This window comes from Myotis nattereri (assembly GCF_964212035.1).
Source record: "Myotis nattereri genome assembly, chromosome: 2".
NCBI classification, from domain to species: Eukaryota; Metazoa; Chordata; class Mammalia; order Chiroptera; family Vespertilionidae; genus Myotis; species Myotis nattereri.
The window spans coordinates 207,598,551-207,670,028 of record NC_138076.1 but is presented as its reverse complement, the minus strand read 5'-3'; the positions used below and the strand labels follow the sequence as shown (position 1 = coordinate 207,670,028).

General features: G+C 46.5%; 2 protein-coding genes and 1 pseudogene across 3 annotated transcripts; all 3 read left to right on the top strand.

The window, feature by feature from the left end:
• The first annotated feature begins 1,262 nt into the window (after positions 1–1,262).
• On the top strand, positions 1,263–5,590 carry LOC308514178 (apolipoprotein L2-like; annotated as a pseudogene). The gene is made up of 3 exons: positions 1,263–1,293; positions 3,273–3,393; positions 4,658–5,590. The product of its transcript is annotated as an apolipoprotein L2-like (transcript).
• Positions 5,591–29,347: 23,757 nt separating this feature from the next.
• Positions 29,348–31,863, top strand: LOC308514736 (apolipoprotein L3-like; the record flags this gene model as incomplete). Its single annotated transcript, XM_081084999.1, has 2 exons — positions 29,348–29,433; positions 30,684–31,863. 2 exons carry the CDS (start codon positions 29,348–29,350, stop codon positions 31,570–31,572), a joined length of 975 nt encoding a protein of 324 aa, XP_080941125.1. The 3' UTR covers positions 31,573–31,863.
• Positions 31,864–32,033: 170 nt separating this feature from the next.
• Positions 32,034–71,215, top strand: LOC308514017 (apolipoprotein L2-like; the record flags this gene model as incomplete). The annotated part of the gene is made up of 4 exons (XM_081084046.1): positions 32,034–32,048; positions 32,462–32,526; positions 68,694–68,852; positions 70,339–71,215. 4 exons carry the CDS (start codon positions 32,034–32,036, stop codon positions 71,213–71,215), a joined length of 1,116 nt encoding a protein of 371 aa, XP_080940172.1.
• Between the last annotated feature and the right edge of the window lie 263 nt (positions 71,216–71,478).

Below are 71,478 nucleotides of genomic sequence, written 5' to 3'. Positions count from 1 at the left end.
GTGTGTGTGTTTAAAAAGTACTCTGAACTAGAGGATGGAAAAGATGGACACCTCATATCCTGTGAGCGTGAATGTAAATTGGTGCAATTTGTTCGCATTAGAGTGTGACTCTAGGCATAAAGGAATTTTTATATGGTGATATCCTCTGTCCCAGTCATTCTATTTATTAAATATCTTAAGGGAAGCAATCTCAAATGCAGGCGAACTTTATGCCTGAAGGATGTTTCTGCACTATTTTCACAAAGAACTGGAAAGATGCTAACATCTACCAGTGGGCATGGGAAGCAGAGAGGACCGGGCAGCGTCAGGAGGGCTGGGCAGCCCACAGCAGGGCTGCAGGGCTGGGGCCAGGGCCGCAGGACCCCAGGGCCTTAGGGGATGAGGGTCTTGCAGAAGCAAGAGGGGTGCAGGCTTGGGAAGCTACAGCCCCAGGAATTTATCACCTCAGAGACTTGGCATAGGGTGCAAGACATCGTTTGGGAATGAGAAGAGTCATTGACAAGTAACACAGATACATTAATAAATGTTTTTGTATATAAAAGAGAGTCGAGCGTAGTCCTCACAAACTTGGGATTGGGACCAGGAAGACTTGGACTGGAGTCCTAGCTCTAGCACTACTGTGAGACTAGGGATAACCCGAGTTTAGGTGAAAACCTAGAGCTTGTGATGGTTTCCTCCACGTCCCAATGGGAGCCACCATGGCGCCGACCACGTGGAATGTGTGGGAGTATTTGATGAGGGAACTCATAAGGAGCCTGTGGTAGACACACCATCAATATTAGCTGAGTGATTAGTCAACACAAATGTCCGCAACCTCAAGTCATTTCCAAAACATTCCTTCCCATCTTTCCTTCCCATCTTTCGTGTTTTATTGCTTCCTGGTTTTATTCCCTCTTTGGTTTTATGACTCCTCAGCTGTGTGTTTCCTTGCCTGATGGTCTTCTCATTGTGCCACCACAGGACAATGGGATTGTCACTTGGCTTAGAGTACGCTGGAGTGAGGTGAGTACCTTCTCTTAAATAGTACCCAGCAGAGGCTGGCAGACAGGAAACCACAGTGGATTGAGTCCATCTTGGCACTTGCGGCCTTCCCTGAAAGAAACACCAGAAACAGAGCCCCTCGCTGGTCCCTGTTGCTCAGCTGGCTCCCCTCCAACCCCACAATTTGTTTTCGCTTCCCCAAGGGTGAAGTGACACCTTCTTCCAGCTGGACACAGACTGGTGAGCTGAAGGGGAAACTCTGAGATCCCACTGCTGACACCATGACCTCAGAAGCTGACAGGATCTGCCCAGGTAGTCAACTTCCTTCTCTCTAGCTGGTTCCTGCTCATGATCTAGAATTGAGGGAGGTGCCTCCAGGATGGTTTAAGCAACACAGGAATCAAGAACCTGAAAGGAAATTAATGAGTGTCCCTGAGCCTCCAAGGGGGACCAAGGGGAGTCCCCTCAACCAGAAGTCTATGTGGGGACCTCCTTCCTAACTCTCTCCTCAGGCTGCTCACTGCCTCCCATCTTCTGCAACTCATGCAATGACTCCAACAAGGCCAGGACAGCCCATGGGAGGTGGGAATTTCTTGTCCCTGTACCTGGAACCTGCTAGCTCCTGTAGAAACCCTCCCCTCCAAAGAACTGCCATCTACCACAGCTGTGCTGGGTCCCTGACCTGTGCTCCCAATTATAAACACCTGCGTATCAGGTGTGACCCTCAGGCATGAACTTCTTCTGATGATCTCAGATACCCCTGCAGAGGCCCACTTTGTTATTTCCCACACCCACCCACAGCCTAGCCCACAAATACACAGAGGCAGTGCTCTGGGTTCCCTCCATCTAAACCCAGGTTTACTTTCTCCCTCAGGGGGTGTAGCAAGAAAAGGAAAAAATACCCCTCCAACCACCCAAATCAACACTTCATTGCCTAGGCAACCAAATCACCCCCCAGGAGAGGATAAAACTTGTTCCTGTTGCAGCATAAGGGAGGAGAGGACAGATCAGAAGCCTGCAGCTCCTGAGCAGACTCTCAGGTCCGTTCCTGAGGATAAACAAGATGAGCTCTTGTTTAAGGAGTGGGCGAGGGTGGGGTCAGAGGTGCTTACTAGGGGCTGTGGCCCCTGAGACCAGCCTGGAGGGGGGAGAGCTGATACTGATTGATCACAGGATTGGAGCTGAGGCTCCAACCCCCACCCACCTGAACACACCCCTCCACTGCCACCTTGGAGCACCTGTGAGAAGCAGAAAGAATCCTCTTTGCCTGGTAGTTTTACTCCATCAGTGGTGTGTGATCTGAAACATTATTTTCAAATTTTATAAAAATCCCATAGGTGAACTCTAGGGTAGAATTCAGAAATCACATGAACTTTTGAAACATAAGGAGGCTTCCACCTACTGTAAGGAAATGTCTGATGGTTGGTCTTGGATTGCATCTTTGAGCTTTCTGCTTCTTGGTTTGGGCCTTCTTTTCCTGTCTGAGTTTCACTTTCTTTTCTGTGAAATACGAATAATATGTCTTGTGTGTAAATGGCAGGAAACACATATCCATCCTGTCTCTGCACACACAAAAAATACACCAGTCCCCAGTCCCTTATCTGAATTTTCAGAGTCTCCCAAATCCCTGAGAGTCACACATTTTTTAAAAGATTTATAAAAGTTATTGATTTAGAGAAAGAGAGAGAGAGAGAGAGAGAGAGAGAGAGAGAGAGAGAGAGAGAGAAACAAGTGGGGGAGGGAGAGAACTAGTGTCTCTCCCTCATCTCATGAGGACACCATTCATATTGGATTAGGTCTCACACTTATGACCTCATTTAACCTTATAAAATACAGTCACATGGGGGCTGGCCATTGTTGCTCAGTGATTGACAATTGACCCATGAACCAAGAGGTCACTGGTTCAATTCCCATTCAGGGCACATGCCTGGGTTTCGAGTTTGATCTCCAGTAGTGGGCTAGCAGAAGGCAACTGATTTATGCTTGTTTCATATTGATGATTCCACCTCTATACTTTGCCCTTCCTCTCTATATAAAAAGCAATAAAAACATTAAAAATAAATGAAAAAGTACAGTCACATGGGGTATCAGGCCTGCAATATATAAATTTGGGGGGACAGTTCTGTCCATAACACCAGGCGACTCAACAAAAGTACCCCAGATTTTTAAAAAAAGTCCCCTAGATGACAGCTGCTCAGGAAGATGAACATTTAACCACCTTGTTTATACTCAATTCCATTTTCATTCTACCACAATTTGTTCTAACCTTATTCTTTTTTCTTTCCATCTAGAGGGCAAAGACTTTGTTGAAGTCATTGAATATTTAATGGACCCAAGGAACAAAGAAAAACTGCAACGCCTGCTCAGTGATGAACCCTGGAAGAGATTTGTAGCTGCAGCCAAGTTGTCTAGGTAACCTCCAGGGGATGCCTGTATTGTCACCCCATCTCCCCTGCATCTAGATTCCTCTGGCAGGCACACTCCTCCAGGCAGGGTCCTGTGCTTGGGGTTGAAGAAGTTCTTTCTCAACAGTCCATGAGGAACATTTCCTTCATATTATTTGTTGGCAGAGAAGGGCCCCGGTTGAGAGGAGATGAGGCCTGCCGGGAGAAGGTTACGTGACCGTGGGCTTGTTACTTAACCACTCTCTGTCTTATTCATCATTTCTATTTCATTGTGAGGAAAATAGGATAATTCGTGTAAACTGTTTAGCCTAATGACTGACACATAGTAGGTGGGCAGTTGACATGAACTTTTAAAAAGATGCTGGGAATAGACAGGGCCCAAGCGTCTTCCTGTTGGATATGAGAACCACGTAGGACTTCCTGTGGGACAAGCCAGAAAATTCCTGGCACAGTGTGTGTCCCTGGGGATTGTGGCTAGAGAGCCTGCTCTCCCTAAGAAAGGGATTGTACAGACTCTGCAGGGTCCTGCTGGCCTGGAAGGCGGAGAGCTGGAGTGAAGCTGGACTATGTTGTGTTGAAAACTAACTGTATCTCCACCCAACTCTAGGGCTGTGGGCTTATGTCATCTCCCTCTTCAATGGAATGGCAAGACTGTCTGATATGACTATGGTGAAAGCCTTGGGGTGAACTGCATGATCAAGGGTGAAAAAGCAAGTGCAGCCATCTTGTCCAGAGGCCCAGAGAGACCTGAAGCAGGGTCAGAGCCCAGATTTGGATGGAGCCAAGGTGGTCCTGGTGGGAGGATTGGTAGGAAGGCTTGGCAGCGGGGCTGGGACTAGAGTGAGGCAGTTGAGGCACCTGGGCACAGGACTGAGGAGGGCAGGGGCCTAATAATGGAGGGCCGAGCAGGGGCAGGGGGCACATTTCTTCCTTCTCTGATTTGATCCCCTCACTGCTGGGGGTAGAGGATCCTGGGTGATTATGTCCTCCACACCCTGACTGTGGGCTGGAGGGCCCCTGACCTCCTTGTGGGACCCTCTTCTGTTCTCCCTGGAGTAACCCTGACGAGAGGGAAGGCAGTGTGGCTTGGTGACCGCTTACAGTCAGAATGGGCGGCTGCCAATGTGATGTAATCTCAGAGACTCTGAGTAGATGCACATGTTCCCACCATAGAGAACAGGGCTTCTTGCACTAGCTCATCCAACCAGTGGTTTCAGCTTTAGCAATTTATACACCTGCCTTCGTTAATCACCTGTCATTCATTATTACAGGGATGAAGCAGATGCACTCTATGAAGACCTGAGCCAGCTGGAAGCACTCATGGCCGTGGAGGACAAAGACATGTTCTCAGCAGACCAGCTGTATGTGGATACCTTTATGAAGGCGTTTCCTCATGTGAAACAGGACCTTGAGGAATGCATAGGAAAGCTCTACGCACTTGCAGGTGAGGTTGACAAGGTTCACAAGGACTGCACCATCACCCAAGTGGCGGCCTCTTCCACGGGCATTGTGTCTGGCATTCTGACCATTGTTGGCCTGTCTCTGGCACCTGTGACAGCAGGAGCTAGTCTGGTTCTTTGGGCAACTGGGGTGGGACTGGGGGCAGCAGCTTCTGTGACCAGTGTGACCGCCGGCATAGTGGACTTTGCAAAGAAAAAGTCAGCAAAAGCCGAAGCCAGCCGCCTAGTGTCAAGTGGCAATGACACAGGGAACTTGGTCATGGAGGATCTACATCGCAACACATTCAAAATTGGGCTCCTCTTAAAAAAGTGCAGCCAATCCCTGGTAGATATTTTGGAGAATTGCCAGGCCTTCAGGCTGGCCAAATCCAATCCTCTCTTTGCTGCTGAGGCTACAAGTGTCATGCGCACTGGGGCAATCTCAGGCCAAAGCAGCAAGCAGCTGCAGAAAGCTTTTGCTGGCACTGCTCTCACAATGAGCAAAGGAGCCAGAATCGCTGGTATAGCCACTGCAGGTTTTTTTCTTCTCGTGGATGTAATCCAGCTAGTGAAAGAGTCAAAGCACTTACATGAGGGCGCAAAGGCGCAAAGGCTCCTTCGGCTGAAGAGTTGAGGCAGCAGGCCCAGGAGCTGGAGAGCATGTTGAAAGAAATCACCTGCATTCACAAAAGTCTACAGGAGGAACTGACTGTTTTCCCAGATGTAGGGAGTGGCTATAGGGTTAAGCCTCGGACTGACCTGTAAAAGAGCCACAAACAAGTCCCAGCAAGGAGGGCAGAGCACTCCTAAAATAATTACGCTTAACCTTATAGTCCTCCCTAGTTCCTTCCTAGGTAGCTGATGGGCTGTGGGAGGTGCAACCAGTGCTACCAAAAAAGGTGAAACTCACAAGAACATTGTAAACATGTTGACCACTTCCCTTGTTTTGCTTTGTGTGCTCTGACTATAAAATAAAGCTTCAGCTTCAGGCTGGGTCACTGTTTCCTGATCCAGGCACAGTGATCTGACCTATTCCCAGCTGTATTCTCTGGTCTGTCTTTTTTAACCCTTCACTACCGCTCCTCAGCCTCACTGAACCTGGTTGTGCTGGCGCGAAACACCCAGACAGTGCAGGGAGCAGGGTGTGTGGGAGACAAAGGCATGGACTTATCTTATTAGATGGTTAAAGTGGGCAAGATAAAAGTGATGGAATTTCGTGTTAAGGAGTTTTGTATTTCTATAGCTGAGCACAGCAAAGGAGGGTTTCATGCAGATGGCAAGTGGGTCAAAGAGAAAGAAGGAACCTGGAGCCTGGAATCAGGGAAGAGAGAGGACAAGAGTTGGGGTGATTGGGGAAGCTTTATTTTGGCTAAAGAAGACATTGGGGTCATGAATAAAGTAAGAGAAGTGGAGGAATAAGCACTGAGAAGGCCCTGACTACTAAACAGTTGACAATGGAAGAAGGAGAAAGAGTTTGAGTTGTTGGGATATGGGAATTACAGTGGCTCCTGGACTGGCCCTCCCCGGGTTCACCGTCCCAGCAGGAACCCCGTCTCTCCCTGGTCCTGGTCTCTAGCCCTGCTTTCCAGTTCCAGCTCGTCTTTGTCCTCCAGGGTACATCTTAGGTAGGCAGTGACTTTTTTTTTTCTAAATTACTATCTATAGTTTAATGAAAAATAGTAATGATTATGTAACCAAATAGCTAAAAGTATAATCGCAGGTGTTTTAATAATTCCCTGATTAGTACACAATCCACAGAGCAACATGCCTATATGAATAGATCAAGTACATTGGCCTTGAAACACTATGGGTGCCATAGGAGTGGTCCAAGCAATTATTCAAGAGACCCAAGTATGGTCACATCTACCGAAGCAAAACCAGAGATTACAGACATTTTCTTATGTCTTACATAGAAATTCATATATGTTATTGGACAGACAGTAGTTAGTTATTCATACTTCATTAAGAAAATTAATTCTAAAAGATAATGACTTGTTTATTATTCAGTTTCTATACCTGCATAGGCACAAGCTAAAGGCATTGAAGTTCTCACTATTAGAAATAATAACCAATTAATATATGGTCATTCATGCTTCCTCTTACTTTCTCTTTCAGAACCTACCAAACCTTACATTGTCAATGCAGTAAGAATGATAGAACAAATTTTCAATTAGGGAGCTCAAGGCATAAGTCTAGAAACATACTATTAAATGGTTGGTGTTGGGGATACATCAGGAAACAAAGATAAAAAACCTTCATGGACCTCACAATCTCAGATTTGTGTTGAAATAGGTACAGTTATGGCTTTTCGAGTTATGAATGAAGCTGCTCAAATACATATTCATAATAAAGTATGTTCTTAAAAAACTGCATTAGTAGCCAGGGGATTTGTATGTTCTGTTTTTGTTTTTGTTTCTTTGCTACTTATTTTTTTAAATTTGATTTTATTGTTTAAATTATTACAATTAGTAGTACATATGTCTCCTTTTTTCCCCCATTGACCTTCCCCTGGTCTCCCCTACCCCCCAGCACATTCCTTCACCTCCCCTGCCGCCCCCAGTGTCTTGTGTACATTGGTAATGCTCATATGCATGCATACAAGTTCTTTGGTTGATCTTGTGTCCCCCTCCCAACTCTCCCCAGCCTTCCTGCTGTAGTTTGACAGTCTGTTTAATGCTGCTCTGTCTCTATATCTATTTTTGTTCATCAGTTTATAATGGTCTTTATTATCCATAAATGAGTGAGATTGTGTGGTATTTTTCTTTCACTTCCTGCCTTATTTCACTTAGCACCATGCTCTCCAGTTCCATCCATGCTGTTGGAAATGGTAAGAATTCCTTCTTTTTTACAGCAGCATAGTATTCCATTGTGTAGATGTACCACCGTTTTTTAATCCACTCATATGCTAATGGGCACTTAGACTGTTTCCAAATATTAGCTGTTGTAAATTGTGCTGCTATGAACATAGGGGTGCATATATCCTTTCTGATTGGTGTTTCTGGTTTCTTGGGATATATTCCTAGCAGTGAGATTAATGGGTCAAATGGGAATTCCACTTTTAACTTTTTGAGGAAACTCCATACTGTCTTCCATACTGGCTGCACCAGTCTGCATTCCCACCAGCAGTGTATGAGTGTTCCTATTTCTCCGCATCCTCTCCAGCACTTATCGTTTTTTTTGATTTGTTGATGATCTTCAGTTGGTCTCTTATATCCCCATCCAAAACTCCCCAGCCTTCCCGCTGTAATTTGGCAGTCTGTTTGATGCTTCTCTGCCTCTGTATCTATCTTTTCGTTCATCAGGTTATAATGTTCTTTATTATCCATAAATGAGTGAGATCATGTGGTATTTTTCTTTCACTGCCTGGCTTATTTCACTTAGCATCATGCTCTCCAGTTCCATCCATGCTGCTGTAAATGGTAAGAATTCCTTTTTTTTTTTATAGCAGTGTAGTATTCCATTGTGTAGATGTACCATAGTTTTCTAATCCGCTCATCTGCTGATGGGCTTTTAAGCTGTTTCCAAATCTTAGCTATTGTAAATTGTGCTTCTATGAACATAAGGGTGTATATATCCTTTCTGACTGGTGTTTCTGTTTTCTTGGGATATATTCCTAGAAGTGGTATTACCGGGACAAATGGAAGTTTCATTATTAAATTTTTGAGGAAACACCATACTGTTTTCCACAATGGCTGCACCAGTCTACATTCCAACCAGCAGTGAAGGAGGGTTCCTTTTTCTCCGAATCCTCTTCAGCACTTGTCATTGGTTGATTTGGTGTTTCTGTAGTATTCCATTGTGTAGATGTACCATAGTTTTCTAATCCACTCATCTGCTGATGGGCTTTTAAGCTATTTCCAAATCTTAGCTATTGTAAACTGTGCTGTCAGATAGCCATTCTGACAGGTGTGAGGTGGTACCTCATTGTTGTTTTGATTTGCATCTCTCTGATGATTAGTGACTGAGCATGTTTTCATGTGTCTCTTGGCTTTCGGAATGTCCTCTTTCTAAATGTGTCTTTTTAGGTCCTTTGCCCAGTTTTTGATTGGGTTATCTTCCTTTTGTTAAGTTGTATGAGTTCCCTGTAAATGTTGGAAATTAAACTCTTTTCAGAGATAACATTGGCAAATACAATGAGTGGCCAGATTATTATGACCATCCCATCAGTACTTCGTTGGGCCACCTTTTGCCTTCAATAGGCAATTTGTGGCGATTCTTCTTGGCATCGACTCCACGAGATGTTGAAAGGTGATGCGAGGAATCTGACACCATGCCTGATGAATAGCACTGTCCAGTTCTGTGAGATTTGATGGTTGTGGAACCAGCTGCCTGATAGCTCTTTTAACTTCGCCCCACAGGTGCACAATTGGATTGAGATCTGGTGATTGTGGGGGCCACCTAAGCAAGGTAAAGTCTCCCTCATGTTCTTGAAACCATTCCTGCACAATACGAGCACCGTGGCATGGCCCATTGTCTTGTTGGAAAAAGCCATCTCCATTGGGATGCGCCATCAACATGATAGGATGAACTTGATCAGCAATGATACTTAGTTATGTCATGCTATTCAGATGTTGTTCCACATGAATTAAAGGGCCCAAATCATGCCAGGAAAACATGCCCCAAACCATAACACTGCCCCCACCAGTTTGAAGGGTTGTACTCATGCATGTGGGGTGCCGGGAGCCGGTCCATGCTTGCTGTTTCAAGGGACCTGGCATATATGGCATACTGTTCTTGATATGTTTGCTCACCTTCTTGGCACTATGTGTTTTAACCAAGGTCTCTGAGAAAGGTTGTTTCCCCAGGTAGGGATTTTCCCCTGAAGTTAGGGAGGGAATAAAACCTCTTAACTAAGTGCCAGGCGGGTAATTAATCACTTTAACTATGAACAATCATGCTTAAGCTACATAATCTTTACTCCCTGGAATGGAGATAAGAAACGCCCTAACCTTTGTAATAGAGATTGATAGGATTGAATCAACTGGTATAAATACAGATGTAACAAGACAGCGAGAGAGAGAGAGAGAGAGAGAGAGAGAGAGAGAGAGAGAGAGAGAACCTAGGCACAGAACCTACACAGAACGTTCTCTAGGGACAGAAGAACTTCGCTGGAGAGAACATGGCAAAAGATCCTGGACAGAACCTAGCGAGGGAACATGGCTACAGAACCTGGCTGGAGAACCTAGCAAGAGACCATGGACACAGAACCTGGCTGGAGATCCTAAACAGAACTTCGCTGTAGATCCTGGCTAGGCTGCTGATCACCTGAACGCTGTCTCCGTGTCATTCCTTCTTCGCCAACTCCGTCCACACCTTTGGGGACCCCTGGACCCACTGGGGTTGGACCCCAGCAGTGGGGTACATGCTTTCATGCTGTTTCTGCCAAATTCTCACTCTGCCATCTGCATGATGCAACTGGAAATGTGATTCATCAGACCACATGACTTTTTTCTCATGGTTGACTATCCAATCCTTGTGTTTCTGTGCTAATTCGAGGCGTTTTATCTTGGTAACTGCAGACACCAAAGGCATTCGAACAGGCCTTCAGCTTCCATATCCCATACGATGCAGTGTACGGCTACTTTGCCTACAAGCGTCAGGTGTTCATAATAATCTGGCCACTCAGTGGAGGTTCTCCCATGCAGTGGTCTTTCTTGTAGTTTTTTTGATGGTTTCTTTTGCTGTGCAGAAGCTTTTTTATTTTGATGTAGTCCCGTTTGTTTATTTTCTCCTTAGTCTCTCTTGCCCTAGGATCAGTGTCTGTAAAGATATTGCTACAGCATATGTCTGCAATTTTCCTGCCTATTGAGTCTTGTAGGATTTTCATGATTTCCCATCTTACATTCAAGTCCTTTAGCCATTTTGAGTTTGTTTTTGTGTATGGTATAAGTTGGTGATCTGGTTTCATTTTTTTGCATGTATCTGACCAAATTTCCAAGCACCATTTATTAAAGAGGCTGTTTTGGCTCCATTGTATGCTCTTGCTTCCTTTGTCAAATATTAATTGAGTATAATGGCTTGGCTCAATTTCTGGGTCCTCTATTCTGTTCCATTGGTCTATGTGTCTGTTCTTGTGCCAGTACCAGGCAGTTTTGAGAACCGTGGCTTGGTAATATATTTGATGTCTGCTATTGTGATCCCTCCAACTTTGTTCTTCTTTCTCAGGATAGCTGTGGCAATTCGGGGTCTTTTTTTATTCCAGATGAATTTTTGGAGAGTTTGTTCTAGATCTTTGAAATATGCCATTGGTATTTTCATAGGTATTGCATTGAATCTATAGATTGCTTTAGGTAGTATGGACATTTTAATGATGTTGATTCTGCCAATCCATGAACATGGTATGTTCTTCCATTTGTTTATGTATTCCTCTATCTCGTTTTTCAATGTCCTGTAATTTTCCAAGTACAGGTCTTTCATGTCCTTGCTTAAGTTTATTCCTAGGTATCTTAAATTTTTTGGTGCAATGGTAAATGGGATTTTTTTTTTCATTTTTCTTTCTGTGAGTTCATTATTGGTGTATAAAAAGGCCATAGACTTCAGGGTGTTAATTTTGTATCCTGCTACATTGCCAAATGTTGGGGTCCAGCCTCAGCAGGTCCAGGGGTTCCCAAAGGTGTAGACGGAGTCGGCGAAGAAGGAATGACACGGAGGCAGCATTTAGTTGATCAGTAGCCTAGCCAGGTTCCGTCTTTATTGTCCTGTTACATCTGTATTTATACCAGTTGATTTTAATCCTATCCATTCTATTCCAAAGGTTAGGGCTTTTGTTAATCTAGTTCTGTTGATTTTAATCTTGTCTAGGTTAATCTCTGTGTTCCATTACAAGGGCTATTCCAAGGTCATGCTCTATTGATAGGCTACAAGGAAGTGACTGAAGGAGATTATCCTACCCAGTAAAAGTTATATCCTCCCAGCCTCGCTGCTTGCCTTCCCTGGGACTGCCCTGTGTTGGTGGATCTCCAGGGGTATAGGCTTTGGTGCTTTCCCTGGTGGGCAGACCCCTGGGGATGTGGGCCCAACAAGTCCCAAATTTATTGCCAACAGTCTTAGTCCAAGTTCTTCATAAGTAGTACATGGTATTTCTGTAACATTAGGGGATATACTGATTTATTCTCTTCCTTAGCCCTGTTAATCCCTAACCTGGGGAAACAACCTTTCTCGGGGAGGTGGTCCTGTTTTAAACACATAGCGCTAAGAGGGGGAGCAAACATATGCCATATACACCAGGTCCCTTGAAACAAGCTGTGCAGATGTTTCTTCCCTGCAGTGACTGTGTCAAGCAGCAAGGATGGACTGGCTTCCGGCAGCCAAATTCATTAATTAGGTCTAGTAGTTTTTTTATGGACTCTTTTGGGTTTTCTCTGTATAGTATCATGTCATCTGCAAATAAGGACAGTTTTACTTATTTTTTCCCAATTTGGATGCCTTTTATTTCTTCTTCTTGTCTGATCACTATGGCTAGTACTCCTAGTACTATGTAAAAGAGGAGTGGTGAAAGTGGGCAACCTTGTCTTGTTCCTGTTCTTAGGGGAAATGGGTTTAGTTTTTGCCCATTGAGTATGATGTGGGCTGTAGGTTTGTCATATAGGGCTTTTATTATGTTGAGGTATGATACCTCTATTCCCACTTTGCTGAGAGTTTTTATCAAGAAAGGGTGTTGGATATTGTCAAATGCTTTTTCTGCATCAATTGATAGGGTTATGTCATTTTTGTCTCTCAGTTTGTTTATGTGAAGTATCACATTTATTGATTTGCGGATATTGTACCATCCTTGCATCCCTGCAATAAATCCCACTTGGTCATGGTGTATGATCTTTCTAATGTATTGCTGAATCTGATTTGCTAGAGTTTTGTTGAGGATTTTAGCATCTATGTTCATCAGGGATATAGGCCTGTAGCTCTCTTTTTTTGTGATGTCTTTATCTAGTTTTGGGATTAGGGTAATGCTGGCTTTTGAAGAGTTTGTTCTAGATCTTTGAACTATGCTATTGGTATTTTAATAGGTATTGCATTGAATCTATAGATTGCTTTAGGTAGTATGGACATTTTAATGATGTTGATTCTACCAACCCATGAACATGGCATGTTCTTCATAGAAAGAGCTTGGAAGTGTGCCTTCCTCTTGAATTTTTTGGAATAGTCTGACAAGAATAGGTTTTAGTTCTTCTTTGAATGCTTGGTAGAACTCCCCTGTAAAGCAATTCAGGGTTTGTTTGCTGGAAGACTTTTGATTGCTGTTTCAATTTCTTTGGTAGTTATCGGCCCATTCAGGGTTTTTTTATTTTTTTATTTTTTTATTATTCTTGGTGTAGTTTTGAGAGCTTGCGTTTTTCTAGGAATATGCCCATTTCATCTAGGTTGTCCATTTTGTTGGAATAGAGTAGTTCATAGTATTTTTTCATAATCATTTGTATTTCTGTGGGATCAGTTGTTATTTCACCTCTTTCATTTCTGATTTTGTTTATTTGGGTCCTCTCTCTATGCTTTTTGGTGAACCTAGCTAGAGGTTCATCAATCTTGTTTAACCTTTCAAAGAACCAGCTCAGCGTTTTGTTGATCTTATGTATTTTGTTTTTCTTTGTTTGTTTGGGTTTTTTGTTTTGTTTTGTTTTTTGTTTTTTGTTTGGTCTCTATGTCATTTATCTCCACTCTGATCTTTATTATTTCTTTCTTTCTGCTTACGCTGGGATTTTCTTGTTGCTCTCTTTCTAACTCTTAGAGTGGTAGGGTTAGATAATTTATTAGCAGTGTTTCTTGTTTTTTGAGGTAGGCTTGTAGAGTGATGAGCTTCCCTCTCAAGACTGTTTTCACTGTGTCCCATAGATTTTGGATTATTTTGTTTTCATTGTCATTTGTTGCCATGATGCTTTTTATTTCTTCTTTGATCTCTCTGGTCACCCAGTCATTGTTTAATATCATGCTTTTAGCCTCCAAGTGTTTGATTTTTTATTGTTTTTTTTTTAAAATATATTTTATTGATTTTTTACAGAGAGGAAGGGAGAGAGATAGAGAGTTAGAAACATCGATGAGAGAGAAACATCGATCAGCTGCCTCCTGCACATCTCCTACTGGGGATATGCCCGCAACCCAGATACATGCCCTTGACCGGAATCGAACCTGGGACCTTTCAGTCCGCAGGCCGACGCTCTATCCACTGAGCCAAACCGGTTTCGGCTTTTTATTGTTTTTACTGTAGGTGATTTCTAGTTTTATGCCATTGTGATCTGAGAAAATGTTTGGTGTGATTTCTATCTTCTTGAATTTGAAGAGACTTTGCCTGTGACCCAATATATGGTCTATCTTTGAAAATGACCCATGTGCACTTGAGAAGAATGTATATTCTGTGGTTTTGGGATGAAATTTTCTGACGATGTCAATTAATTTCATCTGATCTAGTGAATCAGTTAGGATTAATGTTTTTTTGCTGATTTTTTGTTTAGAGGATTTGTCCAATGGTGATAGTGGGGTATTAAAGTCCCCTGCTATGACTGTATTGCTGTCAATCTCTCCCTTGATATACTCCACAAGTTTTTTTTTTTTTGTATGTATTTGGGTGCTCCTGTATTGGATGAGTATATGTTTACCAGAGTTATATATTCTTGTTGTATTGTTCCCTTTAGTATTATGAAGTGGCCTTCCTTATCACTTGTTATGTCCTTCACTTTGAGATCTAATTTGTCAGATATAAGTATTGCTACCCCAGCTTTTTTTTTTAAATTTCCATTTGCCTGAAAAACATTTTTTCATCCCTTCACCATCAGTCTGTGTGAGTTCTTTTTTCTGAGGTGGGTTTCCTATAGCGTGCAGGTATATGGGTCATGTTTTCTTATATACTCAGCTACCCTATGTCTTTTGATTGGGGCATTTAATCCATTTACATTTAAAATTATTATTGATAGGTACTTGTTGGTCGCCATTTTTATTGTTTATGCCTGTGTTCCTTCTTTGTTTCTTATTTCTTCTTTTTACAGCAGACCCTTTAGCATTTCTTGCATTGCTGGTTTGGTGGTGACAAACTCCCTTAGTCCTTTTTTGTCTGTGAAACTCCTGATTTCCCCTTCAGTATTGATTGATAGCCTTGCTGGGTACAGTATTGTTGGATTCAGACCCTTTCTTTGCATGACTTTATATATTTCATTCCATTCCTTTCTGGCCTGATGTGTTTCTGTTGAGAAATCAGTCTCTAGTCTGATGGGGGATCCTTTGTAGGTAACTTTCTGTCTCTCTCTGGCCGCTTTTAAGATTCTTACTTTGTCATTGGTGTTTGCCAATTTAATTATAATGTGCCTTGGTGTCAGTCTTTTGGAGTTCATTTTGTTTGGGACTCTGCGAGCTTCTTGAATTTGTGTGAGTTTTTTCTTCCCTATATCAGGGACGTTTTCTGTCATTATTTCTTCAAACAGGTTTTCTATTCCTTGCTCAGCTTCCTCTACTTCTGGCACCCCTATTATGTGGATGTTGTTTCATTCGTGTTGCCCCAAATTTCCCTTCGGCTCTCCTCCTGTTTTTTAAGTTTTTTTTTTCTAGATCCTGCTCTGCTTGGGTATTTTTTCCTACCTTGTCTTCTAGCTCACTGATGCAGTCCTCTGCTTCTTCTAGTCTACTATTGATGCTTTTGATTGAGTTCTTTATAGCAGCGATGTAATTTTTCATTTCCTCTTGGTTCTTACACATATTGTTGAATTTGTCTTCCATTCTATTTCAGCGACCTCCATTTCTGTCATTTGTGTCCTGTTTCTTTGTCTCTGCATTTTTTTATGCTTCCCTGTGTTGATAGAGTGGCTTTCTGTGCTAGGTGTCCTATAGGGCCCAGTGGCTCAGCCTCCCCAATTACCTGAGGTGGATGCTCTTGGTGCACCTCTTTGTGGGCTGTGTGCACAGTCTTGTTGTAGTTAAGCCTTGATTGTTGTAGGTATCACTGGGAGGAATTGACCTCCAGGCCAATTGGCTGTGAGAATCAGCTGTGTCTGCAGTGGGAGAACTTATCTGCTGGAAACAGCCTCGAGCTGTTTAGCAGAGTAATGGGAAGCCCTTGAAGAGCTGGAAACAGGTGCTTGATAAGATCTGTATTCCTAAGGGCTGTTCTGACTCCCTGTGGACAAGGGCAGGGGCAGTGCCACAAGGACAAACACAGGAAGACGTGTGGAAGCTCTTGCAGGAGGGAAATGTAAGCGTAGCTGGGGAGAAATGTTTGCTGTCTCCCTGTCTCTCTGTGGCTGTTGGTCACATTTTTCTGGTCCCCTGTTCCCCCGTCCTGCCCACCCCCTTTCTAGACACATGGTAGGATTATATTCCTGTCCTCCTTCTGGTTGGGTGGGCATGTGTAACCAGAGCTCTGACCACTGACTTTATTGTTGTTGTTTTAAATATATTTTTTATTGATTTCAGAGAGGAAGAGAGAGGGAGTGAGAGATGGGAACATCAATGATGAGGCAGGACTAGGCTAAGGAAGGAAAAAATAACCACGCACTCTAAAGGAAATGATGTCTTAGTAGGAAAAACATTAACATCTGCCTTTTCTTTAAACTGAACGAGAAAGATGAACTTGACAGGCTAAACAAAGGCGCCAGCTCCCTGGCGGGATGTCTCACAAAGGAATCTTCATGCTTTTAGCCTTCCATTGGGCTTGCTTACAGGTGAGCAGCAGCAGCCACAAAAGGTAGAAAAAAAATTTTGAAAGAGGATAATTTTGTCCATCACTTTTAAAATGTTTCTGTGCAATCTGGGCAATAGCCCGCCTCATGCGTTCATGCATTGGAATGGTCTGCGTCTTAAGGGCCTGCCCCACTTCCTCACGCTGCCTGTCCTGCCTGCCTCAGAAGCCCTTCCTCACTGCCGACCTGTTAACCCTCCAGGGTTCAGCTCCAGTGTCGCTGCATTGGCAGCCCTTCCTGTCCCTGTCCCTGTCCCGCCAGGCTGGGCTGTCCTCTGTCACCGCCACCGTGTCAGGTGTGTGGTGGGGTCTCACTCCCTCAGTGTGAGCTCTTTGAGGACAGGACGTGACGGAGCTGAGTGTCTGCAGCCCGGGGACCCGGAGGACAGTTCCACGGAGCTGCTGCTTCCATATCAGCAGTGACAGGAGGCCCGGGAGCCCAAGCAGGGAGGGGCTGATGGCGGCTTCCTTTTATAAATTAATATATATTCTTATTGATTTCAGAGAGGAAAGGAGAGGGAGAGAGATAGAAACATCAATTGATGGGAGAGAATCATTGATTGGCTGCCTCCTGCACGCTCCCTACTGGGAGTCCCCAACCCCTGCATGTGCCCGTGACTGGAATCAAACCCAGCACCCTTCAGTCCGCAGGCTGAGGCTCTATCCACTCAGCCAAACCTGCAGGGGCACACAGTGTTTTCTGGGTGTCCAGTCCTTGTCTGCCCCCGGGGAAGGAGAAGATGAGTAACGCCTGGTCCTCATTCTCCAGGACATTGCCAATGACGAGGGAGCTTCACGTGTGTCTCTCTCCTCTCACCTGGCCACACGCGTGAAGCAGGGCTGCCCAGGGCCTGTGGGGTCAGACAGCCAGGGCCAGCTTCAGGATAATATGGATGATGCCGGCAGCCTGGCAACGAGGGCTGAGGCCAGTGGCCACTTCCTGTGAGGATGACAGGTGCTGTTGGCATGGAGTGCAGTGCCCTGCGCTCTGCAGACCAAGGTGCCATCGGTGAGCCACTGTGATGGGTTACATGCTCCCTGCCCACTCCCACTGCCCTATAAACAGGAGGAGGACAGGGAGATGGGGTCCCTGTTCTGGACACTAAACTCTTCGTGTCCAGCGTGTCGGAGCCAAGCTCCCCTCCCCACGTGTTGGAGAGACTGGGCCGGGCCTGGTGAGGGTGATGGCTGAGTGCCTCCAGCTGGTGACTCCTCCAGGCTCCACCAGGCGATGCTCGTGGCAATGCCAGACCCCTCTCCCTGTGATTTTGGGGTTCCTTTTCCTCTGAGTGGGGGTTCTCCTCACAGTGGGCTGAGATGGCTTATTGACCAAAGAATTTGTCCAAGACCCCACGTCCGAGCTGTCATCATCCCAGGTGACCTTTCTTGTGATGTCAGGGTCCAGCTGAGCCCGACGTAATAGTCACTGGGTCTTCTGGGTCCCTAAGTGGGGTGATCTCAGCTCATGCCAGCAGGCGCCCATATCACCTCATGTGACTTTGTAGCCCCCACCCTGGTTGTTCTGCCAGGAGACCGTGTTCACCGAGGCCATGTCCGTCCGTCTGGGGTCCTTTCTGCGTTCTTCTCAGAGGGCCCTTTGGACAACGGGACTCCGCTACTGTGGGTCTGGCATGATTCTGCGCCTCACAGGGTGTGTGGGGTGTCCAGGGGCAGTCAGGCCAGTGAAAGGGGGAGGAACCAGGAGGAAGGCAGGTTACAGGAAAAACAAGACAAAAAATAACTGTAAACAGCGCCAGAGGTCAACTGTGACACTTGCTCTGAGTCTTGGCCCCTCCCCTGAGTGGTCTGGTTCAAGGCCCGCCTCTCCCCTCACCTTGGCTTCCTCTTCTCTGAAACCAGGCCTTTGCTGGGGGATCATGTCAGGCCCTGGCGCCCCTCCCTGAAAAGTGGGGGAGGTGGCCGTGGTGCCCCATGGACATCTGTCCGGGATGAGCAGGCCTGACATAAGTGCCATGTTGGCTTCTGGCGTCCACGCCCTGCCATGCCTGCTGGGGGAAAGGGGAAAAGCCCAACAGCTTCACCACTTATAGGCGGAGCCATTTCCTTCCTGTTTCTTGATCTGGAAAATCCAGGTGGTGATTCCTGGAGCCGGTGTGAGAATCAAATAGGAAAGGCCTGGAAGGTGCGCGCATGGTGCCTGGCACACACTCAGCCCTGGGTCTGTTTCGTTTTCAGCCTTTTCTGTGTGACCCTGACACTGGGCTTTCTATGGAGAGATCTGCTGTCAACAGGAAAGGGGCCCGGAGAGGAAACAGCCGGCCTCTCTCTGCCGACGCCCGCAAACTTGTGCTCCCACAGATGGCCATGGCCACCAGGGAGGGCCTCCTCGGACAGGTCGCCATGGTTCTGAGGCACTGACCCTGCTACCAGGGACAGGTTCAGAGGGGCCTGATCTAAAGGGATGAGGGGAGATGTGGACACAGTGGCCTTGGGCCTCCCCCAGGGGCCAGGGGAGCAGAGCCTGCAGGGGACAGTGGCCTCTGGGAGGGGGTGATGCTGGAGGGCTTCTCAGAGGAGGTGATCCCAGAGTTGGGCTTTGAAGGGTGAGCATGTTGTTCCAGGTGGAGAAGCAGGTGCTCCTGGCAGAAGGACCTACAAAAGCAAATGTCTGGAAACGGCCTGGGTGGGGCCTTCAATAGGAGCAGGTAACAAGGCAATGCAAGGAGGCAATGAGCATCTGCTGTGCTCAGGGATGTGCTCATTGCTGGAGACAGAAGGGTGACTAAGGGGGGCATTTGAGGGCGTGTGGGGGAGGATGAGAGAGGAGGGTTCTGGGTACAAGTCCATGGGGTGGAGGGAGAAAGCTGCCCAGGATCCCACTGTCTGTCTGTGGCAGGTCTTCCTTCTAGAAACCTGAGGGAGGCAGGATGGGCTGAGTGGAGAAGGACCTGGGAGGTCAGATCTGGGGTTGCTCTAAGGCAGCAGTTCTCAACCTTGGCTGCACATTAGAATCACCTGGGAATCTTTTTAAAATCCTGATTTCTGGGCCTCGTCCTCCGGAAATTCTGTCTCTTTGTTATGGGGTGGGGCCGCAACATTAGTAACAAAGAAACAGAATTTGAGGAGGATGAGGCCCAGAAATCAGGATTTTAAAAAGATTCCCAGGTGATCCTAATGTGCAGCCAAGGTTGAGAACCACTGGCCTAAGGAGTCAGCAGGCAGGGCGGGGCTCGCCTGGCGCGGTGCAGTTTGGGTAATGTGGTTGACCCTGAGCTTCTCAGAACTTGAGCCTGTGCTTTCAGTTTTCCTTTCCAAGTATCTTAGACCCAGAAAGTGTTTGTGCAGACACAGCTGCCGAGGGGATGTGCACAGCTAAGAACAAGTGGGTTTTGTTTTAAATCTTCCAGAGGGAGATTCTAGGTAAGTTGGGAGGGTAGGAGCGCCTCCCGTCTTCCCATCCTCACACTTTCTAAGACAAGGATATTGTCACTAGTGTATAGATGAGGGAACCCGAAGCTGGGGGGCGGGGGGCAGGGTGGTGGTAATGGGCCCAAGGCACATGTAGCAGTGACAGAACCCGGGTTGGAACCCAGTTTTGTCTGACGTTCCTCCCCACCCCAGTGCCCCTAAACAGTGGAGAGGAAGGGGGACACTGATCAGGTGGGTTCACATCCTCCCTCCAGCTCAGCTAGGCCTGGACTCCCTGAGACATGAGCCAGTGACCCCAAAGGAAGGGGGATGTGGGGGATGTGGAAGAGGCAGAGGAGGTGGGGACCGTAGGTGAGTAAGAGCCTTTGTTGCTTGTGGCCTGGATGCCCTGAGGCTGCCCCTGGGGCTGCTGCTGAGGCTGATGGGGCAAAGGGTTTCCTTTGAGAGTTCACACACTCTTTCCGCTTAGTGCCGGGCCTTGTGGGAAACTGAGGCCCTGAGAGGGGAATGACTGGCCCGGGTGCCACATTGAGACCCTGAGCAGGAGGTGGGCGGGCTCTGCCTCCCTGCTCTTGGCCGGCCTCCCTCATAACCGTGGGGGATGGGAGACGTAGGAGGTGGTCCTGGGTGTCTGAGCTGGAGGAGCCTGAGCCCAGATCCCTGTGTCTGTACAGCAGAGACACCCCTGGGAGCTGCTGCCTTATTCACACCACATCCCTCCTCAGCCTCCAGCACCAGGAGGGGTGGGCTCTCCTCTGCCCCCAGGAGCTGCCTGACGCTGGGCAAGCCCCTTCCCTGAGAATGATTTGTTCCTGTGTCTCCCTGTGGTTAAGAATCTGGGTTCAGCCTCTCCATGTTGATCCGTAGGCTCCTGTGTGGTGTGGACAGCGAGTCACCTGTGGTCCACGTACCTACTGCACACAGTGCCCGGCCTCTCACGGTGCTCTGCTTTGGCTGATGGTAGCCTTTGCCGTCTTTAATTGTTAAGAAGTCAAATCAGCCGAAACCGGTTTGGCTCAGTGGATAGGGCGCCGGCCAGTGGACTGAGAGGTCCTGGGTTCGATTCCGGCCAAGGGCATGTACCTGGGTTGCGGGCACATCCCCAGTGGGAGATGTGCAGGAGGCAGCTGATCGATGTTTCTAACTCTCTATCTCTCTCCCTTCCTCTCTGTAAAAAATCAATAAAATATATTAAAAAAAAAAAAAGAAGTCAAATCAATCACAGTTTCCTTTTATGGCTTCTGGGATTTCTGTCTTCATTAGCTTTGTTTCTGCAACTCAACATGAGTTTTAACATTTCTTCCCTCACGTTTATAGTTCTCATTTTGGTTAGATTTCTTTAGGATTGATTGATTGATTTTTTTTCCATATATATTTTTTATTGATTTTTTTACAGAGAGGAAGGGAGAGGGATAGAGAGTTAGAAACATCAATGAGAGCGAAACCTCAATCAGCTGCCTCCTGCACACCCCCTACTGGGGATGTGCCCGCAACCAAGGTATATGCCCTTGACCGGAATTGAACCTGGGATCCTTCAGTACGCAGACCGACGCTCTATCCAGTGAGCCAAACCAACTAGGGCGATTGATTGATTTTTACGGAAGCTTTTGTGTTTGTTTGTTTGTTTGTTTCATTAATCCTCAGTGGAGGATATTTTTTTCTGTTGATTTTTAGAGAGAGTGGAAGGAAGAGGGAGAGTGAGAGAAACATTGATGTGTGAGATGCATGAATTGTTATCTCCCACACCTACCCTGTGCCCTGACCTGGTTCGGGGGTGTACCCTGCAACCCAGGTCCATGCCCTTGACCAAGAATCAAACCCTCCACCCTTCAGTGCACAGGCTGATGCCATACCCATTGAGCCACACCAGCCAGAGCTGTGCAAGCTTTTTGTTTCATCTTCCTTCTCTTCTTCGTCTGCATCTGTGTCCTCTTCCTAATGCAGGACAGATGTAATGGTACTTACAGCCTTCAAGGAGCCTCTGGTGCAGGAAGCAAAGTGCCTGGCAGCAGGTAGTGAGCAGGAGTGGGAGGGGCTGGACAGAGCTGGACCTGAGCCCCAGACCTGGGCGCCCCACCTGGGGAGGGCCAGCTTTGGGATGTTCTGCTCAAGGCCAGGCATCAGAATCAGATTTTCACATTCCTCTCTTCCTCTTTCTCCTCATATAAAAATGTGATGGCTGCAGGAAGGAGACAGGAGGAAATATATAGAATTCTCAGAAAGCTGATAAAACAGTCAGAAGTACATTAAGTCAGTGGGGGAAATTTGTGTGAAATCTGAGTCATAGTTTTTGCATCAAGATCAACAAGAAAACCAAAAGGAGTGACTCTGTTGTGAGTGAAACTGGGGTTTGCTGTGCGGTTGAGTGGCTGGTTCTTTAGTGTCCCCGCCATGGGACACACCAAGGCTTGAGCCATTAGTGCCAGGAGCGCAGAGGGTCCCTGGGGTCAGGCAGGGCAGCAGACAGTAGACCTGGCCCTGTGTTTACAGATACAAATGGTACACAGTTCAATGGTTATTGCAAGAATGTGAGTCATTATTTGTAAAGTCTTAGAGCAGTCCCGTAATGAACAAAGACACGCAGGTGAGCCACCTTAGTATCAGCTATTAATATACCGGCAAGTCCCTTGGCTCTCTGTGTCAGGCAGGATCAGGAGGGGTAGTTGATAAATGCTGTTTTGCTTCTAGAAATAACGCCTACAGACAATCAACATTCCCTCTCTTCTCTGGGCTCCAAGACAAGATAGTCCAGAGAGAACTGAGAGAATCCTCTCCATGGAAAGGTCTATTTCCATCATGGTAGTTCATAGAACAGAAATTATCCACAGTGTTTTCATTATTATTGATTTGAGATGAAGAGAGACAGAGAGAGGAACATCTATTGCTCCAGCCAGGACCAGAGTGTTTTTTCACACTGAAAGGTCATAAGATGTGATTACCTTCCCTTTGCCTGCCCGTCCCTTTTTGGGAAAATTTGGCATCAACACAGAGCCCATGATTACAGTATGGCCCCATCCCAATGGTCACCGATACAAGGTGCACACTGACACTTCCTAGGAAAGAGCCCTCCTAGCGCTGTGAGACCACGCTATCCAACCAAAAGGTTGGTCATCTGTGAATACTTCAAATTGACTTGTGATCAAAAGGGAACCATGGATGAAAAATGGGTTCTATGCAAAGTACCCTCACAGGGTGATGCGATCACAAATTTCTAGCTGGGCAGGTCATGGCGGGGGTCACATCCCAGGCATATAATTTTTAGTACAAGGTTTGTTTTCCTTAAGCAAGCCCTGCCCATTGTTTCTGTGCATCTAGGTGAACTCACCTTTGAAATAACCACTCTCAAGAGAGCACAATCTGGCCTGGCCAGTGTGGCTCAGTGGTTGAGTGTTGTCCCATGAATGAAAAGGTCACCAGTTCGATTCCTAGTCAGAGCACATGCTTGGGTTGTGGGCTCAAAACCCAGCGGAAGGCATGTAGGAGGCAGCCACTGATGCTTCTCTCATTAGTGTTTCTATCTCTCTCTTCCATTCCCTTCCTCTCTGTAAAGTCAATATAAATATTTCTCGGTGTTATTTTTTTTTAAAAAAAGAGACCACAGTCTTGTTGACCATCCTGTAAGCCAATCCCCACCTGCTTTCTGCCAACATCATGTAACCTTCCTTACATCCCCTCCTTCATTTCAAATGCAGAGAAGAAGCTGAGTGACTGTTATTCTCCAGAGCATTTTAGATCTTGCACAGTTTGGCTCAAATAAACTTTCCCAAAAATCCTTTTTTGAAAAATTACAGCCTTAAAAAGGAAGCGCTCTGTCCCATGTTCCAACCTGCATGACCCTTGAGGACACTATGCTAAGTGAAATAAAGCCGTCTCAGGAAGATAAACATTGTGTGATTCCACTTAAATGAAGCACTCGAATCCTTAGAGATGGGAAGTAGAGAGGCAGTTTCTAGGGGCTGGGAGGGGGGATGGGGAGTTACTGTTTAGTGGGCACTGAGTTCTGTTTTATAAGATGAAGAGAGCTCTGGAGGCTGGTTGCACAACAGTGTAAATATAATTTAACACTATTGAACTGTACCCTTAAATATGGTTACAGTGGTAAATTATATGTTGTGCATGTTTTAGCATAATGAAAGAATTTTAAAAAGAAAGGTGTGTGTGTGTGTGTGTGTGTGTGTGTGTGTGTGTGTGTGTGTTTAAAAAGTACTCTGAACTGGAAGATGAAAAAGATGGGTACCTCATATCCTGTGATCATGACTGTAAATTGGTGCAATTTGTTTGCATTGGAGTGTGACTCTAGGCATAAAGGAATTTTTATATGGTGATACCCTCTGTCACAGTCATTGTATTTATTAAATACTTTTAGGGAAGCAATCTCAAATGCAGGCGAACTTTTATGTCTGAAGAATGTTTCTGCACTATTTTCATAAAGAACTAGAAACAAGCTAAGGTCCACCAGTGGGCGTGGGCAGCAGAGAGTACCGGGCAGCGTCAGGAGGGCTGGGCAGCCCACAGCAGGTCTGCAGGGCTGGGGCCAGGGCCGCAGGACCCCAGGGCCTTAGGGGATGAGGGTCTTGCAGAAGCAAGAGGGGTTCAGGCTTGGGAAGCTACAGCCCCAGGAATTGATCAACACAGAGACTTGGCATAGGGTGCAAGACATCGTTTGGGAATGAGAAGAGTCATTTACAAGTAACACAGACACATTAATAAACGTTTTTGTATATAAAAGAGAGTCGAGTGTAGTCCTCACCAACACGGCATTGGGATCAGGAAGACTTGGGCTGGAGTCCTAGCTCTAGCCCTGCTGTGAGACTTGGGCTAACCCGAGTTTAGGTGAAAACCTAGACTTTGTTTTTTTGTGTGTGTGTGTGTTTTTTTTAGAATCAAAAGTAGTTTACTTATAATTATAAGGTCTAGTTTGAATTGTATTGTCTAACCAGTTTATTCTCTCAGTCAATAGTCAGTTATAATCATAACCCAGGGTTATGATTATTATTAAAATGTACTTTTGTGTTGAACCGCAGAAGTGGCTTTCAGACACTGTCATGCACAAGGACACTGGTGGGAACTTGCTAGACATGTGGATTCCTAGGCTTCACCCTCTAGGGACTGAATTGTGGATGTGGTCTTGGGGTCTGGGCATCTGCAGGTTTAGCAGGCGTCCCAGGCAATTTTAATGTATCTATCCATAGGCCACATTTTGGATTCACTTCTTCCCAGAACAATGTTTACATCAAAATTGTATGAACTTGGATGAGCACCATGGACCACTGGGGCCAGATTGAAATGGAGTATTCTTGATCTGAAAACCTAGACTTTGTGATGGTTTCCTCCATGTTCCAATGGGCGCCACCGTGGCACCCACCATTTGAAATGTGTGAGAGTATTTGGTGAGGGAACTTGTAAGGAGCCTGTGGTAGACACACCATCAATATTAGCTGAGTGATTAGTCAACACAATGTCCCCAACCTCAAGTCATTTCCAAAACATTCCTTCCCATCTTTCCTTCCCATCTTTTGTGTCTGGGTTTATTGCTTCTTTGGTTTTATGACTCCTCAGCTGTGTGTTTCCTTGTCTGGTGGTCTTCTCCTTGTGCCCCCACAGGACAACGGGACTGCCAGTTGGCTTGGAGTGGGCTGGAGTGAGGTGAGTACCTTCTCTTAAATAGTAACCAGCAGAGGCTGGCAGACAGGAAAACACAGTGGATTGAGTCCATCTTGGTACTTGAGGCCTTTCCTGAAAGAATCACCAGAGGCGGAGTCCCTCGCTGCTCCCTGTTGCTCAACTGGCTCACCTGCGACCCCACAATTTGTTTTTTCTTCCCCAAGGGTGAAGCATCACCTCCTTCCAGCTATACGCGGACTGGAGCTGAAGGGGAAACTCTGAGATCCCACTGCTGACACCATGACCTCAAAAAGTCACAGAATCTGCCCAGGTAGTCAGCTTCCTGCTCTCTAGCTGGTTCCTGCTCATGATCTAGAATTGAGGGAGGCATCTACAAGCTGGGTTAAGCTACACAGGAATCAAGAACCTGAAAGAGGATTCATGAGTGTCCCTGAGCCCCCAAGAGGGGCCAAGGGGAGTCCCCTCAACCAGGAGTCTATGTGGGGACCTCCTTCCTAGCTCTCTCCTCAGGCTCCTCACTGCTTCCCATCTTTTGAAACTCATGCAATGACTCCAACAAGGCCAGGACAGCCCATGGGAGGTGGGAATTTCTTGTCCCCTGTACCTGGAACTTCCTTGTTCCTGGTGGAAACCTTCCCCTCCAAAGAACTACTACCACCCACAGCTGTGCAGGGTCTCTGACCTGTGCTCCCAGTTATAAACACCTGCGTACCAGGTGTGACTGTAAGGCAGGAACTTCTTCTGTTGATCTCAGATACCCCTGCAGAGGCCCACTTTGTTTTTTCCCACATCCACCCACATCCTAGCCCACAAATACACACATGTAGTGCTCTGGGTTCCCTCCATCTAAACCCAGGTTTACGTTCTCCCTCAGGGGGTGAAGCAAGAAAAAGGAAAAAAACAAAAAAACACTCCTCGAACCACCCAAATCAACACTGCATTTTCTAGGCAACCAAATCACCTCCCAGGGGAGGATAAAACTTGTTCCTGTTGTAGCATAAGGGAGGAGAGGACAAAACAGAAGCCTGCAGCTCCTGAGCAGACTCTCACGTCCATTCCTAAGGATAAACAAGATGAAGTCTTGTTTAAGGAGTGGGCAAGGGTAGGGTCAGAGTTGCCCACAGGGAACATTACTCCTGAGACCAGCCTGGAGCGGGGAGAGCTGGTACTGATTGATCACAGAATTAGAGCTGAAGTTCCAACCCCCACCCACCTGAAGACACCCCTCCACTGCCCACCTTGGAGCACCTGTGAGAAGCAGGAGGAATCCTATTTGCCTGGTAGTTTTACTCCATCAGTTGGGTGTGATTTGAAACATTTTCAAATTTATAAAAAATCCCATAGGTAACCTATAGGGTAGAATTCAGAAATCACATGAACTTTTGAAACATAAGGAGGCTTCAACCTACTGTAAGGAAATGTCTGATGGTTGGCCTTGGATTGCACCTTTGAGCTTTCTGCTTCTTGGCTTGGGCCTTCTTTTCCTGTCTGAGTTTCGCTTTCTATTCTGTGAAATACTAATAATATGTCTTGTGTGTATATGGCAGGAAACACATTTCGATCCTGTCTCTGCACACACAAAACATATACCAGTCCCCACTTCCTTATCTGAATTTCCAGAGTCTCCCAAATCTCTGAGAGTCACACATTTTAAAAAAGATTTATAAAAGTTATTGACTTATACAGAGAGAGAGAGAGAAATAGAAACAAGTGGGGGAGGGAGAGAACTAGTGTCTCTCCCTCTTCTCATAAGGGCATCATTCATATTGGATTAGGTCTCACACTTATGACCTCATTTAACCTTATAAAATATAGTCTCATGGGGCCTGGCCATTGTGGCTCAGTGATTGAGAGTTGACCCATGAACCAAGAGGTCACTGGTTCAATTTCCAGTCAGAACACATGCCTGGGTTTTGGGTTCAATCTCCAGTATTGGGCATGCAGGAGGCAACTGATTTATGCTTCTTTCATATTGATGATTCCATCTCTATACTTCTCCCTTCCTCTCTATCTAAAAATAAATAAAAACATATTAAAAAATAAATGAAAAACTGCAGTCACATGGGGTGTCAGGCCTGCAATATATAAATTTGGGGGGACAGTTCTTTCCATAACACCAGGTGACTCACCAAAAGTACCCCAGATTTATTTATTTATTTATTTATTTATTTATTTATTTATTTATTTTTATTTCTTAAAGTATAACAAAGAGTATTACACATGTCTCCTTTTTTCTCCCCCTTGACATTCCCCCAGCTTACCCCACCCCCCAGTGTCTTGTGTCCATTAGTTATTCTCATATGCATGCATATAAGTCCTTCGGTTGATCTCCTCCTCCCCCCAACCCTCCCCAGGGTTCCCACTGTAGTTTGACATTCTGCTCAATGTTGCTCTGCCTCTGTATCCATTTTTGTTCATCAGTCTGTAATGGTCCTTATTATCCATAAATGAGTGAGTTCATGTGGTATTTTTCTCAGCTTCCCAGGAGCCGTCTCAGTCTCACAGGGGCCGTCTCAGCCTCACAGGGGCCGTCTCAACCTCACTGGGGCCGATTCAACCTCACCGGGGCCGATTCAACCTCACTGGGGCCATCTCAACCTCAGTGGGTCCGTCTAAGCCTCAAAGGGGCCGTCCCAGCATCACAGGGGCTGTCTCAGCCTCACAGGGCCCGTCCCTGCCTCACAGGAGCTGTCCCAGCCTCACAGGGGCTGTCCCAGCCTCACAGGGGCCGTCTCAGCCTCACCAGGGCCGATTCAACCTTATCGGGGTTGTCTCAACCTCACCGAGGCCGTCTCAACCTCAGCGGGGCCATCTCAGCCTCACCAGAGCCATCCAAGCCTCACAGGGGCCGTCCCAGCCTCACAGGGGCCATCTCAGCCTCACAGCGGCCGTCTCAGCCTCACAGGGGCCGTTTCAACCTCACAGGGGCCGTTTCAACCTCAGCGGGGCCGTTTCAGTCTCAGCGGGGCCGTTTCAGCCTCACCAGGTCCGATTCCACCTCAGCGGGGCCGTCTCAACCTCACCGGGGCCGTCCCAGCCTCACAGGGGCCGTCTCAGCCTCACAGCGGCCATCTCAGCCTCACAGCGGCCGTCTCAGCCTCACCGGGTCTGATTCCACCTCAGCGGGGCCGTCTCAACCTCACAGGGGCCGTCCCAGACTCACAGGGGCTGTCCCAGCCTCACAGGGGCTGTCCCAGCCTCACCGGGGCTGTCTCAACCTCAGCAGGGCCGTCTCAGCCTCACCGGAGCCGTCCAAGCCTCACAGGGGCCGTCCCAGCCTCACAAGGGCCGTCTCAGCCTCACAGGGGCCGTCTCAGCCTCACAGGGGCCGCTTCAACCTCACAGGGGCCATTTCAACCTCACCGGGGCTGATTCAGCCTCAGCGGGGCTGTTTCAGCCTCAGCGGGGCCGTTTCAGCCTCACCGGGTCCGATTCCACCTCAGCGGGGCCGTCTCACCCTCACCGGGGCCATCCCAGCCTCAAAGGGGTCGTCTCAGCCTCACAGCGGCCGCCTCAGCCTCACAGGGGCCGCTTCAACCTCACAGGGGCCGTTTCAACCTCAGCGGGGCCGTTTCAGCCTCAGCGGGGCCTTTTCAGCCTCACCGGGTCCAATTCCACCTCAGCGGGGCCGTCTCAACCTCACCGGGGTCGTCTCAACCTCACCGGGGCCGTTGCAACCCCACCGCCAGATTTTTTTTAAAAGTCCCCCAGGTGAGAGCTGCTCAGGAAGATGAACATTTAACCACCTTGTTTATAGTCAATTTCATTTCCATTCTACCATGATTTCTTCTAACCTTATTCTTTTTTCTTTCCATCTAGAGCGCAAAGGCTTTGTTGAAGTCACTGAGTATTTAATGGACCCAGGGAACAAAGAGAAATTGCAACGCCTGCTAGGTGATGAAGCCTGGAAGAGAATTGTAGCTGCAGCCACGTTGTCCAGGTAAACTCCAGGGGATGCCTGTATTGTCACCCCATGTCCCCTGCACCTAGATTCCTCTGGCAGGCACACTCCTCCAGGCCGGGTCCTGAGCTTGGGGTTGAACAAGTTTCTTCTCAACAGTCCATGAGGAACATTTCCTTCATATCATTTGCTGGCAGAGAAGAGCCCCAGTTGAGAAGAGATGAGGCCTGCTAGGGGAAGGTTATGTGACCTTGGGCTCCTTACTTAACCACTCTCTGTCTTATTCATCTGTTCTATTTCATTGTGAGAATAAGGTAATGCAGGTAAACTTTTTAGCCTAATAACTGACACATAGTAGGTGGGCAGTTAACATGAACTTTTAAAAAGATGCTGGGAAAACACAGGGCCCAAGTGTCTTCTTGTTGGATATGAGAACCATGTAGGACTTCCTGTGGGACAAGCCAGAAAATTCCTGGCACAGTGTGTGCCCCTAGGGATTTTGGCTAGAGAGCCTACTCTCCCTAATGAAGGGATTGTACAAACTCTGCAGGGTCCTGCTGGCCTGGAAGGCAGAGAGCTGGAGTGAATCTGGACCATGTTGGTTTGAAAATTGACTGTATCTCTGTCCAGCTCTGTGGCTCTGGACTTATGTCATCTGCCTCTTCAATGGAATAGCAAGTCCATCTGATAGGACTATGGTGAAGGCCTTGGGGTGAACTGAATGACCAAGGGTGAAAAAGCAAGTGCAGTCATCTTGTCCAGAGGCCCAGAGAGGCCTGGAGCAGGGTCAGAGCCCAGAGTTGGGTGGAGCCAGGGTGGTCCTGGTGGGAGGACTGGTAGGAAGGCTTGGCTGGGACTAGAGTGAGGAAGTTGAGGCACATGGGCACAAGACTGAGAAGTCCAGGGGCCTAGTGAAGGGCCGAGCAGGGGCAGGGGGCACATTTCCTCCTTCCCTGATTTGATCCCCTCACTGCTGGGGGTAGAAGACCATGTGTGATTATGTCCTCCACACTCTGTCTGTGAGCTAGAGGGCTCCCGACCTCCATGTGGGACCCTCTTCTACTCTCCCTGGAGTAACCCTGACCAGAGGGACAGCAGTGTGGCTTGGTGACCGCTTCCAGTTAAAATGGGTGGCTGCCAATGTGGTGAAATCTCAGGGACTCTGAGTAGACTCACAGGTTCCCACCATAGAGGACAAGGGTTCTTGCACCAGCTCATCCAATCAGTGGTTTCAGCTTTAGCAATTCATATACCTCCCTCCATTAATCATCTGTCCTTTATTATTACAGGGAGAAGGCAGATGCACTCTATGCAGACTTGAGCCAGCTGGAAGCACTCATGGCCATGGAGGACAAAGACATGCCCTCAGCAGACCAGCTAAATGGGGAGAGCTTTATGAAGGTGTTTCCTCATGTGAAACAGGAACTTGAGGAATGCATAGGAAAGCTCTACGCACTTGCAGATGAGGTGGACAAGGTACACAAGGACTGCACCATCACCCAAGTGGCGGCCTCTTCCACTGGCATTGTGTCTGGCATTCTCACCATCGTTGGCCTGTCTCTTGCACCTGTGACAGCAGGAGCTAGTCTGGTTCTTTGGGCAACTGGGGCGGGACTGGGGGCAGCAGCTTCTGTGACCAGTGTGACTGCCGGCATCGTGGACTTCTCAAAAGAAAAGTCAGCAAAAGCCAAAGCCAACCGCCTAGTGTCAACTGGCAATGACACAGGGAACTTGGTCATGGAGGTTCTACATCACAAAATATTCAAAATTTGGCTCGCTTCAAGAAAGTGCATCCAATCCCTGGTAGATATTCTGGAGAATTGTGATGCCAACAAACTGATCAGATTAAGTCCTCTCTTTGCAGCTAAGGCTATGAGTGTCATGTGCACGGGGGAAATCTCAGACCAAAGCGGCAAGCAGCTGCAGAAAGCTTTTGCAGGCACTGCTCTGACAATGAGCAAAGGAGCCAGAATCGCTGGTATCGCCACTGCAGGTTTTCTCCTTCTCGTGGATGTAATCCATCTAGTGAAAGAGTCAAAGCACTTACATGAGGGCGCAAAGAATCAGTCGGCTGAAGAGTTGAGGCTGCAGGCCCAGAAGCTGGAGAGCATGTTAAAAGAACTCACCTGCATTTACAAAAGTCTAAAGGAGGAACTGACTCTGTTATCCCAGATGTAGGGAGTGGCTATAGGGTTAAGCCTCAGACTAACCTGTGGCAGAGCCACAAACAAGTCCCAGCTTGGAGGGCAGAGCACTCCTAGAATAATTACACTTAACCTTATAGTCCTCCCTAGTTCCTTCCTAGGTAGCTGATGGGCTGTGGGTGGTACAACAAGGTGAAACTCACAAGAACATTGTAAACATGTTGACCACTTCCCTTGTTTTGCTTTGTGTGCTCTGACTATAAACTAAAGCTTGTGCTTGCAGGCTGGGTCACTATTTCCTGATCTAGGCACAGTGATCCAACCTAGCCCCATCTGTATTCTCTTGTCTGTCTTCTTTAACCCTTCAGCGCCCCCCTCAGGCTCATGGAACCTGGCCACACATGAGGCACCCAACATGGGGCCTGAGTATGGGGAACTACAATTGTAAGGTGAAAGATGCTCCCATGAGGCATGTTCAGAAAGTAAAAGTAAGGCATGGAGCGAGGTTTGGTAAGCAGCTGGGTGTAAAACATGGGAAATTCAGGATCTCAGGAAAGGGATATCTAAAACAATGTTCAATGAAGCATTTTTAAATTTCTTACGTTTTGTTAGGAACTGTAAAGCAAAGGATGGAAGTCCTCGTCAGCGGGATGCTTAGAGCCAGGCCAGGCTATTTTGTTAAGGAGTGTTGTCTAAGGACTGCCTGATATAGTCTGTAGTTGATTACCTCAATCCAAATCTGAAGATTATAAAGAAAAATCAGACCCTCGAGGAGGAAATCTAACAGCTTCAGCATCACATCAACGACATCTTTGCATTGACACCATCTTCGCACCAATGACATCTTTGCATCAACAGAATCATTGAGAGAAGCGAGAGCATTGTCACTGACTGCAGCAGTCTGAATTCCGAGACCATTCCAGAGGCTCACCGACCTGAGGCAGCTGTGGGGCCTCCTCATCGAGGAGATGGAGAAGCAGCACCGGCGGTAGGAGGAGGTACAGGGGACCCAGAGAAGATCCTTGTCCCTCTGTTCAAAGGACTGAGACTTGCCCCGATGACAACAATGCGGAAAGAGAAACGAAGGGTACGCAAGGGGCCAAGGTTCTGACTAGCATTGGTGAGCTGCCAGGTTTCTGTAAAGTCTTGCACGGCCAAATCTGAGGAGTCTGAGTAGATAACTTTCATTTTGTAGAAATAGTAAAATGTTGTGTGTAGTTTGGGTTTTTTTGCAATGGCATTGTTTTATTATTTTTTTAAATAGCCACGCCTTAAAACTTTTATGTTTATTGTAGTAGCTTAAAAACAAAAAAGGGGGAGATGCTAGGAAGCAGCTATAGGTTTAATCCTCAGACTGACCTGTGGCAGAGCCACAAACAAGTCCCAGCTTGTAGGGCAGAGCACTCCTAGCATAATTACACTTAACCTTATAGTCCTCCCTAGTTCCTTCCTAGGTAGCTAATGAGCTGTGGGAGGTGCAACACGTGTTGCCAAAATGAGGGGAAACTCACAAGAACATTCTAAACCTTTGACCACTTCCCTTGTTTTGCTTTGTGTGCTCTGATTATAAAATAAAGCTTCAGCTTACAGGCTGGGTCACTGTTTCCTGATCCAGGCACAGTGATCTGACCTATTCCCAGCTGTATTCTCTTGTCTGTCTTTTTTAACCCTTCACCACCGCTCCTCAGGCTCACCGAACCTGGTTGTGCTGGCGCGGAACACCCAGACAGTGCAGGGAGCAGGGGTGTGTGGGAGACTAAGGCGTGGACTTATTTTATTAGAGGGTTAAAGTGGGCAAGATAAAAGTGATGGAATTTTGTGCTAAGAAGTTTGATATTTCTATAGCTGAGCACAGCAAAGGAGGATTTCATGCAGATGGCAAGTGGGTCAAAGAGAAAGAAGGAACCTAGAGCCTGGAATCAGGGAAAAGAGGGGACAAGAGAGGTGGGGTGATTGGGGGAGCTTTATTTTGACTAAAGAAGACATTGGGGTCATGAATAAAGTAAGACACGAGGAGGAATAAGCACCAAGAAGGCCCTGACTACTAAACAGTTGACAATGGGAGAAGGAGAAAGAGTTTGAGTTGCTGGGATATGGGAGTTACAGTGGCTCCTGGACTGGCCCTCCCCGGGTTCACCGTCCCAGCAGGAACCCCGTCTCTCCCTGGTCCTGGTCTCTAGCCCTGCTTTCCAGTTCCAGCTCACCTTTGTCTTCCAGCGGTTCATCTTAGGTAGGCAGTGACTTTTTTTTCTAAATTACTATCTATAGTTTAATGAAAAATAGTAATGCTTGTGTAACCAAATAGCTAAAATTATAATCACAGGTGTTTTAATAATTCCCTAATTAATACCACAGAGCAATATGCCTATATGAATAGATCAAGTACATTGGCCTTGAAACACTATGGGTGGCATAGGAGTGGTCCAAGCAATTATTCAAGAGACCCAAGTATGGTCACATCTACCCAAGCAAAACAAAAGATTACAGAAATTTTTTTATGTCTTACATAGAAATTCACATATGTTATTGGACAGACAGTAGTTAGTTATTTAACTTCATTAAGAAAATAAATTCTAAAAGATAATGACTTATTTATTATTCATTTTCTATACCTGCATAGGCACAAGCTAAAGGAATTGAAGTTCTTGCTATTAGAAATAAAAACCAATTAATATATGGTCATTCATGCTTCCTCTTACTTTCTCTTTCAGAACCTACCAAACCTTATATTGTCAATGCAGTAAAAAATGACAGAACAAATTTTCAATTAGGGAGCTCAAGGCATAAGTCTAGAAACACACTATTGAATGGTTGGTGTTGGGGATACATCAGGAAACAAAGATAAAAAACCTTCATGGACCTCACAATCTTAGATTTGTGTTGAAATAGGTACAATTTCATAATAGGTACAATTTAGAGTTATGAATGAAGCTGCTCAAATACATATTCATAATAAAGTATGTTCTTAAAAAACTGCATTAGTAGCCAGGGGATTTGTATGTTCTGTTTTTGTTTTAGTTTTTTTTTCTTCTTCTTATTTTTTTTAAATTTAATTTTATTGTTTAAATTATTTCAATTAGTAGTACATATGTCTCCTTTTTTTCTCCATTGACCTTCCCCCAGCCTCCCCTACCCCTCGGCACATGCCCTCACCTCCCCTGCCCCTCCCCCCCCCCAGTGTCTTGTGTCCATTGGTAATGTTTATATGCATGCATACAAGTCCTTCAGTTGATCTCTTTTTTAAAAAAAATTATTTTTATTTTTTTAATTGCTTAAAATATTGCAAAGAGTAGAACATTTGTCTCCCCTTTTTCCCCCTTGACCTTCCCCCAGCCTCCCCTACCCCCCAGTGTCTTATGTCCATTGGTTATGCTTATATGCATGCATACAAGTGCTTTGGTTGTGCTCTTGCCCCACTCCCCCAACCCTCCCCAGCCTTCCTGCTGTAGTTTGACAGTCTGTTCAATGCTGCTCTGCCTCTGTATCTATTTTTGTTCATCAGTTTATAATGGTCTTTATTATCCATAAATGAGTGAGATCATGTGGTATTTTTCTTTCACTGCCTGGCTTATTTCACTTAGCATAATGCTCTCCAGTTCCATCCATGCTGTTGCAAATGGTAAGAATTCCTTCTTTTTTAGAGTAGCATGGTATTCCATTGTGTAGATGTACCACAGTTTTCTAATCCATTCATCAGTTGATGGGCACTTAGGCTGTTGTCAAATCTTAGCTATGGTAAATTGTGCTGCTATGAACATAGGGATGCACATATCCTTTCTGATTTGTGTTTCTGGATTCTTGGGATATATTCCTAGCAGTGGGATCACTGGGTCAAATGGGAGTTCCATTTTTAACTTTTTGAGGAAACTCCATACTGTCTTCCATACTGGCTGCACCAGTCTGCATTCTCACCAGCAGTGCACGAGTGTTCCTTTTTCTCTGCATCCTCTCCAGCACTTGTCGTTTTTTGATTTGTTGATGATCTTCGGTTGGTCTCTTACATCCCCACCCAAAACTCCCCAGCCCTCCTGCTGTAATTTGACAGTCTATTTGATGCTTCTCTGCCTCTGTAGCTATCTTTTTATTCATCAGGTTACAATGTTCTTTATTATCCATAAATGAGTGAGATCATGTGGTATTTTTCTTTCATTGACTGGCTTATTTCACTTAGCATCATGCTCTCCAGTTCCATCCATGCTGCTGCAAATGGTAAGAATTCCTTCTTTTTTATAGCAGCATAGTATTCCATCATGTAGATGTACCATAGTTTTCTAATCCACTCATCTGCTGATGGGCTTTTAAGCTGTTTCCAAATCTCAGCTACTGTAAATTGTGCTTCTATGAACATAAGGGTGTATATATCCTTTCTGATTGGTGTTTCTGTTTTCTTGGGATATATTCCTAGAGGTGGTATTACTGAGCCAAATGGAAGTTTCATTATTAAATTTTTGAGGAAACACCATACTGTTTTCCACAATGGCTGCACCAGTCTACATTCCAACCAGAAGTGAAGAAGGGATCCTTTTTCTCCGCACCCTCTTCAGCACTTGTCATTTGTTGATTTGTTGATGATAGCCATTCTGACAAGTGTGAGGTGGTACCTCATTGTTGTTTTGATTTGCATCTCTCTGATGATTAGTGACTGAGCATGTTTTCATGTGTCTCTTGGCTTTCGGAATGTCCTCTTTCGAAATGTGTTTTTTTAGGTCCTTTGCCCAGTTTTTGATTGGGTTGTCTTCCTTTTGTTAAGTTGTGTGAGTTCCCTGTAAATGTTGGAAATTAAACCCTTATCAAAGATAACACTGGCAACTACAATGAGTGGCCAGATTATTATGACCACCCCATCAGTACTTCGTTGGGCCACCTTTTGCCTTCATAGGCAATTTGTGGCGATTCTTCTTGGCATCGACTCCACGAGATGTTGAAAGGTGATGCGAGGAATCTGACACCATGCCTGATGAATAGCACTGTCCAGTTCTGTGAGATTTGATGGTTGTGGAACCAGCTGCCTGATAGCTCTTTTAACTTCGCCCCACAGGTGCACAATTGGATTGAGATCTGGTGATTGTGGGGGCCACCTAAGCAAGGTAAAGTCTCCCTCATGTTCTTGAAACCATTCCTGCACAATACGGGCACCGTGGCATGGCCCATTGTCTTGTTGGAAAAAGCCATCTCCATTGGGATGCGCCATCAACATGATAGGATGAACTTGATCAGCAATGATACTTAGTTATGTCGTGCTATTCAGACGTTGTTCCACACGAATTAAAGGGCCCAAATCATGCCAGGAAAACATGCCCCAAACCATAACACTGCCCCCACCAGCTTGAAGGGTTGTACTCATGCATGTGGGGCACATGCTTTCACGCTATTTCTGCCAAATTCTCACTCTGCCGTCTGCATGATGCAACTGGAAACGTGATTCATCAGACCACATGACTTTTTCTCATGGTCGACTGTCCAATCCTTGTGTTTCTGTGCGAATTGGAGGCATTTTATCTTGGTAACTGCAGACACCAAAGGCGTTCGAACAGGCCTTCAGCTTCCATATCCCATACGAAGCAGTGTACGGCTACTTTGCCTACAAGCGTCAGGTGGTCATAATAATCTGGCCACTCAGTGGATGTTCTCCCATGCAGTGGTCTTTCTTGTAGTTTTTTTGATGGTTTCTTTTGCTGTGCAGAAGCTTTTTTATTTTGATGTAGTCCCATTTGTTTATTTTCTCCTTAGTCTCTCTTGCCTGAGGATCTGTGTCTGTACAGATATTGCTACAGCATATGTCTGCAATTTTGCTGCCTATGGAGTCTTGTAGGATTTTCATGATTTCCCATCTTACATTCAAGTCCTTTAGCCATTTTGAGTTTGTTTTTGTGTATGGTATAAATTGGTGTTCTAGTTTCATTTTTTTTGCATGTATCTGACCAAATTTCCCAGCACCATTTATTAAAGAGGCTGTTTTGGCTCCATTGTATGCTCTTGCTTCCTTTGTCAAATATTAATTGAGTATAATGGCTTGGCTCAATTTCTGGGTCCTCTATTCTGTTCCATTGGTCTATATGTCTGTTCTTGTGCCAGTACCAGGCAGTTTTGAGAACCGTGGCTTGGTGATATAGTTTGATGTCTGCTATTGTGATCCCTCCAACTTTGTTCTTCTTTCTCAGGATAGCTGTGGCAATTCGGGGTCTTTTTTTATTCCAGATGAATTTTTGGAGAGTTTGTTCTAGATCTTTGAAATATGCCATTGGTATTTTCATAGGTATTGCATTGAATCTATAGATTGCTTTAGGTAGTATGGACATTTTAATGATGTTGATTCTGCCAATCCATGAACACGGTATGTTCTTCCATTTGTTTATGTATTCCTCTATCTCGTTTTTCAATGTCCTGTAATTTTCCAAGTACAGGTCTTTCATGTCCTTGGTTAAGTTTATTCCTAGGTATCTTAAATTTTTTGGTGCAATGGTAAATGGGATTGTTTTTTTGTTTTTTTCATTTTTCTTTCTGTGAGTTCATTATTGGTGTATAAAAAGGCCATAGACTTCGGGGTGTTAATTTTGTATCCTGCTACATTGCCAAATGTTGGGGTCCAGCCCCAGCAGGTCCAGGGGTTCCCAAAGGTGTGGATGGAGTCGGCAAAGAAGGAATGACATGGAGGCAGTGTTCAGTTGTTCAGCAGCCTAGCCAGGTTCTAGCCAGGTTCTCCAGTCAGGTTTGGTCTTTATTGTCCTGTTACATCTGTATTTATACCAGTTGATTTTAATCCTATCCATTCTATTCCAAGGGTTAGGGCGTTTGTTAATCTAGTTCTGTTGATTTTAATCTTGTCTAGGTTAATCTCTGTGTTCCATTACAAGGGCTATTCCAAGGTCACTGCTCTATTGATAGGCTACAAGGAAGTGACTGAAGGAGATTATCCTACCCAGTAAAGGTTACATCCTCCCAGCCTCGCTGCTTGCCTTCCCTGGGACTGCCCTGTGTTGGTGGATCTCCAGGGGTATAGGCTTTGGTGCTTTCCTTGGTGGGCGGACCCCTGGAGATGTGGGCCCAACAAGTCCCAAATTTATTGCCAACAGTCTTAGTTCAAGTTCTTCATAAGTAGTACATGGTATTTCTGTAACACTAGGGGGATTTACTGATTTATTCTCTTCCTTAGCCCTGTTAATCCCTAACCTGGGGAAACAACCTTTCTCGGGGAGGTGGTTCTGTTTTAAACACAGCGCTAAGAGGGGGAGCAAACATATGCTATATACACCAGGTCCCTTGAAACAAGCTGTGCAGATGTTTCTTCCCTGCAGTGACTGTGTCAAGCAGCAAGGATGGACTGGCTTCCGGCAGCCAAATTCATTAATTAGGTCTAGTAGTTTTTTTATGGACTCTTTTGGGTTTTCTCTGTATAGTATCATGTCATCTGCAAATAAGGACAGTTTTACTTATTTTTTCCCAGTTTGGATGCCTTTTATTTCTTCTTCTTGTCTGATCACTATGGCTAGTACTTCTAGTACTATGTAAAAGAGGAGTGGTGAAAGTGGGCATCCTTGTCTTGTTCCTGTTCTTAGGGGAAATGGGTTTAGTTTTTGCCCATTGAGTATGATGTGGGCTGTAGGTTTGTCATATAGGACTTTTATTACGTTGAGGTATGATACCTCTATTCCCACTTTGCTGAGAGTTTTTATCAAGAAAGGTTGTTGGATATTGTCAAATGCTTTTTCTGCATCAATTGATAGGATTATGTCATTTTTGTCTCTCAGTTTGTTTATGTGAAGTATCACATTTATTGATTTGCGGATATTGTACCATCCTTGCATCCCTGCAATAAATCCCACTTGGTCATGGTGTATGATCTTTCTAATGTATTGCTGAATCTGATTTGCTAGAGTTTTGTTGAGGATTTTAGCATCTATGTTTATCAGGGATATTGGCCTGTAGCTCTCTTTTTTTGTGATGTCTTTATTTGGTTTTGGGATTAGGGTAATGCTGGCTTTTGAAGAGTTTGTTCTAGATCTTTGAACTATGCTATTGGTATTTTAATAGGTATTACATTGAATCTATAGATTGCTTTAGGTAGTAGGGACATTTTAATGATGTTGATTCTACCAACCCATGAACATGGCATGTTCTTCATAGAAAGAGCTTGGAAGTGTGCCTTCCTCTTGAATTTTTTGAAATAGTCTGATGAGGATAGGTTTTAGTTCTTTGAATGCTTGGCAGAAGTCCCCTGTAAAGCCATTCAGACCAGGACTTTTGTTTGCTGGAAGATTTTTGATTGCTGTTTCAATTTCTTTGGTAGTTATCAGCCCATTCAGGGTTGTTTTTTTTAAATTCTTCTTTGTGTAGTTTTGAGAGCTTGTGTTTTTCTAGGAACATGTCCATTTCATCTAGGTTGTCCATTTTGTTGGAATAGAGTGGTTCATAGTATTTTTTCATAATCATTTGTATTTCTGTGGGATCGGTTGTTATTTCACCTCTTTCATTTCTGTTTTTGTTTATTTGGGTCTTATCTCTTTGCTTTTTGGTGAACCTGGGTAGAGGTTCATCAATATTGTTTATCCTTTCAAAGAACCAGCTCAGCGTTTTGTTGATCTTATGTATTGTATTTTGTTTGTTTGTTTGTTTTTTGGTCTCTATGTCATTTATCTCCGCTCTGATCTTTATTATTTCCTTCCTTCTGCTTACGCTGGGATTTTCTTGTTGCTCTCTTTCTAACTCTTAGAGTTGTAGGATTAGATAATTTATTAGCAGTTTCTTGTTTTTTGAGTTAGGCTTGTAGAGCGATGAACTTCCCTCTCAAGACTGTTTTCACTGTGTCCCATAGATTTTGAATTATTTTTTTCATTGTCGTTTGTTGCCATGGTGCTTTTTATTTCTTCTTTGATCTCTCTGGTCACCCAGTCATTGTTTAATATCATGCTCTTAGCCTCCAAGTGTTTGATTTTTTTATTGTTTTTACTGTAGTTGATTTCTAGTTTTATGCCATTGTGATCTGAGAAAATGTTTGGTATGATTTCTATCTTCTTGAATTTGAAGAGACTTTGCCTGTGATCCAATATATGGTCTATCTTTGAAAATGACCCATGTGCACTTGAGAAGAATGTATATTCTGTGGCTTTGGGGTGAAATGTTCTGAAGATGTCAATTAATTTCATCTGATCTAGTGAGTCAGTTAGGATTAATGTTTTTTTGCTGATTTTTTGTTTAGAGGGTTTGTCCAATGGTGATAGTGGGGTATTAAAGTCCCCTACCATGACTATTGCTGTCAATCTCTCCCTTGATATACTCCACAAGTTGTTTTTTTTTTTTTTTTATGTATTTGGGTGCTCCTGTATTGGGTGAGTATATGTTTACCAGAGTTATATATTCTTGTTGGATTGTTCCCTTTAGTATTATGAAGTGGCCTTCCTCATCGCTTGTTATGTCCTTCACTTTGAGATCTAATTTGTCAGATATAAGTATTGCTACCTCAGCTTTTTTTATAAGTTTTCCATTTGCCTGAAAAACATTTTTCCATCCCTTCACCATCAGTCTGTGTGAGTCCTTTTTCTGAGGTGGGTTTCCTATAGAGCGCAGGTATATGGGTCATGTTTTCTTATATACTCAGCTACCCTATGTCTTTTGATTGGTGCATTTAATCCATTTACATTTAAAATTATTATTGATAGGTACTTGTTTGTCGCCATTTTTATTGTTTATGCCTGTGTTCCTTCTTTGTTTCTTATTTCTTCTTTTTACAGCAGACCCTTTAGCATTTCTTGCATTGCTGGTTTGGTGGTGACAAACTCCCTTAGTCCTTTTTTGTCTGTGAAGCTCCTGATTTCCCCTTCAGTATTGATTGATAGCCTTGCTGGGTACAGTATTGTTGGATTCAGACCCTTTCTTTGCATGACTTTATATATTTCATTCTATTCCTTTCTGGCCTGATGTGTTTCTGTTGAGAAATCAGTTGCTAGTCTGATGGGGGATCCTTTGTAGGTAACTTTCTGTCTCTCTCTCGCCACTTTTAAGATTCTTACTTTGTCATTGGTGTTTGCCAATTTAATTATAATGTGCCTTGGCATCAGTCTTTTGGAGTTCATTTTGTTTGGGACTCTGCGAGCTTCTTGAATTTGTGTGAGTTTTTTCTCCCCTATATCAGGGACGTTTTCTGTCATTATTTCTCCAAACAGGTTTTCTATTCCTTGCTCAGCTTCCTCTCCTTCTGGCATCCCTGTTATGTGGATGTTGTTTCGTTCATGTTGTCCCAAATTTCCCTTCGGCTCTCCTGTTTTTTAAGTTTTTTTTTTTCTAGATCCTGCTCTGCTTGGGTATTTTTTCCTACCTTGTCTTCTAGCTCACTGATGCAGTCCTCTGCTTCTTCTAGTCTACTGTTGATGCTTTCTATTGAGTTCTTTATAGCAACGATGTAATTTTTCATTTCCTCTTGGTTCTTACACATATTGTTGAATTTGTCTTCCATTCTTTTTCAGCGACCGTATGACCATTGCTCTGAATTCTTTTTTTTTTTAATTAAATCTTTACTATTCAGATTATTACAGTTGTTCCTCTTTTTCCCCCCCATAGCTCCACCTCTCCTTAGGACAAATTGTGTTAATAAAATAGCAAGGGGTCCTGAAAGGAGGAAAACTTAGTTTATTTAGCTAGCCTCCTCTGACCCTCAAATGCCTTTCAAAATTATATTTCGTCTCTGGGTTCTTTATTAAGTTACACACAGCCCTTCTCCAGATTGCTGAACCCTTCTAGATGCTGGAACAAGAACCCTGCCATTAACCCTCCAGGGTTCAGCTCCAGTGTCCCTGCATTGGCAGCCCTTCCTGTCCCTGTCCCTGTCCCGCCAGGCTGGGCTGTCCTCTGTCACCATCGCCGTGTCAGGTGTATGGTGGGGTCTCATTCGCTCACTGTGAGCTCTTTGAGGACAGGACCTGATTAAGCTGTGTGTCTGCAGCCCGGGGCCCCCGAGGCCAGCTGCTGCTTCCCACGTCAGCAGTGACAGGTGGCCCAGGAGTCTGAGCGGGGGGGCGGGAGGGGGGCAGCATCCTTTTTAAAATAAATATATATTCTTATTGATTTCAGAGAGGAAGGGAGAGAGAGATAGAAGCATCAATTGATGAGAGAGAATCATTGATTGGCTGCCTCCTGTGCGCCACCTACTGGGGATTGAGCCCACAATGTGCCCTCGATGGGAATCGAACCTGGGACCCTTCAGGATGCAGGCCAATGCTCTATCCACTGAGCCAAACTAGCTAGGGCTGCTTCCTTCTTTTTAAATATCAAACCTTTTACTTCACAGTTGTACAAAGTAATACATGGAGATCCCATGTATCCTGTACCCAGTTTCCCTCGGAGGTAACTTAAATAGTTAAACTCTGTAGATGTAAACACACAGATTTAGCACACAGCCAGCCAGTTTTCTTCTTTGGGGTTATAGGTTGATAATTGTATTTGTTTTTCTGTAATTCTTACCTGAGGATATGTTTATTGACTTTAGAGTAGGAGAGAGAGAGAGAGAGAGAGAGATTGATATGAGAGAGAAATATCGATCAGTTGCCTCCCGTGTGTGCCCCAATCAGGTATGGAACTACCTACCTTCTGGTATACACGATGACACTCTAACTGAACCACCAGCCAGGCCGCTAATTGTATTTTATTGAACCAAATGCTGCTTCCTTTGCCTCCTCTTCAATATCATAACCAGGACATTGATGCAGTCAAGACACAACATTTTGTCACCACAAGGATCCCTGGTGTTTGCCTTTCATAGCCACACCTTCTCCCCTCCCACCTTCACCCCCCCTTAGCCCACGGAGTTACTAATCGAGTCTTCATTTCCATAACCTTGGCCTTTCAAGACCGTGGAGTGAATGGCATCAGACAGTGTGACACTACTGGGATTGTCCTTTTACACTCGGCATCATTCTGAGCAGCATCCCAGGGTGTGGATGGGCCCCAGTGAGCTTAACCGTGAACGAGGACGGCCTCATTCATTTCCTAAACACCAGCACCTCGTAGGCAGATACCTGCGTGCAGAGTAAGTCCTGAGGAGCAGCCTCAGTCGCCATGGGGAGCGTGGGCTCCAGAGCTTCCGATCCCTGTGGGTTTGAGCAAACTGCCTGACCTGTCTGCCCCAGTTTTCTCACCCATAAGATGGGGATAATGGCAGTGCCCATCTTATATGGCTGTTATGAAATTTAAATGAATCAATACTGTTTATGTGCTTAGCTCAAAGCCTGGCTAATGGTAAGAACTCAATTAAAAATTAATAATATAGTAATTAATAATGAACACCAACTGAACTGAGTTGAAAATTCAAAGTTGCAAATAAGAAATTTCAAATTTGTGCTCCAGAGATTTTGAGATCTTGCTTCCCATCAGGTCATCAGTTTTGCTCAAATAAACTCTTACAAAAATTCTCAAAAAAAGAAAATTCAAATTTGCAAACTGTGGACACTAGGCGGCAGCAGCACACTGTAAAAGAAGCTATTCTCTCTTCCTAGAGCAGTGGTTCTCAACCTCGGCTGCACATTAGAATCACCTGGGAATCTTTTTAAAATCCTGATTTCTGAGCCTCATCTTCCAGAAATTCTGTTTCTTCGTTACTAATGTCACGGCCCCACCCCATAACAAAGAAACAGAATTTCCGGAGGATGAGGCCCAGAAATCAGGATTTTAAAAAGATTCCCAGGTGATTCTAATGTGCAGCCAAAGTTGAGAACCACTGTCCTAGAGCCTTCACAAGGATTTGAACTTCTTGGCCCCTGGGGAACAGGGCTATTTGAAAATACCCAAGTAGAACCCACTGGTGATTTCATTTGCTCTCAAACGCAGTCCACAGCCTCTCTCTGGGACAAAGGTGAATCGATTCACACAAACAATATTTACTGAGCTCCTACTGTATGAATGCCAGGCACAATCCCGGTGCCAGGGGTGCAGCAGTGAACAAAACAGACAACCCCAGTCCTCCTGGCAGATACCAGGGTAAGAGGAGGCCCCTCTCTCCGTCAGCCCTGAGTGGGAGGCAGGAACGTGACTGGCACAGAGAGTGAGGGGCCGTGCGGGCACACTGGGAGGATGTGGAGGGCTCTCTGCTGCAGCTTCACAGGAAGAGCATTGGCTCCCATCTCCCTGGCATGACCAGGTGTGGGTCTGCTTCGGGCACGGGATGCACCTGAAGAGCCATCTGGTCCTCTCCCTGCCCCCACCCCACAGGCTCCTTGAGTCCCCTTGCTTTTCCACGTGACTCCGGGATGCACTGCAGCCAAAAGGGTTGCTGAGACCTGGGCTCCACGCACTCTGACTGCACGTGATGACTTGCAGGAGGCAGCTTTGCTCTCTTCGTCCCCCTGGGGTCGCCTGTGCTGAGCCCAGCGACCGGCCCAGGAGCCGCAGTCCGGCTGCAGAGCCATGTTTCCTCCAAGAGCTGCTAACTGGCCCATGACCTTGGCCTCATTAGCTTGGTGCTCTCCACCTGAGCTGCCTGGATTGGGGCCAGCCAGGGAAGTCAGCTCAGGCCCACAGGCCCCTGGGAGAGGTACCCGATAAAAATAGACCGAAAAGAGCCAAAGACTCCTTGAGCAGGAGGGCGGTGGAGGTCATGGCACCAGGGTGGCTCCAGCTCTGCAGATGGAGGCGGAGGCCAAGGAGGGGAAGGGGCCAGGCCAGGGTCATGCTGCTATTCATGCGGAGCTGAGATAAGAAAGGGGCCACTTGACTCCCCAAAATCATGTTCTTCCCTCACCGGCCGTCCATCAGGCTGTGGTCAGGGAGGGACTGAAGCAGCCAATGGACAATAATAATGACAGGTAATGGAACAATTCACTGTAGGCCATTTGTTGTTTCTGTTTTCTAAAAGGCATAGAGCCTGAGCCGGTTTGGCTCAGTGGATCGAGCATCTGCCTGGGGACTGAAGGGTTCTGGGTTTGATTCTGATCAAGGGCACATGCCTGGTTTGTTGGCTCAATCCCAATGGGGGGGGGGGGGGGGTGTGTGCAAGAGGCAGATAGTCAAATAGTGTCTCTCATCCTTGATGTTTCTCTGTCTCTCTCTCTTCCTCTCTGAAATCAATAAAAATATATTTAAAATAAAATATAAAACATATAAAGAAGTAAAAAATGGCCTGAAACAGAAAACTGCTGTGAACGTTTTAACTACATAAAAAACAGTACATTAAGAGCCAGTGTCACTTAGTAGGGAAAAGTTGGAGCTATGGAACTCCACTGCTTGGGTTTGACTCCCAGCTCCGCTACTTACTTGCCGTGTATCTTTAAGCAAATCACTTAATCTCTCTGTGCCTCACTTTCCTCTCCTGCCAAATGGGGTAACATCGGGGCCTGCTGCATGGTGGTGGTGTGAGGTGGTGCGCCGCCATGAAAAGCCCTCTGACCCAGGGCCGCCACGGAACTGCACCGACTCGGTGTGAGGAGGGAGTGTCACTTACAAGAGAAAGTGAAAAGCAAAGCAAAAGCCAACCTGCTGCACTGGGCCCTTCCCCACAGGGACTCTGTGTTAACAGCTCCCTGTGGGTCCTTACAGGTGATCACCCATGCAGACACCAGCACGTATGTGTGTGTGCACCCATGTGGGTGTTGAGCAATATCCTTACTATATGACAACAAAGCATCCTACTCTACACAGGTTCCAAATCTTCTCTAATCTACACTAATAAAAGAGAAACATGGTAATTGGCATACGACCACTACCCTTTTCATTGGCTAATCAGAGAGATATGCAAATTAACTGTCAGCCAAGATGGCGGCCGGCAGCCAGGCAGCTTGAAACTAACATGAGGCTTGCTTGCCTCAGTGACGGAGGAAACCAATGTTCCCCGCCTGCGGCTGCCGGCCTCTGAGCCTGCAGTTTCAAACATTGTAACAAATACCGCCTGACTTCAGCCAGCAGATTCGCAACATTGTATGCAAAGGCCAGAAACCTACTTTCAGCAGCGGATGGCTAAGAGCTGGAGCCAAGCCTCAAGCTAAAGCTGGCCCAGAAAAAGAAAAAAAAAAAAAGGAAAAAAGGAGCGTTTGGGAGTTCAGTCACCCCCAGCCTGTAAACAGCCCTAAGCCCCTCACCCAGACTGGCCAGGCACCCCAGTGGGGACCCGCACCCAGATCCAGGACACCCTTCAGGGCAAACGAGCTGGCACCCACCCATGCACCAGCCCTCTACCCTATATAGTAAAAGGGTAATATGCCTCCCAGCACCGGGATCAGCGGAGCCGAGAGGTCTCCCGGCACCGGGATCAGCATGACAGGGGGCAGCGCCCAAACACCCTGATCGGCCCTGCTCTGTGTGTGACAGGGTGCGGCACCCCAACACCCCGCCCCCCCCCCCCAGGCCCTGCTCTGTGTGTGATGGGGTAGAGCCATAACCTCCCCATCGGACCTGCCCTGAGTGTGAGAGTGGTGGCGCCCCAACCCTCTGAATTGCCCTGCTCTGTGGGTGATAGAGGATGGCGCCCCAACTCCCCCCCCACCCCCTCACAGGCCCTGCTCTGTGTGCGACGGGGTAGAGCCATAACCTCCCCATCAACCCTGCCCTGAGTGTGACAGTGGCGGCACCCCAACCCCCTGATTGGCCCTGCTCTGTGGGTGATAGAGGGCGGCGCCCCAACCCACTGATCTGCCCTACTCTGTGTGTGACAGGAGACGGTGCCCCAACTCCCCTATCGGACCTACTCTGTGAGTGACAGGGGGGAGCTCCTCAACCCCCTGATGGGCCCTGCTCTGTGCGTGACAGGAGGGAGCTCCCCAACCCCCTGATGGGCCCTGCTCTGTGCATGACAGGGTACAGAGCCCCAACCCCCCTGATGGGCCCTGCTCTGTGCGTGACAGGGGGTCATGCCGCAACCTCCCCATCGACCCTGCCTTGAGTGTAACAGGGGGTGGTGCTCCAACCCCCCAATCGGCTCAGCTCTGAGCCTGACCAGGGTCTGCACCTAGGGATTGGGCCTGCCCTCTGCCACCCGGGAGCAGGCCTAAGCCAGCAGGTCGTTATCTCCCGAGGGGTCCCAGACTGCGAGAGGGCACAGGCCAGGCTGAAGGACCCTCCCTCCCCCCCCCCCGAGTGAACAAATTTTTGTGCACCGGGCCTCTAGTACTATTGATAACATTCAGGGTATCGTTCTCTCTCTTTTTTTTTTAATGAACTAGAGGCCCAGTACACGAATTTGTGCACAGGTAGGGTCCCTCGGCCTGGCCTGCAATCGGGACTTATCGGGGCCAGCTGGCCAAGGGGAGAGACTGCAGGAGGTTGGCTGTGGGAGTGGACTGACCACCAGGGGCAGCCACTGTATTGAGTGTGTGCCCCTGGTGGTCAGTAAACATCATAGCAACCAGTCAATTGGTCGTTCGGTTGACTGGTAGTAATGGTTGTTTAGGCTTTTATATAGATAGATAGCTTATTGATTTTTAAAAAGAAAGAAGGAAGGAGAGATTAAGAAACATAGATATGAGAGGGCAACACCCATCAGCTGCCTCCTGTGCCCCCTACTGGAGATTGAGCCCATAACCCAGCATGTGCCCTGTCCAGAATCCAACCATGAACTCCTGGTTCACAGGTCGATGCTCAACCACTGAGCCACACCAGCTGTGTAGCCCTTCTTTTTAATGGCTATGTGGCATTCCATCCCATGGATGGGCCATAATGGGTCCCAATTGATGTTTCTCACATGGATGTTCCTCTCTCTCTCCTTTCCACTCTCTGAAATCAATAAAAACATATATATTTTCTAAAGTTAGTTGCAATGTAGAATCTGAACCATGCTAATTAATTTTTCTTACTCTTTAGCAATAAAATCCATTGACCTCACCCTGGCCAGTGTGGCTCACTTGGTTGGAGCATTGTCCCGTACACCAAAAGGTGGCAGGTTCGATTCCCAGTCAGGGCACATACCTAGGTTGAGAGTTCAGTCAACAGTTGGAGCCCTTACAAGAGGCAACGGATCAATATATCTCTCTCTCCCTCTCTCCCTTCCTCTCTCACTAAAATAAGTACTAGTAATCAGGTCCTCAGTGAGGATAAAAAAAAAAAAATCCATTGACTTATCTTGCATTTTAATCTATCTTTTATCCATGCATGATTTTGGAGCATAATACATTAGTCCTGTTAAAAGATATCAAGCCACGGACTCATGCAAAACTTTGAAACGTTGACACATTTCATTACTATAATGAAAAATTTCATCAGAAAATTCTTTCAGTATTGGGAAGCTGTCAAATCCATGGTGTGAAATTTCCAACATTTATATTTTTGCTCAAAAACTCAAATTTTATTGGCGACAAGTGGCTGTCAGTTGATTTCCTTGAAGTCACAGGCTCACTACGTTCATTTTCAAGAAAATGCCTGCCCAATGCTGAAATCTGAACAATCGTATCTATATTTTTAACAATTGTCCTTCAAGTGAAAATGGTGCCCCGTGAAAAATGCCTAGTTTTACCTGCAACTCAAACAATTGCACAAGTGCTTTTCCTGGGGATCACCGTGGTACCTTGGTATTGAGCAGAAAAGTTTTATGCATCTTTCCCATTCATTCAAACAGAACATGAGACAAAGTCACATACTGGCCCTGCCTGGTTTTCTCCTAGGTTAGAGCATCGACCCACAGACCAAAGGGTCTTGGGTTCGATTCCCAGTCAAGGGCAGGTACCTTGGTTGCAGATTTCCCAGCCCCAGTGGGGGCATATACAGGAGGCAACCAATAAATAGATGGATGTGGCTCTCTCACCTGGATGTTTCTCTCTCTCTCCCCCTCTGCCCTCCCTTCCCTCTGTCTGTCCCCCTCTTCCCTCACTACTACCCTCTTTAGAAATCATGGAAAAAATATCCTCAGGTGAGGGTTTTTAAAAAATATTTTAAAAAGTCACATACTCAAGGGTCAAGGCTTAGTAAATACAATAATTTTACTGTTTCATCAAGGATTTTTTCCCATTGATAACATTTAACAGTACTTTGAAAAAACCCTCATTTGAGGATACGTTTATTGATTTTAGAGAGAAAGGAAGGGAGAGAGGCAGAGGAGCGTTGATGTGAGAGAGAAATATTGATTGGTTACTTTGTGTGTGCCCCAACCAGGGATGGAACCTGCAATCTTTTTGAGCCATTTGGCCAGGGCTATTTAGCAGTATTTTTACATTTTTCTTTTTCTTTTTTTTTTTTAATATTTTTTATTGATTAAGATATTACATATGTGTACCCTCTACCCCCCCACCCTCCCCGCTCATCCCCTCACCCCCCCGTTGTCCGTGTCCATTGGTTAGGCCTATATGCTTGCATATAAGTCCTTTGGTTGATCTTTCCCCCTTGCCCCCACCCTCCCCTACCTTCCCTCCAAGGCCCGACAGTCCAATCAAAGCCTCTCCGTCTCTGGATCAGTCCTTGTTCATCAGTTTATGTTGTTCATTATATTCCACAAATAAGTGAGATCTTGTGGTATTTATCCGCTCTCCAGTTCCATCCATGCTGTGGCAAATGGTAAGAGTTCCTTTTTCTTCTTCCTCTTCTTAAAGAATACCTTTCAGCATTTCATATAATGCTGGTTTGGTGGTGATGAACTCCTTTAGCTTTTTCTTATCCGTGAAGCTCTTTATCTGATCTTCCATTCTGAATGATAGCTTTGCTGGATAAAGTAATCTTGGTTGCAGGTTCTTGCTATTCATCTCTTTGAATATTTCTTGCCACTCTCTTCTGGCCTGCATGGTTTCTGTTGAGAAATCAGCTGACAGTCGGATGGGTACTCCCTTGTAGGTAACTGACTGTCTTTCTCTTGCTGCTTTTAAGATTCTCTCTTTATCTTTTGCTCTTGGCATTTTAATTATGATGTGTCTTGGTGTGGTCCTCTTTGGATTCCTTTTGTTTGGGGTTCTCTGCGCTTCCTGGACTTGTAAGTCCATTTCTTTCACCAGGTGGGGGAAGTTTTCTGTCATTATTTCTTCAAAAAGGTTTTCAATATCTTGCCCTCTCTCTCCTTCTGGTACCCCTATAATTCTGATGTTGGTACGCTTGAAGTTGTCCCAGAGGTTCCTTACACTATCTTCATATTTTTTGAATCTCTTTTCTTTTTTCTTTTTCGGTTGGGTATTTTTTGTTTCTTTGTATTTCAAATCTTTGACTTGATTCTTGGGATCCTCTTGTCTGCTGTTGGATCTCTGTAAATTATTCTTTATTTCAGTCAGTGTATGCTTAATTTCTAGTTGGTCCTTTTTCATGTCCTCCATGGTCTCACTATACTCCTTGAGGGATTCATTAAATTTATCGGCGGTTTCCATAAAATTCTTGACAAACCTTATAAACGTGGCCTTGAACTCTATATCCAGTCGTCTGCCCTCCTCCGTTTCTGCCAACTGTGACCTGTTTCTTTGTCTCCGCATTTTGGCTGCTTCCCTGTGTTGATAGAGTGGCCCTGCGCGCCAGGTGTCCTGTAGGGCCCAGTGGCTCAGCCTCCCCAGTTACCTGGGGTGGACACTCTTGGTGCACTCTTGGTGCCTTGGTTGTTGTAGGATCACTGGGAGGAATTGACCTCCAGGCCAATTGGCTGTGGGAATAAGCCATGTCTGAAGTGGGAGAATGGTCCCCCTCTGACCACTGGGTACAGTGGCTCCTGGATCTAAGGAGGTGCTAATTCAGCCCCTGCCTGAGGCCGAACAGCCGGAGCCACGAAGAGGCTCAGCTGTGAAGCAATGCAAGCCGCTGCGGGGCCTTGGGCCTTCTCTTGGAAGTTCCGGGTCTGCCTGGCTGAGCTGTAGTTAGGTAATTACCAGGTTGCAAAGGGCCGGGGCATTCACATGCAAAAGCCTCTGCCGCAGCCTGGGTGGGGCGGGGTCTCAGGGAGTCAAAGGTCGGAGAGAGCAACTATGGTGATTCTCCGCACCCGGATCGCGCGTCTCAGTGTCCCGGTAATGGCTGCAAGCATCTCCGAGGGAAATCCGCCCTCAAGTTTACATTTTTATTTTTCAATTACAGTTTGCATTCAATATTACCTTGAATTAGTTTCAGGTGTACAGCATAGTGGTTAGACAATCATATACTTTACAAAGTGATTCCCCCAATAATTCCAGTGCCCACCTGGTACTAATCATAGTTATTACAATACTAGAGGCCTGGTGCATGAAATTCGTGCACTGAGGGCGGGGGATGTCCCTCAGTCTGTCCTGTACCCTCTCTAATCTGGGACCCCTTGAGGGATATCCAACTGCCTGTTTAGGGGCATTATCTCCAATCATAAGGAAAATCACACAGAATGTCCTTGACATACAAACAGTGTGGTTTTATGAGTTATTTTAAAAATAATGGTGATTCATTTAAATGATATCTGCTAACATACAATACAGCTGGTACTATGTGAATTCAGAATGTTAATATCACAAAATCATAGAAGGTTGTAGTGGAAATAACCTTGAATTGTCTAGTCCAAACTTTTATAAATATTGGAATTCCCTTTTCAAATATTTTGAATGCTTTTTGTCCTAAGAAGCTTAACCAACTTTTGAGGCAACCCATTTTCTGTGAAAGGACTGGGGGAATCCGGTGGCAGGCATAGGTCTGGCCGTGCTGCTTGCCTGCCGCACCCTGGGACTAGGGGACTCAGGCAGGCTGAGGGGACTGGGCGCAGCCATCTTGTGGCTATGGGTGGCAATATCTTTGTGATGGCATAGCAGTCAATTTGCATACCCCCTCTTTACTAAATAGGATTATTGACTCTATTCCTTATGCTGAACTTCACATCCCTGTGACTATTTTGTAACTACCAATTTGTACTTCTCAATCCTTCACCTTTTTCAGCCAATCCCCTCCCTCCTCCCATCTGGCAACCATCCGTCTATTTTCTGTGGTATGAGTCTGTTTTAATTTTGTTTGTTCATGTATTTTGTTCTTTAGATTCCACATATAAGTGAAATCATATGATATTTGTCTTTCTCTGACTTATTTCACTTAGCAAAATACCCTCTAGGACAGGGGTGGGCAAACTTTTTGACTCGAGGGCCACAATGGGTTCTTAAACTGGACCGGAGGGCCAGAACAAAAGCATGGATGGAGTGTTTGTGTGAACTAATATAAATTCAAAGTAAACATCATTACATAAAAGGGTACGGTCTTTTTTTTTTTTTTTAGTTTTATTCATTTCAAACGGGCCGTAGTTTGCCCACGGCTGCTCTAGGAGGTCCATCCATGATGTTGCAAGTAGTAGGTAAGATTTTATTCTTTTTTATGGCCAAGCAATATTCCATTGTATATATGTGCCACCACTTTTTTATTCACTTGGGTTGTACCCATATCTTAGCTATTGTAATGAACACAGGGAGGGAATCACCAAGGATGTTCTGAAGTAAAGCAAGCTCTAAAACAATTGCGAGTGCCTAGTGGTGAGGCATAAAATGACTGCCCACCTGTATGGCTTGGCTCTTCTTAAGGTGCCGGCAGTGTTACTCAGCACAGCTTTTGCATTATTGCACGTGTCAACAAACTTTTTAAAAAGCAAACGCGTAACGTGATCATGCTCTTGACCTCTTGGACTCCTTGAGAGACTTTGGGGGCCACTCTCTGAGAAATGCCGTCCTACAGGGTGAAGCCCAAACTTCTTGGTGTGGCCCAGACGGTTCTCTGTGACCTGCCCTGCCTGTCTGTCATCCCATCGCATCCCTACTCCAGTTCATGCTTTACCTGGAAAGAGTAGCCTCATCCTGTGGGCAGAGACCTGGCTCTAGAACCCAAACCAAGCTGCCCCGTTGCTCATATTCTCCAGGAGCAGGAAGCAAAGTGACATTTTTTTTCTGGCTTCAAACCCCTGGGCCTTTGCTTGAGCTGCTCACTCTGAACATAGTCTTTGACCTTGGGGACTCCCTAGAACTCACGTTCCTTTCTGGTGAGTTCCTATTCAGTCTTCAAAGCCTAGCTCAACTATCACCTCCTCTGTGAAGCCTTCCAGTCTATACCCACAGTACTTTGTACAAACCTCATTTATTGAAGGTAATGCATTGTAGAGGGTCACGGGGCTGATCAACAACTCAGGATCCCCAAGCTGAAAACGGGGCTTGGTTTGTTAAATATTTTGTTTTTTGTTTGTTTGTTTTTAATATATTTTTATTGATTTCAGAGAAGTAGGAGAGGGAGAGAGAAAGATATATAGAAACATCAATGATGAGAGAGAATCATTGATCGGCTGCCTTCTGCACGACCCCTACTGGAGTTCAAGCCCGCAACCCAGGCATTTGCCCCTGACTGGAATCGAACCCAGGACCCTTCAGTCCCAAAGCCGACACTCTATCTACTGAGCAAAACCAGCTGGGGTAAATCATTTGGTTTTTAAACCTGCCCTGAATAGATGGGAGGCTATTTATAGTCTTTTTCTTTAGCCTGCTTACTGGGAATTCTCATACATTTCACTGCAGCAATATGAATCGTGTTTCATTCCCATGTGGTGTGCTGTGAGAACAATGCTATATGCCCCATATTATCTTTCTAAAATCTGATACATTCTGAAATCCAAGATCCATGTGACCCTCAAGGATTGTGGACTTGTATTCCTTTCCCTTGAATATGCCCATTTCTTCCTGCTTAACCGATATCCGTGAGGATGGGTACGGGGTCCTAAACACATGTGTATTCCCAGATTCCAGCATGGCAGTTGGAATTTAGTGAGCAGATTGGAGCTCTGAATTTTAGGGTAGTTGTCAGGTAACAGTGACAGATTAAATATATGTTTCTAATTTTCTCCTTCCTGAAACCACTAAAACTTCTGGGAGAGGGATTTTTGAGAAACTCAATAAACCCACAATGTTGAGCAACCAGGATGGGAAACCACAGCCACAGAGAACGACCCCCGCTCTGAGCTGTCGTCATCCCAGGTGATCTTTCTAGTGATGTCAGGTGTCCAGCTGGGCCCTACTAAATAGTCACTGGGTCTTTTGGGTCCCTAAGTGGGGTGATCTCAGCCCATGCCAACAGGCGCCCACCTCACCTCATGTGGCTTTGTAGCCCCCACCCCAGTTGTTCCGCCAGGAGACCGTGTTCACCGAGGCCAAGGACGTCCGTCTGGGGTCATTTCTGCGTTCTTATCAGAGGGCCCTTTGGACAACAGGACTCCACCCCTGTGAGTCTGGCATGAGTTCTGCTCCTCAAAGGGGATGTGGGGTGACCAGTGGCAGTCAGGCTGGTGAATGTTGAGGAAGCAGGAGGAAGGCAGATTATAGGGAAAAAAAGACAGAAAATAACTGTAAACAGGGCCAGAGGCCAACTGTGACACTTGCTCTGAGTCTTGGCCCTGCTTGCCCTGCATTGCCTGGTGCAAGGCCTGCCTCTCCCCTTGCCTTGGCTTTTTCTCTCTGAGATTTGTCAGTGTTGTCAGTGATACCATGATCACTCTGCCGCCCCTCCCTGAAACGCTGGGAGGTGGCCGTGGCGCCCCACGGAGCAGGCTTACATAAGTGCCACGTTGGCTTCCAGGGTCCACGCATAGCCACGTCAGTCTTGGGCATTTCTGCTTTGTGACCGGCCATTTCGTCCGGCCTGCTGATCCCAGAAGCCTCGTGAGGCTGGACGGACTGCGCTCAGAAAGACAGGGGCTAGCTTCTCTAAGGGGTTAGCAAGCAGAGCAGGTCTAGTAGTTGATCATGAGCCTCTGAAAACTTCAGCTTCCTGGAATTTCCGCATTTGCTTTTAATTTTGCTCCTTCTATGCCACTGGCTCCGGATTATGTGTCCGGTTTTTCAAGCAGAAAAAGCTGCCTGGTGGATCTGCACAGCTAAGAACAAGTGGTTCTTCTTCCAAATCAGCCAGAGGGAGATTGGAGGTAAGTTGGGGAAGATAGAGGCCCCCTCCACCTTCTCATCCTTACACTTCCTAAGACAAACATTATTATCACTACTAGAGGCCCGGTGCATGAAATTCATGGATGGGGGCCAGGGTGGGAGGTGTCCCTCAGCACGGCCTGCACCGTCTCCAACCTGGGACACCTCGGGAGATGTCCAGCAGTGGGACATCCCTCTCACAATGCGGGACAGCTGGCTCCACTCGCCTGCCTGCCTACCTGATTGTCCCTAACTGCTTATGCCTGCCAGCCTGATTGCCCCCTAATTGCTCCCTGCCAGCCTGATTGACACCTAACTGCTCCCTTGCCAGCCTGATGGCCCCCAACTGCCCTCTCCTGCTGGCCTGATCACCCCCAACAATCAGATTTTCCCAGGGACTCATGTTTTTCACATTCCTCTTTTCCTCTTTCTCCTCATATATAAAAACACTAGAGGCCCAGTGCATGAATTCGTTAACAGGTGGGGTCCCGGGCGGCCTGGCCCCTATCAGAGAAGATCGGGGCTAGGCCTGTAGGGAGGAGGAGATGACAGGATGTTGGCCAGCCTGCCACCCTGATGAGGGCCTCATCAGGGCTGGGCTGGCTGAGGGGAAGGGCCGCAGGCGATTGGGGTTGGGGGGCCTATTGGGGGCATGGCCAGCCATACGGAGAGGCTGTGGGTGGGGGGTGCCGACCAGGGGGCCAACGGCCTGGGGCGGGGCCATGGGGGTTGGCCAGCTAGCCCTTCCCCTGATTGGGGTGTGGGGGCTGATCTGGGGTGGGTCCGGGTAGCGGGAGGGGCTGCAGGCTGATCAGGGTAGTGGGGGCCCATTGGGGACAGGGCCAACTGGGGGAGGGGCTGCGGGCCGATCAGGATGGTGGGGGTGCATTGGCAGTGGGGCCACCCTGGATGAGGGGCTGCAGTCCTATTGAGGTGGGGCAGGCCACTCAGGGGCGGGCTGGCTGGGGGGAGGGGCCGCCGGAGGTTGGCCTGCAGGCCCCACCACTGATCAGTCCAGTTCACTGGCCACAGTGGGCACCATAGCGACCGGTCATCGGTCATTCCTCTCGTTTCGGATGCTGGCTTTTTATATACACAGATGATGGCTGCAGGAAGGAGACAGGAGGAAGTAAATGGACCTTCCAGAAAGCTGATAGAACTGCCAGAAGTACATTAAATCAGTGGGGGTAATTTGTGTGAAATCCGAGTCATAGTTTTTTCATCAAGATCGACAAGAAAACCAGATGGAGGGAAACTGGGGTTTGCTGTGTGGTCAAGAGGCTGGGTGTTCTCCCTGTCATGGGACACACCCAGGAGACGGAGGGGCAGCACAGAGTAGAGTGGGCCACTTGTTTACAGATACAAACGGTGCACAGGGCTAGGTCTGACCAAACAATGGACTCCATGTCCCCTCCCCAGAGAAACTGTCCTTTACATCATTTCCAACCGACATTCTCTTCCGCTTAGATCAGTAACATTCCCTTCTCAGTACTTGCCAAAACTCTGGTCTGCTTAGCAAATTCCCCAAAGAACAGACCTTTTTTTGAAAAAAAACAAAAACAAAAAACAAAAAAACCATCATTTTCTTTTTAAAAAAAATATATTTTATTGATTTTTTTTACAGAAAGGAAGGGGGAGGGATAGAGAGTCAGAAACATTGATGAGAGAGAAACATCAATCAGCTGCCTCCTGCACACCCCCTACTGGGTATGTGCCCGCAACCAAGGTACATGCCCTTGGCCAGAATTGAAACCAGGACCCTTGAGTCCGCAGGCCGATGCTCTATCCACTGAGCCAAACTGGCCAGGGCAAGAACAGACCTTTATAAGCTCTGACTCCCAGTCCCTCAGTGCTGGTGCCTTTTTGTGCTCAGCCCATCTGTTTCCAGATGGTCTAATACCTTTATACTTCTTTACAACTTTAGGCCTCCTAACGTTCCTCCTTTGGTGATCCGACCACAAAGTTCTAAGGTTATTGGAAGAATTATTTGTAAGGTGGAGAGCAGTGGTTCCCAATCATTTTTTGGCCATCCTCCACCTAAGCATCTCTAAAATCCTGATGCGTAATAATTCTTATTACTCAAAAAGTGAACTCCTATTCACATGGAGGGAGCCTAAAAGACCATTAACTTGGTCTAAGCAAGGTTCCAAAGAACATGGCATCCATGAAAGAAAAAAATAAAAGAACAAAAGGGCAGTTGAAGTTCTGAGGAAGTAATCACTAAGAAATTAAAAAATAATAATACTATGAAGTGATATGAAAAAATAGCACCTAAAGTTTCAAAACCTGTAATAGAGAACTGAAATGCATAAATATGTCACAATACGTATTTATATACTACTGTATATGAGGTCCCTAGAACCATAAGAAATGCAAAAAATTCAATGTTAATAACACATTCTTGAATTTCACCCTTTAAAAACCAAATTGTCCCCCTATGGGGCGTGTGTTCCTAGTTGGGAGCCACTGGTCTAGAGCATTCTGGGACACAGCAAAGACCACGCAGGTCAGCCACCTTAGGATCAGCTATTAATATACCGACAAGTCCTTGGCTCTCTGTGTCAGGCAGGTCTCAGGAGGGGTAGTTGATGAAGGCTGTTTTGCTTCTTAAAACAAAGTCTACAGACAATCAGCATTTGCTTTCTTCCTTGTCTCCCAAGGCAGGTTAGTCCCAGAAGGAACTGAGAGAAATCCTCTCTACGGAAAAGATCTGTTTCCATCATGACAGTTCATAGAACAGAACTGATACAGAGTGCTTTCCATTATTACTAATTTGAGATTGAGAGAGAGAGAGAGAGAGAGAGAGAGAGAGAGAGAGAGAGAGAAACATTGATTGTTCGCTTAATTATGCATTCATTGATTGACTCTTGCATGTGCCATTCATATATGACATGAATGTTAGAATCCACAACCATGGCGAACCAGAGTGAGTGATGCTTTAACCAACTGAGCTACCCTTCGTTGCCTGGTGCAAAGCCTGCGTCCCCTTGGCTTTTTCTCTCTGAAATTAGTCAGTGTTGTCACGCGATACTATGATCACTCTGCCGCCCCTCCCTGAAACACTGGGAGGTGGCCGTGGCGCCTCATGGATGAGCAGGCTGACATATGCCACGTTGGCTTCCGGGGTCCACAACAGCCACTGGGCGTCCATCTTGGGCGTTTCAGCTTTGTGCCCGGACATTTCGTCCGGCCTGCGGGTCCCAGAAGCCTCGTGAGGCTGGACGGACTGAGCCCAGAAAGACATGGGCGAGCTTCTCTAAGGGGTTAGCAAGCAGAGCGGGTCTAGTAGTTGATCATGATCCTCTGAAAACTTCAGCTTCCTGGAATTTCCGCATTTGCTTTTAATTTTGCTCCTTCTATGCCACTGGCTCCGGATTACGTGTCTGGTTTTTGTGCAGAAAAAGCTGCCTGGTGGATGTGCACAGCTAAGAACAAGTGGGTCTTGTTCCAAATCAGCCAGAGGGAGATTGGAGGTAAGTTGGGGAAGATAGAGGCCCCCTCCATCTTCTCATCCTTACACTTCCTAAGACAAGGATTATTGTCACTACTAGAGGCCCGGTGCATGAAATTCATGGATGGGGGCGAGGGGGATAGGTGTCCCTCAGCCCGGCCTGCACCGTCTCCAACCTGGGACACCTCGGGAGATGTCCAGCAGTGGGACATCCCTCTCACAATGCGGGACAGCTGGCTCCACTCGCCTGCCTGCCTACCTGATTGTCCCTAACTGCTTATGCCTGCCAGCCTGATCGCCCCCTAATTGCTCCCTGCCAGCCTGATTGACACCTAACTGCTCCCCTGCCAGACTGATGGCCCCCAACTTCCCTCTCCTGCCCGCCTGATCACCCTCAACAATCAGATTTTCCCAGGGACTCATGTTTTTCACATTCCTCTTTTCCTCTTTCTCCTCATATATAAAAACACTAGAGGCCCAGTGCACAAATTCGTAAACAGGTGGGGTCCCGGGCGGCCTGGCCCCTATCAGAGAAGATCGGGGCTAGGCCTGTAGGGAGGAGGAGATGACAGGATGTTGGCCAGCCTGCCACCCTGATGAGGGCCTCATCAGGGCTGGGCTGGCTGAGGGGAAGGGCCGCAGGCGATTGGGGTTGGGGGGCCTATTGGGGGCATGGCCAGCCATACGGAGAGGCTGTGGGTGGGGGGTGCCGACCAGGGGGCCAACGGCCTGGGGCGGGGCCATGGGGGTTGGCCAGCTAGCCCTTCCCCTGATTGGGGTGTGGGGCTGATCTGGGGTGGGTCCGGGTAGCGGGAGGGGCTGCAGGCTGATCAGGGTAGTGGGGGCCCATTGGGGACAGGGCCAACTGGGGGAGGGGCTGCGGGCCGATCAGGATGGTGGGGGTGCATTGGCAGTGGGGCCACCCTGGATGAGGGGCTGCAGTCCTATTGAGGTGGGGCAGGCCACTCAGGGGCGGGCTGGCTGTGGGGTGGGCCGCAGGAGGTTGACCTGCAGGCCCCACCCACTGATCAGGCCAGTTCGCTGGCCACAGTGGGCATCGTAGCGACCGGTCATCGGTCATTCCTCTCGTTTCGGATGCTGGCTTTTTATATACACAGATGATGGCTGCAGGAAGGAGACAGGAGGAAGTAAATGGACCTTCCAGAAAGCTGATAGAACTGCCAGAAGTACATTAAATCAGTGGGGGTAATTTGTGTGAAATCCGAGTCATAGTTTTTTCATCAAGATCGACAAGAAAACCAGATGGAGGGAAACTGGGGTTTGCTGTGTGGTCAAGAGGCTGGGTGTTCTCCCTGTCATGGGACACACCCAGGAGACGGAGGGGCAGCACAGAGTAGAGTGGGCCACTTGTTTACAGATACAAACGGTGCACAGGGCTAGGTCTGACCAAACAATGGACTCCATGTCCCCTCCCCAGAGAAACTGTCCTTTACATCATTTCCAACCGACATTCTCTTCCGCTTAGATCAGTAACATTCCCTTCTCAGTACTTGCCAAAACTCTGGTCTGCTTAGCAAATTCCCCAAAGAACAGACCTTTAAAAGCTCTGACTCCCCAGTCCCTCAGTGCTGGTGCCTTTTTGTGCTCAGCCCATCTGTTTCCAGATGGTCTAATACCTTTATACTTCTTTACAACTTTAGGCCTCCTGCGTTCCTCCTTTGGTGTTCCGACCACAAAGTTCTAAGGTTATTGGAAGAATTATTTGTAAGGTGGAGAGCAGTGGTTCCCAATCATTTTTGGCCATGCCCTACCTAAGCATCTCTAAAATCCTGATGCCCTCCCCCCGTGACATATAATTCTTATTACTCAAAAAGTGAACTCCTATTCACATGGAGGGAGCCTAAATGACCATTAACATGGTCTAAGCAAGGTTCCAAAGAACATGGCATCCATGAAAGAAAAAAATAAAAGAACGAAAGGGCAGTTGAAGTTCTGAGGAAGTAATCACTAAGAAATTAAAAAATAATAATACTATGAAGTGATATGAAAAAATAGCACCTAAAGTTTCAAAACCTGTAATAGAGAACTGAAATGCATAAATATGTCACAATACGTATTTATATACTACTGTATATGAGGTCCCTAGAACCATAAGAAATGCAAAAAATTCAATGTTAATAACACATTTGTGAATTGAATTTCACCCTTTAAAAACCAAATTGTCCCCCTATTGGGCATGTGCTCCTAGTTGGGAGCCACTGGTCTAGAGCATTCTGGGACACAGCAAAGACCACGCAGGTCAGCCACCTTAGGATCAGCTATTAATATACCAACAAGTCCTTGGCTCTTTGTGTCAGGCAGGTCTCAGGAGAGGTAGTTGATGAAGGCTGTTTTGCTTCTTAAAATAACGTCTATAGACAATCAGCATTTGCTTTCTTCCCTGTCTCCCAAGGCAAGTTAGTCCCAGAAGGAACGGAGAGAAATCCTCTCTACGGAAAGATCTGTTTATATCATGACAGTTCAGAGAACAAAAATGATCCAGAGTGCTTACTATCATTACTAATTTGAGATTGAGAGAGAGAGAGAAAAACATGGATTGTTTGCTTAATTATGCATTCATTGGTTGACTCTTGCATGTGCCATTCATATATGTTGTGTATGTTCGAACCCAGAACCATGGCGAACCAGAGTGAGTGATGCTTTAACCAACTGAGCTACCCAGCCAGAGCCAGAGTGTTTTTTCACAGTGAAGGCCATAAGGCCTGACTGCCTTCCCTTTACCTATCTGTCCCATTTTGGGAAACTCAGCCTCAACACAGGCTCATGATTACAGTATTGCCCCTCCCAAGTATCAACAAGTTGATACTGACACTTCCTAGGAATGAGCCTTCCTAGCACTGTGAGACCACACTATCCAACCAAAAGGTTGGTCATTAATGCATCCTTCAAATTGATTTATGCTCAAAGGGGGGACTGTGGATGAATAAAGGGGTCCTTTGCCAACTACCCCCACGGGGTGATGCGATCATAAATTCCTACCTGGACAGGTCATGGTACATGGTCACATCCCAGTCATATACGTCTTAGTAAATGCTTTGTTTTCCTTAAGCAAGCCCTGCCCACTGTTTCTAGGTGAGCACACATCTGAAATAAACACCCTCAAGGGAGCACAATCTTGCCCAGCTGGTGTGCTGCAGAGGTTGGGCATCGATCCATGAACCCAAGGTCACTGGTTCCGTTCCCAGTGAGGGCAAATGGTCTGGATGTGGGCTCATTTCCCAGGAGGGGACGTGCAAGAGCCAGCCAATGGATGCTTCTCTCTCACTGATGTTTCTATCTCTCTCTCTCATTCACCTCCTCTCTCTAAAATCAATAGACATACAGTACTTTTTTTAAAAAGAGCACATTCTTTTAACTATCCTGTCATCCAATCCCAACGATTCTCCGACCTTCATGTAACCTTCCTTACATCCCCTCCTTCATTTCACATGAATAGAAGAAGCTGAGAAACTGTATTCTCCAGAGCATTGGTGATGTTACTCAGTTTGGCTCAAATAAATGTCCTAAAAATTCAAATATATATATATATATATATGCCTTAATAAGGAAGGGGATTCTGGCCCATGTGCCAACATGCACAAAGCTTTAGGACACTATGCTAAGTGAAATAAGCCAGTTTCAGAGGACAAATATTGTCTGATTCCACTTTTATGAGGCACTCAAATCCGTAGAGATGGGAGGAAGAATGGCAGTTTTGAGGGGGAATGGGCAGTTACTGTTTAGTGGGTACAGAGTTTCTGTTTTGCAAGATGCAGAGAGTTCTGGAGAATGGTTGCACAATAATGTAAATATATTTAACACTATTGAATGGTAACGTTAAAAATGGTTAAGGTGGTAAATTTTATGTTGTGCAGCTTTTTAACATAACACAAATTTTTTAAAAAGAGGTGTTTCTTTAAAAAATCACTACTGTGAAGTGGAAGATGGAAAGGATGAACACCTCATATCCTGTGAGTATAAATGTAAAGTGTAAATTGTAAATATAAATGTAAATTGGTACAATTTGTTTGGATAGCAGTGAGGTCTAGGTTTGAAGGAATTTTTATATGGAGATATCCTCTGACCCAGTCATTCTACTTCTAGAAATATCTTAAGAGAAACAATCTCAAATGCAGACAAAACTTTTATGCAAGACGAGTGTTCTATTTACATAAAGAAGTAGAAACAAGCTAAGGTCCACTGATGGGGGTGGGCAGCAGAGAGACCGGGCACCATTAGGAGGGCTGGGCAGCAGGGATGGGGCCATGGCCTCAGGACCCCAGGACCTTAGGGGATGAGGGTATTAGAAGCAAGAAGGGTGCAGGCTTGGGAGCTACAGCCCCAGGAATTTATCAACACAGAGACTTGGCATAGGGTGCAAGACATCGTTTGGAAATGAGAAGTATTATTTACAAGTTAGACAGAGACATTAATAAACATTTTTGTACATAAAAGAGAGTTGAGCGTAGTCCTCACAGACACGGGATTTAGATCAGGAAGACTTGGGCTGGAGTCCTAGCTCTAGCACTACTGTGAGACTTGGGCTAACCCGAGTTGAGGTGAAAACCTAGACTTTGTGATGGTTTCCTCCACGCCCAAATGGGAGCCACCACGGCGCCCACCACGTGGAATGTGTGAGAGTATGTGGTGAGGGAACTTGTAAGGAGCCTGTGGTAGACACACCATCAATATTAGCTGAGTGATTAGTAAACACAAATGTCCTCAACCTCAAGTCATTTCCAAAACATTCCTTCCCATCTTTCCTTCTGTGTCTGGTGTTACTGCTTCTTTGGTTTTATGACTCCTCAGCTGTGTGTTTCCTTGTTTGAGGATCTTCTCCTTCTGCCCCCACAGGACAAGGGGACTGTCACTGGGCTTGGAGTGGGCTGGAGTGAGGTGAGTACCTTCTCTTAACTAGCAGATGGCAGAGCCCGGCAGACAGGGAAACACAGTGCATTGAGTCCATCTTGGCACTTGCGGCCTTCTTTCCCTGAAAGAAACTCCTGAGACGGAGTCCCTCGCTGCTCCCTGTTGCTCAGCTGGCTCACCTTCGACCCCACAACTTGTTTTCTCTTCCCCAAGGGTGAAGCGACACCTCCTTCCAGCTGGACACAGACTGGTGAGCTGAAGGGGAAACTCTGAGATCCCACTGCTGACACCATGACCTCAGAAGCTGACAGGATCTGCCCAGGTAGTCAGCTTCCTCCTCTCCAGCTGGTTCCTGCTTATGATCTAGAATTAAGGGAAGCATCTCTAGGCTGGTTAAGCTACACAGGAAACAAGAACCTCCAAGGGGATTGATGAGTGCCCTCGAACCCCCATGAGGGACCAATGGGAGTCCCCTCAACCAGGAGTCTGTGGGAGGGCCTCCTTCCTGGCTCTCTCCTCAGGCTGCTCACTGCCTCCCATCCTCTGCAACTCATGCAATGTCTCCAACGAGGCCAGAACAGCCCATGGGAGGTGGGAATTTCTTGTCCCCTATACCTGGAACCTGCCAGTTCCTGGTGGAAACATTCCCTTCCAAAGAACTGCCACCCCCCACAGCTGTGCTGGGCCCTGATCTGTGCTCCCAATTATAAACACCTGGGTACCAGGCGTGACTGTCAGGCAGGAACTTCTTCTGTTGATCTCAGATACCCCTGCAGAGGCCTCTTTTGTTATTTCCCACACCCACCCACATCCTAGCCCACAAATACACAGATGTAGTGCTCTGGGTTCCCTCCATCTAAACCCTGGTTTACTTTCTCCCTCAGTGGATAAAGCAAGAAATGGAGAAAACACCCCTCCCCCCACCCAAATCAACACTGTGTTGCCTAGGCAACCAAATCCCCCTTCCCCCCCATACACACACACACACACACACAGTAAAGGAAAATACTTGTTCAGGTTGCAGCATAAGGGAGGAGAGGGCAGATCAGAAACCAGCAGCTCCTGAGCAGGCTCTGAAGTCCCTGAGGGAGGGCTGTAGCTGGTCCATTCCTGAGGATAAACAAGATGATCTCTTTCCCTGGCTGGTTTGGCTCAGTGGATGAAGTGTCGGCTTGCGGACTGAAGGGTCCCAGGTTTGATTCCAGTCAAGGGCATATATCCGATTGGGGGCTCTATCCCTAGCAGGGGGCATGAATGAGGTGGCCGAACAATATGATTCTCCCTCATCATTGATTTTACTGTCTCTCTCTCTCCTTCTTCCTTCCTCTCTGAAATCAATACAAATTTTTTTTAAAAAAAAAATGAATGTGAGAAGACAGACTACAGAATTGAAGAAAATTTTAAAAGGCAAAGAAAATTATTTCTTGTTTAAGAAGTGGGCCCACATGGGGTCAGAGATGCCCACAGAGAGCTGTGGCCCCTGAGACCAGCCTGGAGGGGGGAGAGGTGATACTGATTGATCACAGGTTTAGAGCTGAGGCTCCAACCCCCACCCACCTGAAGACACCACTCCACGGCCCACCTTGGAGCATCTGTGAGAAGCAGAAGGAATTCTCTTTGACTGGTAGTTTTACTCTGTCAGTGGTGGGTGATCTGAAACATTATTTTTAAACTAGTGGCCCAATGCACAAAATTTGTGCACAGGGTGGCGGGGTTCAGCCCAGCCTGCACCCTCTCTAATCGGGGACCCCCTGGGCGATATCTGACTGCCGGTTTAGGCCCTGTTCCTGTGGGACATCCCTAAACCAGCATTCCACCATCCCTCTAGCAATCTGGGACCCCTGGCTCCTAACTGCTCCCTGCCTGCCTGCCTGATTGCCCCTAACCCCTCTGCCAGCCTGCCTGATTGTCCCTAACTGCCCTCCCCTGCAGGACTGATCTCGTCCCCAACTGCCCTCCCCTGCAGGACTGATCTCACCCCCAACAATTCTCTCCTGCCTGCCTGATCTCACCCCAACTGCCCTCTCCTGCCGGCCTGATTGCCCCTAACTCCTTGCCGGCCTGATCACCCCTAACTGCCTCTGCCCCGGCCCCCACCACCATGGCTTTGTCCAGAAGGAAGTCGGATGTCCAGAAGATGGCCAGTCAACCTCGTCTAATTAGCATATTACCCTTTTTATTAGTATAGATTTGAAAAAGTCCCATAGGCAAAATATAGGGTAGAGTGCAGAAATCACATAATGTAAGGAAATGTCTGATGGTTGGCTTTGGATGCCACCTGTGAGCTTTCTGCTTCTTGGCTTTGGGCCTTCTTTTCCTGTCTGAGTTTCACTTTCTTTTTCTGTGAAATAAGAATAATGTCCCTTGTGTGTAGATGGCAGGAAACACATTTACATCCTGTCTCTGCACACATAAAATGTACACCAGCCCCTAGTCCCTTATCTGCATTTCCAGAGTCTCCAAATCCCTGAGAGTCACAATTTTTAAAAAATGTATTTCCGGAAAACCAAGATGGCGGCATAGGTAAACACCGGAGATTGCTGCCTCGCACAACCACTTCAAAAATACAACTAAAAGAAGGAACAGACATCATCCAGAACCACAGGAAGGCTGGCTGAGTGGAAATTCTACAACTAGAAGGAAAGAGAAAAGCATACCAAGACTCAGAGGAGGCACAGTGCGGAAGTAAAACACTAAGGCGTGGAGGTGCATGCAGAGTGGGCTGGCAGCTGAGGGTGCAGTTGTTGTTTTCAATCGGGAGGGAGTCTCAGGCTCTGAGCTCCAGTTCCAGGTGAGTCTCTAGAACCCCAGACTCATACGGGAGAAGCGGGACTGTCTGGCATCGGTTGGAACTTGAGGGCAGCTTTCTCTCTGAGGGGCTTGCAGCGATTACAGCAGAGCCTCTGAGGGTAAGACTGAGAGCAGCCATAACTGCTAGCCCCACCCTGTTGATCCCGTGGGACCCGACCCACCCAAGCCCTGCAGGGAGGCTTTTGCTGGATAGCCTCAGGCAAAGGCTAGATTAGCACCTTCCTAGAGATCCAGGAGCCAGGAAAACCAGAGGTCAGAGTGGGACCATCCAGTTTGCAGCCCGTGGAACCATAAAGGACACACTCAGGGGCAGACTCAGTGAGCACCAAAGTCCCACTGAAGCAAGTCTTGCCCCAGAGGGGTGTCTCCAGCACAGAAGTTCTCCCACTGCAGACACAGCTGATTCTCACAGCCAATTGGCCTGGAGGTCAATTCCTCTCAGTGATAACTACAACAATCAAGGCTTAACTACAACAAGACTGTGCACAAAGCCCACAAGGGAATGCACCAAGAGTGCCCTCCTCAAGTAATTGGGGAGGCTGAACCATTGGGCCCTAGAGGACACTCAGCACAGAAAACCACTTTATCAACACAGGGAAGCATAAAAAATGCAGAGACAAAGAAAAGGGACACAAATGACAGAAATGGAGGAAAGCAAACTACTGGATATAGAGTTCAAAACCACACTTTTAAGGTTTTTCAAGAATTTTCTAGAAACTGCCAATAAACTTAATGAGATCTACAAGAAATCTAATGAGACCCTCGAGGCTGTGATAAAGGACCAACTAGAAATTAAGCATACACTGACTGAAATAAAGAATATTATACAGACTCCCAACAGCAGAATAGAGGATTGCAAGAATCAAGTCAAAGATTTGAAATACGAAGAAGCATAAAACACCCAACCAGAAAAGCAAAATGAAAAAAGAATCCAAAAATACGAAGATAGTGTAAGGAGCCTCTGGGACAGCTTCAAGCGTACCAACATCCGAATTACAGGGGTGCCAGAACAAGAGAGAGAGCAAGATATTGAAAACCTATTTGAAGAAATAATGACAGAAAACTTCCCCTACCTGCTAAAAGAAATAGACTTACAAGTCCAGGAAGCACAGAGAACCCCAAACAAAAGGAATCCAAAGAGGACCACACCAAGACACATCATAATTAAAATGCCAAGAGCAAAAGACAAAGAGAGAATCTTAAAAGCAGCAAGAGAAAGACAGTCAGTTACTACAAGGGAATACCCATACGACTGTCAGCTGATTTCTCAACAGAAACTATGCAGGCCAGAAGGGAGTGGCAAGAAATATTCAAAGTGATGAATGCCAAGAACCTACAACCAAGATTACTTTGTCCAGCAAAGCTATCATTCAGAATTGAAGGACAGATAAAGAGCTTCACAGATAAGAAAAAGCTAAAGGAGTTCATCACCACCAAACCAGTATTATATGAAATGCTGAAAGAAGAGAAATCCTTTAAGAAGAGAAAGAAGAAGAAAAAGGTAAAGATACAAATTATGAACAACAACTACACATCTATCAACAAGTGAATCTAAAAATCAAATGAATTGCCCTAACCGGTTTGGCTCAGTGGATAAAGCGTCAGCCTGTGAACTGAGGGGTCCAGGGTACAATTCCCGTCAAGGGCATGTACATTGGTTGCAGGCACATCCCCAGTAGGGGGTGTGCAGGAGGCAGCTGATCAGTGTTTCTCTCTCATTGATGTTTCTAACTCTCTATCCCTCTCCCTTCCTCTTTGTAAAAAATCAATAAAATATATTTAAAAATCAAGTGAATAAATAATCTGATGAACAGAATAAACTGGTGAATATAATAGAATCAGGGGCATAGAAAGGGAGTGGACTGACTATTCTCAGGGGGGAAAAGGGTGTGGGGGGTGCAGGAAGAGACTGGACAAAAATTGTACACCTATGGATGAGGACAGTGGGGGCGGGGTGGGGGATAAGGGCAGAGGGTGGGGTGGGAACCGGGTGGAGGGGAGCTATGGAAGGAAAAAAGAGGAACAACTGTAATAATCTGAACAATAAAGATTTAATTTAAAAAAATACAGTCACATGGGCAGTCAGGGCTTCAACATATAAATTTTGGGGTACACAGTTCCATCCCTAGCACCAGGTGACTCACCAAAAGTACCCCAGGTTAAGAAAAATAAGAGTCCGCCAGGTGACAGCTGCTCAGGAAGATGAACATTTATATTCAATTGCTTATATCAATTCCATTTCCATTCTACCAGGATTTCTTCTAACCGTATCCTTTTTTCTTTCCATCTAGAGGGCAAAGACTTTGTTCATGTTGTTGAGTATTTAAATGACCCAAGGAACAAAGAGAAACTGCAACTCCTGCTGAGTGATGAATCCTGGGAGAGATTTGTGGCTGCGGCCAAGTTGTCCAGGTAACCCCAGGGGATGCCTGCATTGTCCCCCCATCTCCCCTGCATCTAGATCCCTCTGGCAGGCACACTCCTCCAGGCAGGATCCTGTGATTGGGGTTGAAGAAGTCCCTTCTCAACAGTCCATGAGGAACATTTCCTTCATATCATTCGTTGGCAGAGAAGGGCCTCAGGTTGAGAAGAGATGAGGCCTGCAGGGGGACGTTACATGACCTTGGGCCTGTTACTTAACCACTCTCTGTCTTAGTCATCTGTTCCATTTCATTGTGAGGAAAATAAGATAATGTGTGTAAACTGTTTAGCCTAATGACTGACGCATAGTAGGTGGGCAGTTCACGTGAACTTTTAAAAAGATGCTGGGAATAGACAGGGCCCAAACGCCTTCTTGTTGGACATGAGAGCCACTCAGGACGTCCTGTGGGACAAGCCAGGAAAATCCTGCCACAGTGTGTGTCCCTGAGGATTGTGGCTAGAGAGCCTGCTCTCCATAAGAAAGGGATTGTACAGACTCTGCAGGGTCCTGCTGGCCTGGAAGGCGGAGAGCTGGAGTGAAGCTGGACCATGTTGGGTTGAATCCTGACAGTATCTCTGCCCGGCTCTGGGGCTCTGGGCTTATGTCATCTCCCTCTTCAATGGAATAGCAAGTCTGTCTGATAGGACTGTGGTGAAGGCCTTGGAGTGAACTGCAGGGTCAAGGCTGAGAAAGCAGTGCAGTCATCTTGTCCGGAGGTCTAGAGAGGCCTGGAACAAGGTCAGAGCCCAGGGTCTGGATGGAGGAAGGGTGGTCCTGGTGGGAGGATGGTAGGAAGGCTTGGCAGTGGGGCTGGGACTAGAGCAGCCGTGGGCAAACTACGGCCTGCGGGCCGGATCCAGCCCGTTTGAAATGAATAAAACTAAAAAAAAAAAAAAAAAAGACCGTACCCTTTTATGTAATGATGTTTACTTTGAATTTATATTAGTTCACACAAACACTCTATCCATGCTTTTGTTCCGGTCCTCCGGTCCAGTTTAAGAACCCATTGTGGCCCTCGAGTCAAAATGTTTGCCCACCCCTGGACTAGAGTGAGGCAGTTGAGGCACCTGGCACGGAACTGAGAAAGCCCCGGGCCTAGTGGAGGGCTGTGTTGGGGGCTGGGGGGCACATTTCTTTTTTCCCTGATTTGATCCCCTCACTTCTGGGGGTAGAGGGCCCTGGGTGATTATGTCCTCCAACCCTGTCTGCGAGCTGGAGGACTCCTGACCTCCCTGTGGGACCCTCTTCTCTTCTCCCTGGAGTAACCCTGACCAGGGGGCAGGCAGTGAGGCTTAGTGACCGCTTCCAGTCAGAATGGGGGCTGCCAATGTGGTGTAATCTGAGGGATTCTGGGTAGACGCACACGTTCCCACCATAGAGGACAGGGCTTCCTGCATGAGCTCATCCAGTCAGGGGTCTCAGCTTTAATGATTCATACCCCTGCCTTCGTTAATCACCTGTCCTTCATTATTACAGGGATGAGGCAGATGCACTCTATGCAGACTTGCACCAGCTGGAGACACTCATGGCCGTGGAGGACGAAGACATGCCCTCAGCAGAGCAGGAGTATAGGGAGAGGTTTATGAAGCAGTTTCCTCAGGTGAAAGGGGACCTTGAGGAACGCATAGGAAAGCTCAAAGCACTTGCTGATGAGGTTGACAAGGTGCACAGGGACTGCACCATCACCCAAGTGGCGGCCTCTTCCACTGGCATTGTGTCTGGCATTCTGACCATCATTGGCCTGTCTCTGGCACCTGTGACAGCAGGGGTTAGTCTAGTGCTTTTTGCAACTGGGGTGGGACTGGGGGCAGCAGCTTCTGTGACCAGTGTTACCACTGGCATCGTGGAGTACTCAAAGAACAAGTCAGCAAAAGCCAAAGCCAGCCGCCTAGTGTCACCTGGCAGCAACACAGAGAAGGTGGTCCAGGAGGTTCTAAGTCACATGACACCCAAAATTGCTTCCTTAGGTAGTAAGTGCATCCAATCCCTAGAAAATATTGTGAAGAATGCCGGTGCCTTCAATCTGGTCAAATCCAATCCTCTCTTAGCAGCTGAGGCCACAAGCATCATGCGCACGGGGGCAGTGTCAGCCCAAGGTGGCAATCAGCTGCAGAAAGCTTTTGGAGGCACTGCTCTGGCCATAAGCAAAGGAGCCAGAATCGCTGGGATCGCCGCTGCAGGTGTTTTTCTTCTCATCGATGTAGTGAACATAGTGAGAGAGTCAGTGCACTTACATGAGGGCGCAAAGGCTCGGTCAGCTAGAGAGTTGAGGCAGCAGGCCCAGGAGCTGGAGAGGAGATTGGAAGAACTCACCCGCATTCACGAAAGTCTACAGGAGGACCTGACTTCATGATCCCCAGACAGTGCAGGGAGCAGAGGTGTGTGGGAGACAAAGGCATGGACTTACCTTGTTAGGAAGCATAGTAACCTCCATCTTGGGTAAAAACTGCCATTTAAAATTTTAACCCTGCTATTCTGGCTTCTGTAAACGTTTGCGGCTTAAATAATAGGGAAAAATAAGAGTACTCCCATTCCAGAGAGGCCATAAACTACGCCCCAGACAGAGCTGTCAGTGCTGGCGCCAGGCCAGGCCTTGAGGTCTGGTCTCACGGCCCT